The 72089-nt window shown below is 44.8% G+C and overlaps 1 protein-coding gene and 1 pseudogene across 3 annotated transcripts; one reads left to right on the top strand and one right to left on the bottom strand.

Annotated features, from left to right (window-relative positions):
- The first annotated feature begins 42306 nt into the window (after window positions 1–42306).
- On the top strand, window positions 42307–49296 carry LOC143267877 (cytochrome c oxidase subunit 7C, mitochondrial pseudogene; annotated as a pseudogene).
- A 10748-nt stretch (window positions 49297–60044) lies between these two features.
- Nifk (nucleolar protein interacting with the FHA domain of MKI67) lies at window positions 60045–69835 on the bottom strand. 3 transcript variants are annotated; one of them, XM_006995391.4, is made up of 7 exons: window positions 69671–69835; window positions 67912–68049; window positions 66874–66982; window positions 65042–65253; window positions 63437–63517; window positions 61467–61592; window positions 60045–60892 (listed from the first exon to the last, which is right to left on the bottom strand). In XM_006995391.4, exons 1-7 carry the CDS (start codon window positions 69773–69775, stop codon window positions 60701–60703), a joined length of 963 nt encoding a protein of 320 aa, XP_006995453.1. In that variant the 5' UTR covers window positions 69776–69835; the 3' UTR covers window positions 60045–60700. The 3 variants fall into 3 exon arrangements, with proteins under 3 accessions (XP_006995453.1, XP_006995454.1, XP_076403300.1); XM_006995392.3 differs by having other exon boundaries at window positions 67912–68046; window positions 69671–69833; XM_076547185.1 differs by lacking the exon at window positions 63437–63517 and having other exon boundaries at window positions 69671–69831.
- Between the last annotated feature and the right edge of the window lie 2254 nt (window positions 69836–72089).

Genomic DNA, 72089 nt, shown 5'->3' with positions numbered 1-72089 from the left:
TAGGTGAAGTATAACAGAAGATACCCAACAGACACACTCTTCTGACCTCCATACACACAAATGCTCCGCCACACACATCTGCACACACACATGCACATATACCCATACAGCAGACACACATAGGTTAATCCATTAATTAATTTTTTAAAACCTACCTGTACAGAAGGAAATGCCCAAAATGTCATCAGAGGTCTTACCATAATGAGATTAAAGATAAACTTTTTCCACTGGTACTTGGTAAGTTTTCTTTAAAAAAAAAAAAAAACTGTATTTGGGGTTGGAGAATTGACTCAGTAGTTAGGAGAACTTGTTGCTCTTGAAGACAGAGGACCCAGGTTCAGTTTCCAGCACCCACAGAGCAGCTTATAACTGTTTGTAACTCCAGTCCGGAGGATCAGAAGCCCTCTTCTGACCATTGAGGGCACCAGGCATACATGGGGTGCACATCCATACATGGACGTAAAACACTAATACACATTTTTTAAAATCTTTAAAAAAGACTGTATATTAATCTTATTTGTGTCTGAGTGTGTGTTTCTATGAAGGTGAGTTCCCAAGACAGCCAAATTAGGTGTTGGATCCCCTTGTGAGCCTCCCAATGATGTGGATGCTTAGAACCAAATTAGTGTCCTCTGAAAGGTCAGCCAGCACTCTTAGCTGCTGAGCCACCTCTCAAGTCCCCTTTCTAAGTTTTCTACAAAGAATATTTCTAAGTTTTCTACAAGCAATATGAATCATTCATTTACTGAAATATATTTTCTACACTGTGAGTGAGTGAGTGTGTATGTGTGTGTGTGTGTGTGTGTGTGTGTGTGTGTGTGTGTGTGTGTGTGTGTCTACACATGCACTGGGTACCTGCATACATGCACATGTTGATATCTGAGGACAACTTGCAAGAGTTGGTTTTTTCCTTCTAACCATATAGGTTCTGGGAATTATATTCAGAGGGCACCTTTCTCCACTGAGCCATCTAGTCTACCCTGAAAAAGTATATTTAAAGGAATACATTACCTGCTGCATCCATGGCTCCTTGATCATTACTTTACCTCTCTTTCTTTATGCATGTGAGTCTCTGTGCTATATGAGTACATGTGTATATGTGTATATCTGAGGATGGATCTATATACCTTTGTGTGTCTGTATATTGTTCTGCCTGTCTGGGTCTGTAGATGTATATATGAAGACTCTGTAAATTAAATGTACTAAATATTAGGAAACTTGGACATAGTGTTTAAGATGATAGCTACATTCTTAATGTATTATTCCTTTACCCCTAACAGATTTCATTAGAATTGTCAGTAAATTAATTCAATACTCCTAAGGTGACAGTACAACCTTCCTCAGTCTCCAAATCTGTGCCACCACACCTGGTTCAATAATTACATGCTGATCATTTTTTAAAATAAATGTGTATACAAGTGTAAATGTCAACTCCCCTGACTTAATCATTACACACTATATACACATACTAACAGACTATACCCCATAAATCTGTACAATTAAATTGATACTTTTATTAAAAGCTTTCAATTGAGAGAGCTGACAAGGCTGTTCAAACTCCAGAACCCACATGGTGGAAAAAAAGGATCAACTTCCACAAAAAATCCTCTGACCTCCACACATGGGCCATGGCTTAAGTGTACCTGCACAAAAATAAATAATAGTGTTTTCCAACTTTTTAAGTATTTAGTTTAACTGTTATGTGTCCCAGTGGTGTTGGAGAATTACAAAGTGAATGTTCACAAAACACATTTGCTGTCAGAAGTGGAGTTGCTCCCTTTTGTGTGCCTTGGGAAACCATTCCTTGCGCCTCCTCTAACGGCCTCCCAACACATGTGATCATCAGTGATGTGAAGTGAGAGAAAGCTGCCTGTGAGTATGGTAGGAGCCGGAGCACAGTGTCACAGCTGACCTTAGGGTGCCCGGTCCTATAATGTTAGTCAAAGCTCCTTGCCTCTGGGCCTGATATGAACAGTAAAGAGTTGAGACTTAGAATCCCCAGGGCCTCTCCATAGCTAAAATGTACTAGTTCCCGTCTATGATTTTATAACACTTGTAACTCAGGTCATTGTTAATAATGCTCTTCACCACTGTTGTATGTGGTGAGTTTGTCTATACACACTGACTGAGGAGAGAAAGAAAACAGCATTCAATTGATTTTTGGCAAAAATCAATTCTAGAAAAAAATTAATAGCAGCTTTCAAAACTGTATAAACTTTCTTAAGAAGTGAGTCCAGCCAGGGGGGTTTCTTCGTCTAACCAGGCACAAGGTCTGGCACTGAATCTCTCCTAGGCTTTCTCATCCCAGGAAAATGCCTCTTGCTTGCTATTCACATGTTTGCACAATCCCAGATTGGATGATCAGTTGTGAGTGCCTCTTCCACAGGTCCAAAAGCCTCCCAGCTCAGAATCATCTGTGACTGCATGAAGATACCACTGGCCTCTCCCTGCAGGATGGTAAATAAAATTGTTTAAGGAAGTGGGATTCTGCAGTCACACAGGAATGATGTATGACTGTGAGTTTTCACCCTCTGCCTTCATCTCTGTCCAATTCCTAAACTACACTCTCCCCTCCTGCTGCCGGAGCCCATGAAAATGATCTCATCTCAAGGAGTCTTCACCTACCAGCAGCATCTACTTTCTTCTATCATCTGTTTTCAGCAGATAGTCCATTTTCTATTTCATCTTTCCACATCCCTCTGTCTTCTCTGACATGCTCATGTGTGTGTGCACATATGAGACTATACGTGGGTACATGTGGAGACCAGAGGTTGATGCTGAATGTCTTCCTCAACTCTTCTCCATCTTATTTTCTTATGAAAGTGTTTTCTTAATTGAGAGATCCTTTTCAAAAAATGGCTCTAGTTTGCATCAAGTTGACAGAAACCTATCCAATACAACCTGTTTTTTTTAAAAGGGGGGAGTGTGCTGGAGAGATAGCTCAGTGGTTAGAGCACTTTTTGCTCTTACAGAGGACGTGGGCTTGGTTCTCACAACCATCTGTGACCCAGTTGCAGAGGATCCATCAACCTCTTCTGACCTCTGAGGGAACCAGACACTCTTGAGAAACACATACACACACACACACACACACACACACACACACACACACACACACATACACACACACATACACACACACACACACACACACACACACACACACACACACACACACCACTCAATCACATAAAGCATTTTTAAAGCCAATATGGTGGCATGTACTTGTAATTACAGCACTAGGGAGTGGAGACAGGCAGATCATGAGGGCTCACTAGCCAGCCACCCTAACATGTTTGGAGAAGTCCAGGTTCAGTAAGAGATCTTGTTTGCAGAAGGGAAATAGGGATTCAGTTGCCACCAAGCCTGATGATCTGAGATCTGAGATTGATCCCTGGAACCCACATGGTGAAAATGAATGAACTCCTGCAAGTTGTCCTCTGACCTTCACTTACACACACACACACACACACACACACACACACACACACACACACACACACACAGACAATACTATAAAAAGTAAAAAGATGAGTGTTACCTGAGGAACATGCCCACGGTTGACCTCTGGCCTATACACACATGCACACACACAAACACGGGAGGTCCAATTGCATTTGAGTTTGCACTAAGAAATTATTTATTGAATTTCAATATACCAGGTGTCCTTTTTTTGATCCAGCAATCCTCCTAGAGTTCTCAATGCAATGTGCTTTGATATTTGTTGGATCAATTATGAAGGCTCCAACCTGTCCTCCTTGGTGGACAGCATTCTGAAACTCTTGTAAGAGCTTTCCCAACTTCTCTGTAACTGGCTTGGTGTGCAACCTTGGAGTAAACATGAATCTTTTATTTTTCCCAATACCTGCCACCAGCCAGGCTCACTCACAACCCTCCTCCCCATCTCCTGCTGGGAGGCAGCTCTCTTAATGACATCACAGTTGGATCCATACTCTTGTGATCATTTTTGGCTAATTAAAGCAATCCCATACTAGTTTTAAAGGCTTGATGTCATTCATTTTAGAACTTCAATCTAATTTTTAATTCAAGGTACAGCTCACTCTCAGTACAGGGCAAGTTCATGAGCCTTGGGGGAAGACAGGCAGAATTGAGGATTTTTTTTTTTTTTTTTTTTTTTTTTTTGCTGCTATGAGAAAACATCATGACCAAAGTGAGTTATAGAAGAAAGATTTTCTTTTGACTTACAGTTCCAGATGGATACGAGTCCATTGCAGGGAGCTGGAGCAATTGCTCGGTGGTTAAGAGCACTAGCTGCTCTTCCAAGGGGCTAGAATTCAATTTCCAGCACCTATATGGGAGGTTACAAAACTGTTTATAACTCTAGTTCTAGGAGAGCCAATGTTGTGTTGTGGCTTCTCAGGACACTGCACACACATGGTACACAGACATACATGCAGGCAAAACACACACCCATCATGGTAGGAAGACATAACAGTACCTAGCAGGCATGGCTACAGGAGCAGAAAGTTGAGAACTCACCTCATCAATAGCAAGCAGGAAGCAGAAGTGAACAAATTGGAAAGGGCTTGAGGCTTTTAATCTCAAATTAATACCATGAGCAGTGGTGTGTGTCCTGCAGCATGCCACTCCTAAACAGGACCACCTAATGGGGACAAGTGTCCAACTATCTGACCCTAGGACATTTTCCTTTAAACCACAAGTTCTAAACTCCTCCTGAGCATCCTCAGCTTTTGTCCCTCTAGGGTTGGGATGGGAGGAAAGGGAACTGTGTGGTGATATTGTGTCCCCCAATATATTGTGCACCCTAATAAACTTAACTGGGGTCAGAGAACAGAACAGCCACTAGATAGACATAGAGGCCAGAAAATGGTGGCACATACACCTTTAATCCTAGCATTCCGGAGGCAGAGATCCATCTGGATCTCTGTGAGTTCAAGGCCACACTGGAAACAGCCAGGCATGGTGACAAACGCCTTTAATTCCAGGATGGGATAGCAGGAAGCAGAAAGGTATATGAGGCATGAGGACCAGGAATTAGAGCCCCTTTAAGCTTTTAGGCTTTTGAGCAGCAGTACAGCTGAGATCTATTCAGATGAGGACTCAGAGGCTTCCAGTTTGAAGAAACAGGATCAGCTGAGAACTTGACAAGGTGAGGTTGGATGTGGCTTCTTCTGTTTCTTTGTTCTTTCGGTGTTCACCCCAATACCTGGCTCCAAGTTTGTTTTTATTAATAAGACCTATTAAGATTCATCTTACAGAAATGCCCCTTGTGTAAGTCATGGACAAAGGCCTTCCCTGGCCTCAAGCTATTTTGGTTAGGGGTTGAACTCCCATGAAAAACACTGAACCTTCCAGATGAACTCCAGCTATGGCCAGTCCTTCAAATTCCATGACAACTCTCCCACTTATTCTTCAGACTGAGGTCCTGGGTCCATCCCATCAGTACCCATGGGACCTATGAACATGAGCAGGATCCAGTTCCCTTGTCTTGCTGGGGCTCAGACTGCAGCTGCCCACCAGCTGCTACCCAATTTCTATGCCCATTTCCATCTACACCAGCATATCAATGTGACATCTAGACACACAAAGCTGAGAAAAGATGCTCTGGTGGTTTTTCTTCACCATCACTTGTGTGGAGTTGGAGTCACCTAGAAGTCTGGTGGAGGCACACACCCCACCAGTTTATGCCTGAGCATGTTTCCAGAGAGGATCAACTATAGAGGGAAGTCATGAAGGTAAGAGGTAGCATCCCATGTGCTGCAGTCCTAAGTAGAAGAAAAGAAGAAAAAGAAGAAAGTCACCAAGCTCCCAGCTCAATAGTCCATCAGGGTCAGCCACTGTCATGAGTCAAGTTTCCAGAGAGGATTTGCTAAGGATTTCTGAGCAAGAGAATAATAAAGAAGAGGGCATCTGTTGGTGTGGGGGTAGACAAAGAAGGATACAGACAAAATCAAGAAAAAGTCCTGTATCATCCAGAAAACTAGGACTTAGGGAACTAACGCCAACCACCTTCCTGCTCTTGTATAGCCCATAAGCTAAAGAGTATTTTTTTAACTTTTACATTTAATATACATGTGTAAAACATATATTATATATTATCAAATATATACATATAATATTAATTAAACTTAACATATTTTAACTAATATAGTATATATTATATTTTAAAATCCAACCAGGTGTGGTGGTGCACACTCTTAATCTCAGCACTCAGAATGCAGGAGCATGTGAATTCTGTAAGTTCAATGCCTGCTTGTTCTACATAGCAAGTTCCAGGCCAGCCAGAGGTGCACAGTGAGATCTTATCCACCACCACCCCCAAAAAATCCAAAACCTTCTTAATTTTTAATGTTGACTGCAAAAACCTAAAAAAAACGTTGCTCCCTAAACTTTTTTTTATAGTAGAAACCCTGAGTAATGGTCTAGGATAAATTAGGCAATAAATGTTTGTCACACAGTTATGAGGGCCTGAGTTTGATTTCCCAGAGCCCACATCAAAAATCTTGGCACAAGCTGGGGCAGTGGTGGCACACACCTTTAATCCCAGCACTCGGGAGGTACTTTGAGGAAGGCAGATCTCTGTGAGTTCAAGGCCAGCCTGGGCTACAGAGTGAGTTCCAGGACAGGCTCCAAAGCTACACAAAAGAAACCCTGTCTCGAAAAACCAAAAAAAAAAAAAAAAAACCCTGGGCACAGTGGCACAGTGGCACACATGTGTAATTCTAGTACTGGGGTTGGGGTAGAGACAGGAGAATCCTTGGTGCTTAGTGGCAAGCCAGTCTAGAACATTCCAGACTCAGTGAAGCCCCTATCTCAAAAATAAGGTGGAGGGGCCAGCAGGATACTTAGTGAAGAAGAGTGTGTGCTAAGAAAGCCTGACAACCTGAGTTCAATCCCCAGAACTGACAGTAGAAAAGAGAACAAAATCCCAGAAATATTCTCTGATCTCCTTGTGTGCCATGGCATACAAGTACCTGCACACTCACACACTAATAATGAATAACATTTTTAAATTAAATAATAATAGGACAATGATTGAGTAAGACACCTTACAGCAACCTTGACCTCTACATATGTGTCCACACACATGAACATATGAATGCATGTGCACACATGCACACACACACACACACACACACACACACACACACACACACACACACATACACCACACACACACACACACCAAAACAAAAAACAACGAAATAAAATGGTAAAGAGTCTTTGTCTGACCCAGGATTGAATGTTAGTAAAACATTTGGGCAGCAATTTGGATGATGTTGCTATGAACTCATGTTGACTACATTAGATAATCTGTTGGAGATGTGTGCTTAATTATTTAGGGTTGAAATGTCACAATGATTGTAATTTACTCTAAATGCTTCAATAAAGCAGATGAGGCAAACACGGAAGAATGCTAATGATCATTAACTTGGGGTGATGGATCTCCCTACCAGTCTCATTATTGTATGTGTAAAAATCTACAATTAAAATTATGAAATTAATGTTCATCTTTAATTTTTCACCTTCTGCAGCTAATCCATCACATAAGCCATCCATGTCTGTCTAACTCTCTGAATGGCTTCCCAACCTCCGTTTTCCATTGTGACTGCCACCGTTTTAGCTAAGCCCCCACCACAGATCACACAGCCAGAGAGATCAGGTTTCTAGAGATTTCACTTTACTTTTAATTGTATTTGTGTGCATGAGTAAAGGTGCCTGCAGAGACCAGAAGAGGGTGCTAGATCCCCTGGAGTGGAGTTACAGGTGGTCGTGAGCCACCCCACATAAGTGCTTGGCACCAAGCTCAGACCGGCTCCTCCACACCCATTGCAGCTCCTTTTCTACGGTAGTAAAACAAGCCTAAGCCACTTAAGTGAGGACTCAGGATGGCATCATCAGAAATGGTGATGTCAACACCATCAGCTTCATGGGATCTAAAATCACAATGGGAACTCATCTCCAGAGGTGTCTGGGAGGGAGTTTCTGTATTGGGTTAACTGAAATGGGATCCACCCCCCTAAATGTGGGTGGCAGCATTCAGTAGGCTGGGGTCCTAGGCTGAATGAAAAGAAAAAAGTGAGCTGAGCACCAGAAAGCTGGGGGCAGAAACAGAAGTAGAGACCGTGGAGAAACACTGCTTACTGGCTTGCTCTCATAGTTCTCTCAGCTTCCTTTTTTATACACCTCAGAACCACCTGCCCAGAGGTGGCACCACTCACAGTGGGCTGGACCCTCCCACATCAGCCAAGAAAAATACCACACAGATGTGCCTACAGGCCAATCTAATGGAGACATCCTCTTTTTGTTGTGGTGGTGATCATTGTTGTTGTTTCGAGACAAGGTCTCACTATGTAGCTTTGGCTGTCTTAAAACTATGTAACCAGGCTGGCCTCTAGTCAGAGATCTGCCTGCCTCTGCCTCCCTAGTGCTAGGATTAAGGCTTGCTTAACTGTACTCTGCTGGAGGCATCTTCTTAATTGAGGTTCTTTCTTCCCAGGTTTTATTAAGATGACACAAACTGGCCAACACAGGCTGCCTTTTTTTCCCCTTGAGCTTTTCTTACAAGCTTAGTCTTTCCTCTTCAATAAGATGTTGTAGGACACCATCCTCCTCATCAGATCCTCTGTGCCTGATTGCAAGAGACCATCAGAACCTGTGAACTGGTGACATTCTCCAAGCCTGTGGACTGGTGACACTCTCTCAAACAAGCAGAGAGAATCATTCCCTCTCAAAGTTTAGGGAGGCCCTAGAGTATAAATGCTGTGGAGGGTTGATGAAGAAGGATCCATTTATCACCTTGAATAAGCTGTCATCCATGCTTGGCAAAGACACCCCAATGCAGCTGCTTTGGGGTTCACCCACACTCCTGCCAATACCCCCTCATCCATGTTCCAGAAGTAAGCTCAATGAACTCACTGGTTCCTCAGGGCAGACTCTGGTGGATTAGACCTTGGCTTGTCACTGGGACCTTATGGGGAGATCATTTACATCTCCCCAGGGAAGAAATTCTCACTGAGTGGGAGAGCTTGCTCTTCTTCCCCTCCAAACTCTTCAAGACTCAACACCCAGAGAGAAACATCTAGAGAAAGAGCGAGCCCCACAGCTTCCTGTCATCAGCCCCTGTGTCAAGCTTGTGTGAATTCATTCAAATCTCAGGAGCTTGCTCCAGGTTTACCTTTGAAATAGTAGAGCAGGGGGAAATCACTCCTGCCCACCCCCCAGAAGTCTCACAGCTATCACAGGGCCAAGGTAAAGTGGGGTGGGGGAAGTGCTATAATCTAAAATGAAGCCATCTCTACTTAGCAAGACTCATCCTCATTAAGCAAAACTACATTTAGGACTGAACATTATTCACAGAGAACGTGGTCCTACACCTGCTTAACATAAAGAAATGAGTCATTCTTTTTTAGAAAGGGCCACCAGGCACCATTCACCAAGAGAGAAATAAAGTGAGAAGCGGGGGAGGGGGGCAGTCTCTCAGAGACATGCCCAGACACTTGTCTCTAGCTGATTCTACGATCGTCTCAAGTTGACAACTGATAGTAAATGTTATCTCTCTCTTCATTATAAGAATTATGAGTAGGAAGTAGAGGGCCCCCTGTACAGCCCATATCTCCAAGAGGAGACAGTAGAATAAAACAGAATGCCCAACAGTAATAACCCAGGTGTCGGGGCACAGCTAATATCACACTAGCTGGACTTTAAGGGTGGGCACTGGTACCATCTTGCTCATTCCATTAGTGTGAACCTCCATGAGCTTGGGGGCCCCTTGTTAACCAAATTTCAATGGAGCTCCTCTGAGCCTTCTTCTCGACTAGGTGTTCCTCTGGACTGCTGGGTCTACTCTTAGTAAGAATCCTCGAACCAATTTATGAAGAATTTTCCACCCAAGATAGACACCCAAACCCCTTGTCCTCCATCTTGCTGTCTAATCATACTCGTCTCAAGAGTTTCCTGCTCATTCCCTGAGCCTGCCCATTGGCCAAAATCATCTCTTTCTCTGTTGTATTTAAAATTCCTACACAAGACTGGGCTTGTTGTCAACAGTCACTGGTGGACCAAGGAATGACTCATGGGGATCTACCCCCTTCCTGCTGAACTATTGACAACTGATGGATTCTGGGATAGGGAATTATTGCCTTCAGTGAGCTAAACAGTGAGCCCATCAGGCTCTGATAGATAGTTCCAAATCTGTGATCATCCCAGTTCGAATCTGTGGGCCAAAAAACAAAATAAAAAAGCATAAATGTGGGAAAGGGAGGGCAATGAATGTCAGGAGGAAGATAAGATACTGTGGGACAAAAGTAAACAGAATGCACTGTATACATAATTGAAATCATCAAAGGACAAATGTGATCAATAAATTGAAAGATTTTTTAAAAAGAAGTAGGAATGTCCAGATACGCCAAGGAAAAGAAAGACTATCCCAAGATGAGAACACGCTCTATCCGTGTTATCATTACTGAAAAGCAGCAGCCGACATGTAAGAATGCCCAAGAACACTGATGACTTTTCAGTAAACACAATGGGGACACAGGCAAGTGAATCTGTGTGTTGAAGGTCAGCTGCTCTAGATAGGAAGTTCCAGGCCAGCCAGGACTACACAGTGAAACCTTGTCTCAAAGAAGACAAGAGAGAGAAGGACAGAGGGAGGGATGGAGGGAATAAATACCATGAGGCCTGGAGAGTTAGCTGAATGAGTAAAGGCACTTGCTTCTCTTTTAAAGGATCAGAATTCAGCTCCCTGCACACACATTGGGCAGCTCAAAATGACCTATAACTCCAGCTCAAGGGGATCTAATAGCCTATTCTGAACCTGCACACACACACACACACACACACACACACACACACACACACACACACACAAATAATAAATAAATAAATAAATAAATAAATAAATAAATAAATAAATAAATAAATAAATAAACTTTTTAAAGAATGAACACCAAGAAATGCTGAATAACATGAGCACGCCTTTGAATCACAATGGAGTCCTACAGAAGTACCTGGTACTTCTCAGAAGCCAAAAACTCTTATTAGCATTTACTGTGACAACTTGGTCAGGAGGACGGGGAATTGGTAAGTGCTATGAGAACTGGGGCTTGGTGCCCACACAGAACAAAATCTGACAAAGAAAGTATGAACTTAGAAAGAAAAATCTCTCGCCAACCAAGTTGATAATACAAAAAGAAAGAAAACTTAGCTTTCACTTTAGAGGAAAAATAAATAACTCAATTGATAGGTAAACAGACACTTCCCTGGGAATTCATAACCACAAACCTTCCTTCACACAGATTTTGGGCTCAAGTTTATATAATCCAAGTTGATCTGGGAAACCCCAGGGTAAAAAGAAGCAACACACAACTTGGTTCTCAACTAATGATGTCCCCGGGGACTTGACCAAAGCCAACACTCCAGAGTTGGCTACATTATAGAAAGATATAATATTACAAACATATCCATTCTCTCCAAACAGACTCAAAGAGTCAACAAATCCCATCGAAACCGTAGGAAGTGTTTTCATGGAAACTAGTGCCAGACAACCTGAGGTCATTGCCTCCATCCCATGAGGTTGTGAGAGAGAAGTAACTCCCCAGACTGTCCTCTGATCTCCACACACATGCACCTGCATGTCTATGAACATAAATAAACACAAATAAATACATAAGAATTTTAAATATAAATGCAAGACATGGTTGGAGAGATTGCTCAGTGGTTAAAAGCACTTGATGCTCTTGCAGAGGACCCAGGTTCAGTTCCCAGCATCCACATGATGGCTCACAACCATGTATAACTTTAGTTTCAAGGGATCCAGCAAATCCTTGGCCACCAGGCATGCATGTGGTATACATATATACATGTAGGCAAAAGATCCAAATACCTACAATAGAATAAATAAAATCAATAAATAAAAAGACTTTAATGTAAAAGCAAGAAAGACACACACACACACACACACACACACACACACACACACACACACACGAAAAAGAAAGAAAGCAAAAAGCAAAATTCCAAGGTAGCAAGTAGAAGTGCCCAAATAAAGAAAGACAACATTACTCCTGCGCTTCAAGGATGGCCAAGGGACAGCTAGGGACCCAGCAGGGCACAGAGGCTGATGGTGCAGAAAGAGCAGAGTCCACTGGCAACTGTGACCCTACCTCCCTGGCCAAGGAGATTTACCTCCTTGTCCCCAATGAAAGGTTAAGCTGGAGAGTCCTAGAAACTGGATCACCACAAACACTGCCACTCCTGCTTACTAGAAAGTCTAACAATCACCACAGGCTTAGAACTTAGATGTGGCTACAGCCTTGGGTTCACACAGTAGTTTCATTTCAGAGCAGGAAGTCTTGCTGTCACTCACCCAATCCCTAGACAACAGGCTGCTATAGCACAGTAATGTCCCAAGAAAGAAGCCACTATTGAAAACAGTACTGTACCAGGCAGTGATGGCACTCACCTTTAATCCCAGCACTCAGGAGGCAGAGGCAGGCGGATCTCTGTGAGTTTGAGGCTAGCCTGGTCTACAGAGCAAGATCCAGGAAAGGCGCAAAGCTTCACAGAGAAACCTTGTCTCGAAAAGCCAAAAAAAAAAAAAAAAAAAGAAAAAGAAAAGAAAAGAAAAAGAAAACAGCACTGCTCTAAATGACAAAAGCCCCTGCATACCCTGGGCACAGATACCCCACTGCACTATCAAAACCCCCAACTAGGGGCTAGAGAGATTGCCCAGACTGGGCAGTGCTTCTCATGCAAACATGAGGACCTGATTCCAGCTTCCCAGCACCCATGAAAGGCCAAGTGTGATGGCATGTACCTGCAACCCCAACACTGAAGGGATCGAAAAGGGGATCCTGAGAGCTCACTGACCAGGCAGTTTAGCCTATCACAGTGCAAATCCACATGGAGCCTCCTCCTCTAAGAACTAAGACTTGAACTACCATATGTTCCATCTGTACCATCCTTGGGTAAATATCTGTGCTGTTTAGTTTCATCAACTTAATGCAAACTGGAGGCATCTTGGAAGAGGGAACCTCAACTGATGCTTTGCCTTGATCATATTGGCCCATAGGGAATTCTCTTGATTAATGATTGATGTGGGAGGGCCCAGCCCACTATGGGTGGTGCCACCCTTGGGCAGGTGGTCCTGGGGTGTATAAGAAAGGTGACAGAGCCAGCCGGGGCGAGCCAGTAAGAAGCATTCTTCTATGGTCTCTGCTTCCATTCCTGCCTCGATGTCCCCACCTTGAGTTCTTGCCCTGGCCTCCCTCAGTGATGGGCTATAAACTGTAAGTTGAACCCTTTCCTCCCAAAGTTAGCTTTGGTCAGTGTTTTATCATGGCAACAGAAACCTAACTAGAACAATATCCAAAGAAATCTAAATAGGCAAACCTCAGGGATACTTATGCACCCATGTTTATTGCTGTTTTGTTACAAAAGCCAACATTTATAACCAACATTATAGAACCAACTTGAGTGTTCATTAGTGAGCAAATGGGTGAATAAAGAAAATGTGAAAAATATACACAATGGATTTTTAACCTGCATAGAAATGATTAAATTACATTATATGCAAGAAAGTAGTTGAGACTGGAGACTGTTGTGTTAAGAGCGATAAGTCAGACTGAAAAATAACCATAGCATGTTTTCTCCTGAATGGGGAATGTGGGTTGAAACATACAGAGTATGTATGGGAAGTAGAAGAGAATCTACGGAGGGAGGAAGGAGTTCAAAGGAGATGAGAAGAACAAAAGATAACATTGGGGGAGAAAACAGAAAATATCACAGGTTACGTCTCACGGAGAGAATATAGATTTAATTGGAAGTCAGAGGGTGGCCAGTGAGATGGCCCAGCAGGTAAAGGCGCTTGCTGCCAAGCCTGACAACCTGAGTTCAATCCCAGGTCCCACATGGGGAAGGAGAAAATCAACCCCTGTAAGTTGTCCTCTCATCTCCACACACGTCCTGAGTGCCCTCCCAGAGGGGACTGTCCAAGGGGAAACATCATAGCAAAACCCATTTGGGGTACACTAAATAAAAATATAAAGAAGGGGCTAGCAAGGCAACTCCAGGAGTAACTGTGCGTCCAGTCTGATGATCTCAATTCAATCCAGTGAGCTACAGAGCTACACGGAGAAAAGAAAGAACTAACTCCTATAAATTGTCCTCTAATTGCCACACCCTTGTGAAGGCCTGTGCATGCATGCACACAGACACACACATACACACACACACACACACACACACACACACACACACACATGCATGCACATAAATAAATAAATGTAGTAAAAAAAACTTTAATAGATTTCAAATAAACAATATTGCAATTCAGTGAACTAAAAAAAACATAAACCAAAATTAAAATTAGTAAGTGAAATAGCAAAAATGAAAGCAGCAATAAACTAGAAACAAAAGATCAGTGAAACAAATAGTTGGGTTTTTCTTTTTTAATAATAAGCATAATTTGAAAATCTTTACCCTAGCTAACAAAGAAGGTGTGGGAGGGACAGAGAGACAGAGCACAGAAATACAGACACAAGACAATTACCAACAAATATGCAGCAGCAAACTGGAAAACCTAGAAGAAAACAGACCAATTTCTGCACATCTGTGATCTACCAAAACTGAACCAAGAAAACACAAAACACTGGAACAGACCAGTAGTGAGTGACCAGACTGAATCAGTAAAGAAGCCTCCCAGCAATGAGCAGCCCAGGGCCAGATGGCTTCACTGCAGAATTCTACAAAACATTTGAGGAAGAAACAATGCCAGTCCTTCTTCTACTATTCCAAACATTTGAGAAGAGGGAAACTGTCAACACTGTCTGACAACGCAAGTATTTCTGTGATCACAGAGCTACAGGCCAACCACAAAGAGGGAGGGAGATGTAGGCCTGGAGAGTCGGTCAACAGTCAAGAGCACTGGCTGCTTCTGCAGAGGACCTGAGTTTGGTGCCAGCACCCATGCCGGGCAGCTCATGACCACCTGTAACACCAGTGCCAAAGGATCGACCATCCTCTTCAGGCTTTCACATGCACACACACACACACACACAAAAAAAAAAAATACAATCTTTAAAAAGGAAAATGACCAACTAATAGCCCTGATAAACAGATGTAAAAATTCTCTAGCCAGGTGGTGGTGGTGCCCCCCCTTTGATCCCAACAATCAAGAGGCAGAGGCAGGCAACAGAGCAAGTTCCAGGACAGCAAGAGCTACACAGAGAAACCCTGTCTTGAAAAAACAAACAAAAACAAAATTTCTCAATGGGAAATATTAATAAACTAAAGACAAGCATAGTGGTGCACACCTTTAATCCCAGTACTCAGGAGGCAGAGGTAGTTAGATCTCTGTGAGTTCAAGGCCAGCCTGGACAAGATAGTGAATTCCAGGACAGGCTCCAAAGCCATACACTAATACTCTGTCGGGGGGTGGGGGGTGGTGGAGAAATACATACATATATATATGTATATACATATACATATATAATATATTATACATACATGTATAAAAAACAACACACTAGAAAGATTATATACTATACCCTTGTCAAGTGATTAGGGATTTAAGAATTGTTCGATACACACCAAACAACAAAAGCAATATGTGAGAAAGAGCACACCAATAGGTTCAAAGACAAAACCTACATGGTCATCTTGTAGAAAAAACATCTCACAAAACTCAATACTCTTCCATGAACATTAAAAAGCTCCACAAATCAGGTATTGGAGGAGTATCCCCCAACACAAGAAAGGGTATGTATGACAAAACATGGTCAACAAGAGACAGGAAAGTTCATCAAACACCTCCACCGAGATCCTGACCAAACACAAAGATGTCCACTTTACCACTCCTAGTCCACAAACACTGGACATCTTATACACAGTATTAAGGCAGTAGAAAGGAGGGGCATTCAAATTCAAGAAGAAAGCAAAGGCTGGAGAGATGACTCCGAGGACAGCAAGCTTGCCATGCATACATGAGGGCATGAATTTAAATCTCCAGAACCCATGTACAGCAGGACGTGGTAGCATGCATCTGTGTGCTAATTTGCTTCTCTGTTGCTGAAATAAAACACTGATTAAAAAGCAGTTGAGGGAGCAAAGGTTTCCTGGCTAATCTATGTCGACTTGTCACAATCTGAAAGGAGGAAACCTCAATTGAGAAAATGCCTCATTAAGATTTGGCTATAGAAAAAAACAAACAAACAAACAAACAAACAAACAACTGGGGCTGGAGAAATGGCTCAGCGTTTAAAAGCACTGGCCACTTTTCCAGAGATCCTGAGTTCAATTCCCAGCAACCATGTGATAGCTCACAATCATCTGTAATGAGATCTGGTGCCCTCTTCTCATGGGTAGTCACACATGCAGGCAGAACACTGTACACATAATAAATAAATAACAACAACAACAAAAGATTCGGCTGTAGGCAAGTCTGTAGGTGTTTTCTTAATTCATGATCAATGGGGGAGGACCCAACCTATTGTGTGTGGTGCCATTCCTTGGCTGGTGGTCTTGGATTCTATGAGAAAGCAGACTGAGCAAGCCAACAAACAGCACTCCTCCATGGCCTCTGCCTCAGCTCCTGTCCCCAGGTTCCTGCCCTGCTTGAGTTCCTGCCCTGACTGCCATCAGTTATGAACAGTAATGTGGAAGTGTAAGCAAAATAAACCCTTTCCTTCTCAAGTTACCTTCAGCCACGCTATTTCATCACAACAATAGCAACCCTAACTGATACAGAGGATTTATTTGGTCAACAAGTTATATTCCATCAGCAGAGAAGTCAAGGCAGGAACTGAAGCAGAAACCAGAGAGGAATGCTGCCTACTGGCTTGCTCCCCCTGGCTTGCTAAGCTACCTTTCTTACACAGGCCAGGATCACCTGCCCAGGGATGGTACCACCCCCAGAGGGGGCCTGGGCTGTCAGTTGGCTGTCATTACATCAAGTACATCAATTAGTCATCAAGAAAACTCCCCCACAGACATGCCCACAGCCAATCTGATAGAAGAAATTCCTCAGTTGAGACTCCCTCTTGGCAGGTGTTTGCATCAAGTTGACAAAAGACATCTGTAATACACACACTCTTTTGGGGAGATGGAAGGCAGATACCAGAGACTCACCAGAAGTTTGTGGGCTAGCTAGTCTGGTGTACATATTGAGAAACAAAAGACCGTATCTCACATGAGGTGGAAGGTGAGGGCTGGCACCCAAGGTTGTCATCTTATCTCAATGCACATGCTGGGGGATGAGTACACCTGTACTCACACACCATGTGCTGTACTCACATACCATGTGATGCACTCACACACCATGAGCATGCACACACACACACACACACACACACACACACACACACACACATCAGCCCCAGATTAATAAGGGGCCCACCTCTGTGAAGCCTCTCTGGACCTCTTAGCTGCCCAGATCCCACTGCTCCTGTTGAAGAAAGAGTCACCATGAAGGCATGAGCATCCCATCCTTGAATGGATCACACCTTAGTCTCAGCTTTGCCACTAGTACTGTGACAGTGAAGCAGGGTTCATACTCCTAGCCAAGCCTCAGTTCTACAAGGACAAAATGCAACTCACACTGATACTATTTCATGAAGGGCTGTTGATGTAGTTCAGCCTGTAATGTTTACCGGGTATGTGTGAAGCCCTGAGTTCAATGCAAGGTATTACATAAAACTAGGCTTGGTGGTCCACATCTATAAATCAGAGATGAAGGTAAGGAGAATTGAGAGTTCAAGATCATTCTCAGCTACATAGTTTGAGGTCAGCTTAAGATACATGAAACTTCTGTCTCAAAATGTGTGTGTGTTCGTATGTTCAAATTTTTAATAGAAGACCCACTGTATTTCACAAGCATCTAACAAAATGTCTGTGCAGGAGTAGGAGTTATAAGTTCTATGATTATTATCATTACTGCTGCTGCTACTCAGTATGAGCAGTTTACCAGAGCACATCTGAAAGAGCCAAACTTCAACAGGGATCAATAAAGATCACACGTGAAGAAATACCTGAGCAATCCCACCACTATCCCAAAAAAGTACTTCCTGCAAACTAGAAACAGGATCCCACAAGACATGCTTCCACTAGCTGAAAGATTGTCACCGTGACTCCCAGACCTACTAACAGGACTTCCGGAGCAGCCCCAGAGGTATGCAGGCTGTGAGGAACCACAGAAAAAGAGCTCCTGTCAGGATGAAGATTCATAGTCTCCTATGGGAGCTCAGCTGCAGCCTAGAGACCACACAGAGGAAAGCCATATGACATCCACTGTGCTGGAACTAGAGAGCAGAGGAGTGGTGAGATAAGCCCCTTTCCAAAGGTCAGCCCACCTTTTTGAAAAAGATTTTGTCTTTTTCTATTTGATTCTGTAAAGTTGGAGAGGAAGAAAAATGATAATACAGATGGATCATGCCAAATACTGAGAATGTCCTCACCAAGTACTTTCTGTTTCTCTCCTTAGAAAAACAGAGGGATGGGATTGGGTATATGTCTCAGTTGGTGGGGGATTTTCCTAATATGTACCAAGCTCTGACCTCTGTCCCCAGCATATAAGAAGCATAGCCATGGTAGCACTGCTGTGGATTATGCTCATTATTAATAATAAATTTGATTGGCCAATAGCAGGGCAGAAAGAGATTGGGCAAGACAGCCTGACACAGAGAGATTACTGGGAGAAAAGGGCAGAGTCAGGGCAGTTGAGAGACAAACAGACAGACAGACAGACAGAGACAGAGAGACACAGAGAGAGACATGCTAGCCAGCCAGCCACTCAGAAAGCAAAACATTCTACAGGACAGGTAAAGCCACGAGCCATATGACAATACATAGATTAATAGAAATGGGTTATTTTAAATGTAAGAGTTGGCTGGTAACAAGCCTGAGCTATTGGTCAAGAATGTAAAATTCATATAATCCTCTGTGTGTTTATTTGGGACCAAGTAGTCAGGACAGGAAATGTCAGTTTACATAGGACACACCTGTAACCCTAGCTCTTAGGGAATGGGATGGTAAGAGGGAAGTTCAAAGTCATCTTTTGCTCCACAGACAGTTGAGGACAGCCTGAGTGAGAGATCTTGTAAATAGAAAATCAGTCAGTCCTGATCAACTAAAACCAAACAATTAAGCAACTATTTTTCCCATAATTCAGATCAACTGCAACTGGAAGATCTAGTCTCAAGTAGTGCTTGGCAGGAATATAACAAGGAAAGATGGGTAGCTACTCTGGAGGATCAGGACCAGGAAAACTAGACCTTAGTCTACAGAACAGGGAGAAAACATGAACCTTGTGAACAAGGCAATCAAGGCTCCATTCCATTCTGTGAAAATAACCATATAGTGGGAATATGTTAAGTGCCAAGTCCAAACAGAACCCAATTTGGCAGAGGCAGAGCCAAGTAGATCTCTGTGAATTTGAGGCCAGCCGAGGCTACATAGTGAGACACTGTCTCAAAAACTGGCTTTTGGGTTTTTTTTTTTTTTAGAAGACCCACTATATTTCTAAAAGAATCCCCAATTTGGGAGAACCGAAGAGAATGGATTAAAAGACTATCTATAAATTTTCCAATCTGGTCCAATCTGTGTTCTGCATACTGCCCCCTTGTCAGCCCTCATATTGGATTGTGGGTATCATACATGTCACAGTCTCCCACCCAAAATAAAACACAGAGTCAGACAGAAAGTGCAGTCTAAAGGCCTTCATACTTGTGGTGGTTTGAAATAAAATGAATGCCAAAGGGAGTGGCACTATTAGGAGGTGTGGCTTTGTTAGAGTAAGTATGGCCCTGTTGAAGGAAATATGTCACTGTGGAGGCAGGCTTTGAGGTCTCATATATGCCTTAGCCACACCCAATGTCTCAGACCACTTTCTGTTGCCTGTGAGTCAAGATCTAAGAACTCTCAGCACCCTCTCCAGCACCATGTCTGCCTGCATACCACCATACTCCCAGCTGCCATGCACCCTGCCATGATGATAATGGACTAAATCTCTGAACTGTAAGTCACCACCTTAATTAGATGCTTCCTTTATAAGAGTTTACCATGGTCCTGGCATCTCTTCACAGCAATAGAAACCCTAACTAAGACAATACTCAAGTCTCTCCACCAGTAGAAAAACAGTGACCTGAAATTGTGCCATCGAAGACTCATTGCTGGGCCAGTAAGATGGCTGTCAGTAAAATGTTCATCATGCAAGCATGAGGAACTGAGATCAATGTCCCAGGACCCATGGAGTATAAAGGCCAAGTGTGGTAACACACTTGTAACCGCATAGGTAAGAAGCAGGGACAGGTGGCTCTCTGGGGATCACTGGCCAACCTGGGAACTTCCAGGTCAGTAGAGATCCTATCTCAAAAAGCAAGGTGGAAGACAATGAGATGGTTCAGCAGGGAAAGAGACCTGACAGCAAGCCTGATAATCTCTAGGATCCACGTGGTAGAATATAAGAACTGACTCCCACAAGTTGTCCTCCAATCTCCACATATGCCGTAGCATGCATATATACATACACAAAATGTTAAAAAAAAAAATTTGAAGACAAGGTGTGCAACTCCTGAGGAATGACACCAGAAACTAACATCTGGCTTACACACACACACACACACACACACACACACACACACACACACACACAATCGGAAAAATAAAATAAAAGATTTATTGATTATTTGGGCCATTAAATAGAAGTTCAGTAATCTGGGGCTCAAAGGAACTCACAGAGACTGAATCACCAACTAGAGAGCCTGCATGAGACTGACCTGGGCTCTACATATATGACAGTTGTATAGCTTAGTCTTCTTGTGGGACTTCTAATAGAGGATCGGGGGCTGTTGCTGTACTTGGAAAGTTTTCCTGTGTCCTGCCTAGTCCTGCAGCCACTCAGACCCAAGTAAATACACAGAGGCTTATATTATTTACAAACTTTATAGTCTATGGCAGGCCTCTTGCTAGCTAGCTCTTTTATCTTAACCAATTACTATTAATCTATGTATTGCCACACATTCTGTGACTTTATCTGTGTGTCATTACATGCTGCTCTCTGGACAGCATGATGGCATCTTTCTCCTGACCCCACCTTTCCCTTTCCTGTCTCTCTCCTTTCCTGCCTGCCTCTAAGCTGCCTTGCCATAGGCCAAAACAGTTTATTTATTAACCAATGGGGACAACATATATTCACAGCATACAGAAAGGCATCCCCCAGCATGCCTCTGACTCTGTTGTCTGCTTTTGGGACACTTCCCTCCTACCAGGTAACCTCATCCCACTTTAATAGAAGAGGAAGTGCCTAGTCTTGCTGCAACTTGATATGCCATGGCTGGCTGATATCCATGGGAGGCCTGATCTTTTCTGAAGAGAAATGGAGGAGGAGTGGATGAGGAGGAGGCTGAAAAAAGGGCAAGTTCAGAATAGACATGGATAGAGCGAGGTTGACCTTCCTCCAGCTTCAGAAAATAGGAGGAGGGATGTAAGAGGGGCCATGTGGCTTCTGTTGACCTGCTCTGTGGGCTGCTACAGGGCACTGGGCTACAGATACATGGTAGAAAACCCTTGAAAATAAGCCTGAGAGAAGAGTGTGAAATCAGGGCCTAGAAGTAAATCAGCAAAGGGAGAATTAAGAGGATCAATAAAAGAGTTTAATGAAACATAAACAGGTGCAGGAAGGGCTTAAATAAATCCACAGCCAATCCATAGCTGGTACTTAAGGTGCAACCCTGCCTCTTGAAGGTTGATGTTGTGGAGCAGGACCATGCCCTACTCCAGGGCATCCCCAGAGACAGTGCCAGAGACTGAAGATCTGGCTGCCAGTTGGAATGTAGTCACTGGCCTAGCAGAGTATCTTCTTGTTCATTTATGAGTGTCAGGGCAGAATGGGAGCTGGAAGGCTATCCCCAAAACACTGGCAAGCACTCTTGCCTGGCTATGGGATTCAGAGCTGGCAGGAACGGAGCCAGCAAGCAGGTCCAGGTTTCCCTGGGATATGCACTACAGTGCTGGAGGCAGACAACAGGAGCATGTGTTGCCCAGCTGCCCTCCCATGAAGACCAAGGTCCTAGGGGCCCCCACCACACCACACTGGAACCCAAGCGACCCAGAACCCTCCTTATGTTCCCTCACCATTTGTGCTTTTGTGTAATGTCCCCATGAAGGTCCACACTGGAGCAAGCAGCAAAGCCCTTCTTCTTCTGTGCTCCCGCTGTTGAACACTGGTCCTGCCCTTCACCAAGCCTGCCAGGGTTCCAGCACTCTCAGTCACAGAGAGGCCAGCCCCTGATCTGACCTCACCCTGCCTCTGTGATGTTAGACTACATGGAAGCAAAAGCTGGCCACAAGCTCTTTCTCTCCCTGCCAAGGCTGCCCACACCATGACACCCCAAGCAGCAAAGAAGGCTCAGCACCTGCCCATCCTGATGAGGAAGCCCTTGTCGCCTCCTGTGACCTGAGGCCTCAGCATTGAAACCCATGTACAGGATCCCAAGGAAGAACCCACCAAGCACATCCACTTTTCCAGAATTAATGGGACAGTCCTCTGGGACACATGCCTCTTGCATGTCTCCTGCTTCCCAGATGAGTACCTGAGAGACCGCTTCTCTCCCCACTTCCCAGCATTGATGAGGTAAAAACAGTGCATGTGTTGCTGGGACAGATAAATACCTATCCACTTTTCCTTCCCTTCTGCAGGGAGTCAGGCTATGGCAAGGGACCCATGCACCCCAAAGGACTGTAGAAGGTGACACCTCCTCTCAACCGAAGTGTGCTTCTCTATCCACCTGAAGTTATAAACTTGGGCATGCCTTCTGCTCCAGGCAGCCAGGCCGGCACCACGTCAGGAAGGCAGGAGGCTGCAGAGAACAGAGCAGGGCTTGGAGGCAATACAACTCCCCCATCTGTCTCCCCTAAGAAATGAGGACTTTGGGTTTCAGCAGAACCAGAAGACCATGGGACTTATAATTAAGGAAAGCTTGCAGATCACTGTGGAATCTTCTAGATGGTTATTGTGCTGGATTGTTTTATGTCAATTTGACACCAGCTAGAGTCATTCGGGAAGAGGGAACCTCAATGAAGAAAACCCCCTAACCAGACTAGTCTGTGGGCAAGCTGATGGTGCATTTACTTGATTAATGGTTGATGCAGGAAGGCCCAGTCATGTGGGCAGTGCCATCTCTGGGCTAGTGGCTCTGGGTCCTTTAAGAGAGCATGCTGACCAAGCCATAGGGAGCAAGCTGGTAAGCAGCACTCCACATGGCCTCTGCTTCAGCTCCTGCCCTGGCTTCCCTGGATAATGGACTGTGAGCTATACGATGATATAAACACTCCCTCCCAAGGTGCTTTTGGTTATGGTGTTTTATCACAGCTGTAGAAACCCTAAAATAATCACAGACCTCAAAGACCTGCAGTGGTTATCAGCCCAGAAAGACAGTAGAATTGAGTTCCCAAGGTTCGTGTGACTCTCAGGGAAGAGATGGAGATGCAAAACTTAGCACAAAAACTGGCACTTACCATGTGGCTATGAAGCAACTGCCCTTTTCATTACATGGTCCCCCATTGAAGGCCGTAGGCCCCAGCATAGAAAAGTCTGTGCGTGTGCGGTTGTTGACGGCTGAGCCCTCATCTTCTCAGCACTGTGACCAGTTCTGTGTCTTCCTGCTAACCTCTGTCCACCGAGAGAAGAGGCTGCTCTGACCATGGCTGGGAGCTTTCCAGGGAACAAACATAATGTCAGAGGGCAATCTGACATAATTTAGAGGGCATTTGACAACATGACCACTCAGTTACTGTTACTTTGCACAGGCACAGACTCCCACACCCCCGACAGCTCTGGAAACATCAGGAGGAGGGGCAGAAAGAATATGGGGAGGTGTGCTGTGAAATGTGCAACGTCAAGCCAGCCACGATTCCAGCATAAACGGGGAAGGTGTTCCAGGCCCCTTATGGAGAACTATTATCAAGATTATTTTCAAAGAGAAGATTGGACTGGGAGGAGAATGTGTTGGGGACAGTATGGGAGAAATTGGAATGTGAAATGGGGTGGCTGTGATATTCCACTGTATAAATGCATGAAATTCTAAAAAAAAAAAAAAAAAAAAAAAAATCCCTCAGCCAGGTACTGTGGCACATGCCTTTAATCCTAAGACAAAAGAGGCAGAGGCAAGTGGCCTCTGAGTTCAAGGCTAGCCTGGTCTACACAGTGAGTTCTAGGCCAACCAGAAGTTACACAGTGAGACCTTTTTTTTTTGTTCTGTTTTTAAAAAGTCCCACCCAATTTCTTATCTCCTAATAAAACTGCGGGTGGCAGGAGCAAGCCCGACTGTTGGAGAAGCTGTGTAAAAGTAGACTGTTTTCTCTCTCATCCTTTTAGCTAATATTCCGGGCATCTGAGAAAATAAAAAAGTAAGGAAAGGATTGCTTTGTAGGTCAGCTCTGCCCTTTCCTGCCCCTTTCTTTTCCCTGAGGAAATTTCTGGCCTTTGAAAGCTGGACTTGGTGCCACTCTCCCATCTGTTCCCTCAGCGTCAACACCCCAAAGATTTCCATTTTCTTTATTGCTTTGCTCTCCTCCTCCGCAACTTCATATTCCTCTCCTGTGCCCATGTTGGGCTCAAGTGAAGCTTGAGTCTTATTAACACTGCTGGCAGCTTCACCTTCTCCACAGAGCACCTGAGTCCTGGATATCATAACCAGAATGTCACTCAAGCCTTTGCCCCACATCAGGCATCACTCACACAGCCCCGAGAGATGCTAGAAACAACCTGGAGGTCAGACGAAATCACTGAGGGTGAGTGAGAACGGTGGCGTGTGAGGAGTCGAGGAGAATGCACAGGGAGGGATGCCCATGCTGGGCTCCAGTAAGTTCCACCAAGCTGAGACCATCACCAGAACCTCATCCAGCAGATGACAGTATAGTGTGTGTGTGTGTGTGTGTGTGTGTGTGTGTGTGTGTGTGTGTGTGATGGTTAGTGATAATTATCAGCTTGATGGAATCTAGACTTTTTGGGGGAGCTGAATCTCTGGACAGAGGGGATTATTTTGATCATCTTAATTAATCATCTTAATCCTGGATGGGGCCATCTCTGGACCAGGCATCCTGGACTGTATTTGGCAGAGAAATTGAGTGTGAACAAGAGTGTGTGCACTGCTCTTAGTTTCTGGTTGTTGGTTCAGGTGTGAGCAGCTGCTTCAAGCTCCTTCTGCCTTGGCTTCGGCACCGTGATGTAATTCTAAGCCCAAATAAACCTGTCTCTCTTGTGTGGTTTCTGTCGGGTCTTTGGTTACAGCAACAGAAAATAAACCTACGAAACGTCCCATTATAGACAGCGGTTTCAAAACAGAGTTCCTGCTCAGTTGCTTCCATTAAGCTGCAAAGGGACTGCCCTACCGCACCTCCCTCCCAACACACACACACACACACACACACACACACACACACACACACACACACACACACACACACACTTCTACCAAGAAAGCCCTAGGCTGAGGTTTTTTCAGGAGACTCATCCCTTGATGAGAACAAAGCTTGGCTTCTGCTCAGCTGGGCTGGCCTTGGCCATGCTCTGTAGGAAAGAGGTGCTGGGGTAAAAGAAAGAAGTGAAAAGATAAAAGCATAAAAGCGAGGCTCCTGGAAGTAGAAACCACTCCCAGAACCCCGCAGGGGGCCCCCACAAGCCTTGCTTGGCAGGCAAGCCCAGGTGGTCCCTGAAAAATGCAGGCTGCTGAGACTGTCTCTAGGGCTCCTTTGCCCTCTCCAAGGCCCCCTTGCCACTTGGCTTATTTAAAGAATCCATACTCTGTGCTGGCGCTGGGACAGTCCCAGCAGCACTGGCCCCTACTCCGTCGCCTCCATAGGTAGGACTGAGGACCCTGGAGTAGTGTGAGGTCCCCAGGCCTCGCTTATTGTAAACTACCCAGGATGCCCAAACGTTGAGTGGCTGAGTTATGTTGAGAATATTGGGCGGGAGCCCAGGGCTGAGTGGGAGGTGACCGCTAGAATAAAGACAGAAGATGCCACCGAAAAAGAGGCCATGGTCACCCCGACCAGACGCAGGGAGGATGTGGGACAGGTCCTAACAAAGGTATCTCTGGAACTAGAGACAACAATCTTGCTCAGGTGCTCCGGGTTGAAAACACGTGCTACCCCGACCCACAGTGATGCTCCAAATGCCTGTGCAGGACTGACCTGGGGCCAGGCAGCCTGCTGGCTCGGCTTCTGCACTTCCAGCCAGCCAGCCCCTCCACACAGCGAAAGGACTGTGTTGCCCCTTCCCTATTGTTCTGCTTGTTGGCTTGCTTTCACTGTTTCTTTTCTCGGTTTTTTGGCTTCCTCGTTAACATCATGTTCTGCGGAGGATTAAGTGCTTCAGACACTTAGGAACAGGCCAGGAGGCTGGGCAGAATCCGGGTTTTGAGGTTTCCCCGAAAGCCGCCAGCACCCTGGAGCTACCAGGACTCGTTTGTGTCTGCTGCCCTCTTTTGGACATTTTGGAGAAATGCAGGTAACGGAGCTAAGGCACTGGATCCTCAAGACTGGAAAATCTTCAACTGCAGTCTAGCAGAAAGGCTTACCGAGGAAGGAGAAAAGAGAAGGAGAGGAGAGAGAGGAGGGAAAGAGGAAGAGGAAGGGAAGGAAGAGGAGGAGATGTAGAAGGAAGAAAGCGGGAATGGAGGGCGTCTTCTGAGATTTCATTTCTGAAATTTTAGGCTAGCAAGGTGGCTAAGTAAACAAAGGTATTTTGTACCAGGTTGGCTAACGCCACACAGTCTGGTATCTCAGTGAACGCTTACACTCTGGAATGCTGAGAACCTGGTAGCTGCTCAATCAGTGGCTTACACCACACAGGCTGGATGTCCCAATGACTCCAGAAATTTAGAAAAGACCATCAGAACTGTGGCTCCGATGAGTGCTCCCCAAAGGCCTGTGTTAAAGTCCCGATCACCAGCCTATGACCTCGCCAGACGACAGACCCTTTAAGGGACAAGGGCTAGGGACAGTGGAGATGGCTGTGCAGTGAAGAGCACAGGTTGCTTTTCCACAGGACCCAGGTTCATCTCCAGCACCCACATGGCGGCTCACAACACCTGAATCTCAGTCCTAGGAAATCTAACACTTTCTGGCTTCTTCAGGCACCACATGCATGTGGTGCTCAAACATACATGCAGGCAAAACATACACAAAAAAATAAAGGGTGAGAGCATGAGAAAGTGTAGCAGAGCTCAAGCCAGGGCCTAGTGGAAGTGTCGAAATTCTGCCTCACTCCAACTTCATGACCATACCTGCGCAGTTCAGGAGCTTGACAAGGGCTCTTGCGTGTTACCTCATCAGTGTGCGCTGATGATTACCTACCCATGGCATGGTCATGCAATCTGCGTGTGCATGGCGTAGCTCTGTAAGCTCACCTGTACCTTAAAGGGCCTTGTTCTGTTCTCTCTTCCCCCCACCATCTTTCTCTCTCTCTCTGCACGTGATCCTTCCCCAGGCCTGGTTCTCTTGGCCCCCACCCCACCCCTCTTCCTCCTGATAAAGCTCTGATACTGACACTGGGTTTTGTCATGGCCCTGACCTTTCCTTGCAGCAACCAGCGCCGAACCAGGGCCGCTCTTCATTCTTACAGGGAGGCCCTTAGTTCACAAAGGAGTCTGAAGAGGACCGTGCAAGCCATCTCCTGTCTCATTCTGTTTCTTGCTCATGATGTAAGAAATTGTCTCCACCACACACTCCCCCCAGAATATACTGCCCCTGGCAGAAACCAAAAGCAATGTGCCTATTCTATCTTGGATTGGAACTGTGAACTTTTCTGTTTCTAAGCTAATTGTCTTAGGTATTTCTTTGTAGTGATGGAACATTGACTAATACATATCTCAAGAGAGAAAATCTCCCTTCCACATCCTCCTCTTCCAGAAAGAAGGAAAAGAGGAAGGGGGAACAGAGGAGAGAAGGAAGAAGAAGGAAAATGCAAAATCCTGACACCAAATACCCCAAGATCACAGGTATTTAACTGCAAAGTGGGGAATAGTGTGAGCTTTAAATACTGTAAGTTTGGGCTTTCAAGACTATATCTGCTTTGAGAGTCGGGTGCATGCCTTTTTAGGACAAAAATAAACACTTCTGGAGATTTAAGAGATGATTTTATACAACAAATATTTTAAATGTCAGGAAAAAAATATTTGTATTTGGTCCTGTCATAAATGGCCTGGGAGGTTTTCACTCAACTTGCTGAGGGTGGGTTTGCTACAGTTGAAATGATGGGGAAGGGGAGACTCGGGGTCCTAGTGGCCTCTGGCCAGCAACCAATCAAGTAGCAAAATGATGTCACCCACCCAAATGACAGGGACACCTTGCTTTCAGAGAGAGAGAGAACCACACAAGCCTTTCAGCTTTTGTAGTCACACACAGAACAATGCTGAGCAAATCTGCATAGAAAATGCTCTCTGTGGGGAAGTTTCTGCATTCTATGCAGTTTTCATCCATATTTACAGTTTGATCGTGAATTGAGAAAGAACGATTTGGTTTTAATCACATACTCCTCCCTCAGGTGAATATCTCTGAACAAGGAAGCCATTTCACATTGCAAAGTATAGGGGGCCACAGATTAGATATGGAAGGTCTCCGGTGCGGGGACACACAAGTGTGAGGACTGAGTTTGACCCCCCAGAAGAAAGCTGGGTGCAGCTGGGAGGTGGCCCAGCAGGAAACAATGCTTGCTGCACAAACCTGGCAATCTGAAGTGAATTGTTTTTCATTTGTATAGCCAAATACAGTAACATTCCCTTGTGATTTCAATAGTGGGAAGGCAGAGCCCAAAGGCTCTCTGGGGCTCACTGGTTGGACAGCCTAGATGAATAGATTGACCCCAAGGCCAGTGAGAGACTTTGCCTCAAAACAAGGGTGAACCCAGAAAAAAAAAATACAACCCACACAGCTATGGCCACCAAATTTTTAATAAAGGTATCAAAACACACCGGGGAAAAACAAATCATGTTGGCAAAACTGCATTCACACACACACACACCACACTCCCCACAAACACATAAACATAAATAAATATAGTAAAAATTTTCAGATTGACTCAAAATGGATCAAAGACTTTCATGTGAGACCTGAAACTCCTATCAGAAAACACAAGCAGTACAGTCAAGGTACAAAGACGGGCAACAGCTTTCCGGCATTGACTCCAGCCGCTCAGACTGATAGCAAGAGTGGTGAGTGGAACTGCATGACATTAGAAAGTCTGTACAGCAAAGGAGACCATCAACAGAACAGAGAGACAGCTAAGTAAGGGAAAGAGGGACCGGGGACCTGCCACCTTCACAGCCAACAGCTAATATGGAGAACCAAAAAAGAACTCAGATCACCCAGTCAATAAATGAGCAATGAATTGAACAGACAGTTCTCCTGACCCCCTCCATCCAGAATCAGGCTTGAGTTAGGCCCTGCGGTGATACACATACAGGGACATGAGAAAGTCAGGCGGGGGAGTGTCAGGACCCAGCACCCAGACTGTCAGGCAGACCTCTGCACATCTGTCTCCCAGGCTTACTAGCCCCATCCAAAGAGTGACCCTCTGAATTCTGAGATACCATTCTGGGGGGATTTATGGCATTATTAATATGGAAATATGCAATAGCACCTCTGTAAGCCACTCAGTCTTTTATTAATGATGGTTATTCACAGTCCAGGAGTCAAAGGCTTTTCTGTCTGGATGCTAATTAAAACTGGCCCCATAAAGAATGGGAGGATGACCACAATCGATCTGCCATGAGTCTGACCATCTTGTGTCACTGAGGTACAGAAGTTCATCACCAGAGCGGAGTGACAAGGAAACCTTGGATTGTGGTCACGGAGCAGTGTGCTGGGCAGAGAATGTCCCCTGCCATCACCTGGGTGTCTGTTGCTGGGAAAGAAGCTCTACATCTAAAATTACCCATCATCCCCAGACTCTGCAGCCATTCAGGAGTAAGGAGAAAAAATTGCACAATGCCCACCAAATTCTGTTCTTGGCCTGAGACCAGGTTAAATCCCTGAAGAACTCCTATGTTCATAGGTATGAGGGCAAATGTGGATTGATTCGGCTCATATTTCTTCAGGAAGAACAGGAACTGTGAAGTTTTTTTCTTCAGCATTTGTATAGGAAAACATGACAGCAGCATGCAGGAAGGAAAATTGCCTTAGACCTGAAGAAAAGAGATTAACATACCAAACAGACATGAGTTACTGGAGATGATGGGAAACTGGCACACCAGGAAATGAGGTCATCACTAGATCCAGACACAAATTCACCCACCTGTGGACACCTGATTTTTTTATAAAGAAGCCAGAAATACACAATGGAAAAAAGAAAGCATCCTAAACAAATGGTGCTGGTCTAACTGGATGCCAACCTGTAGAAGATTGAAAATAGATCCATATCTATCACCATGCACAAAACTCAAGTCCAAGTGGATCAAACACCTCAACATAAATCCAGCTACACAGAACTTGATAGAAGAGAAAGTGGGAAATAGCACAGGAGACAACTTCTTGAACAGAATACCAATCACACAGGCACTAAAATCAACAATGAAGAAATGTGGTAATTATCTGGGAGGTGGTGGCGCATGCTTTTAATCCCAGCACTCAGGAGGCAGAGCCAGGTGGATCTCTGTGAGTTCAAGGCCAGCCTGGTCTACAAAGTGAGTTCTAGAACAGCCAGGACTGTTACACAGAGAAGCGCATTCTAGGAAAAAAAAAGAAAGAAAAGAAAAGGAAAAAGAAATGGGACCCCATGAAGCTGAAAAGCTGTAAGGCAAAGGACACTGTCAATAGGACAAAACAGCAGCCTATAGAATAGGAAAAGATCTCCACAAACCTCACTTCTGACAGAGGGCTGATCTCCAAAATATATAAAGAACTCAAGAAACTAGACATCAAAATACCACATAATCCAATTTAAAAATGGGGTGCAGGTTTAAATAGAGAGTTCTCAAAAGAATCTCAAATAGCTGAGAAACACGTAAAGGTTCAGCATCCTTAGCCACCAGGGAAATATAAATCAAAATGACTCAAGAGATACCATCTTACACCTGTCAAAATGGCTAAGATCAAAAATACTAATGACAGCCTACGCTGGAAAGGATGTGGAGTAATAGGAGCACTCTTCCACCCCTGATGGGAGTTCAAACTTGTACAGCCACTTTGGAAATCAATATGTCAGTTTCTCAAAAAATTGAGACTCAATCTACCTCAAGACCCAGCTATACCACTCTTGGGCATATACCCAAAGGATGCACAAGGTCACTTGGTCATCTATGTTCATAGCAGCATTATTCATAATACCCAGAGCCTGGAAACAACCTAGATGTCTCTCAACCAAAGAATGGATAAAGAAAATGTGGTACATATACACAAGGTAGTATTGCTCAGCAGTTAAAAAAAAATCACATCATGAAATATGCAGGAAAATGGATGGAACAAGAAAAAAATCATCTTAAGTGAGGTAACCCAGACCCGGAAAGATAAACATGATATGTACTCACTTATAAGTGGATATTAGATGTTAAATAAAGGGTACTCATGCTAGAATCCACAGACCCAGAGAGGCTAAGTAACAAGGAGGGCTGGGATGCAAGGATCTCTCTGGGTAGAGATGTAAACATGATGTATCAGTTGGTGAGTGGAGAGACATATGAGGAGAGACAACTGGAATTGGGGGGTCACTGTGTGGGGGCAATGTAGAAACCTAGTGCAGTGGAAACTCCCTGGACTCTTCTAGAGTGACCCTATTGAACACTCCTAGTCATGGGTGATATGCAGCCTGAGCCAGCCATCTTCTATAACCAGGCCAGGCTTCCAGCAGTGGGACTGGGACACCAACACAGCCACAAAACCCTTGACCTGTCATCAGGTGCTGATGTGCTGGAGCAATGGTGGCACAGAATTTGTGAGAATGGCCAGCCAATGACTGGCCCACCTTGAGGCCCACATTGTGAGAGAGAGCCCATGCCTGACACTGCCTGGATGGACAGGAACCAGAGGCTAGACAGCCCAGAGACTCAGGATAGAACCAAACATGACTGGTGTGGGGGGAGGGGGAGATTCAATGAAATGATTACTAGTGATGTTTTGCATTAGTAGATTGGTGCCTGGCCCAATTATCACCAGAGAGGTGTCCTCCCACAACTGATGGAAGCAGATGCACAGCCCCAGTCAAACATTAGGCAGAACCAGGGGACCCAGAAAAGGTGGGGGGAATTGCAGGAACCAGAAGGGTCAAGGATACCATGAGAACACAAAATACAGAATCAACTAAGCAGGGTTTATAGATGCTCACAGAGACAGAATGGACAATCATAGACACTACATGGCTCTATATTAGGTCCTCTGAATATATGTTATAGTTGTATAAATGGGTGTTCTTGTGGGACTCTAACAGTGAAAGTGGCAGTTTCTCTGACTCTTTTGCCTGTTCTTGGGACTCTTTTCCTCTTCCTGGGTTGCCTCATCCAGCCCTGATATGGGGGTTTGTACCTTGTCTTACTGGAATGTGTTATGCAGTGTTTGGTTGATAACCCTGGGAGGCCTGCTTTTTTTGAAGGGACATGGAGGAGGAGTGGATCTGGGGAAGAGGGGAGGTAGGGAGGAGAACTGGAAACTGTGGTCAGGGTGTAATATATGAGAGAAGAATAAACGGGAAAAAGAAGGAAATAAAATGAAATCGTCACTTATGAGATGCCCTGCATGGCCCAAGTGTGCAATAAAAACAACAGCAAATCCTACTCTTCATAAATGGACGTGTTTTAGGAGCTGGCAAGATGGCTCAGCAGGTTAAGTGCCTTGCTGCTAAGTTGACCACCTGAGTTTGATCCTCATGACCTATATGGTGACAGAAGGGAACCGACTCCCAGAAGTCATTCTCTGTCCTCCACATGTGCTGTATCATGAATGCAGACATACAACCACATGCATGCATGCACTTATGAACACACTAAATAAACAAACATTTTCTATGGATAATTTTAAAGTATTACAAATCAAGCTCTTTCATCCAGAACTCCACCTGCTGCTGATGCTCCCTGGGATCCAGTCCAGCCTCCATCACGATTCCTGTTTCCTGCTGTATGGCACCAGGTCCAGCCCCTCACACAGCAGCTTGAGATAGTTTCCTTTGCTTTATCTTCACATAAAGTATCAGAAGTTTAGTTGGCACATCCCACATGTCATGCCCAGAACCCTGGCCCTCTACATACTGTCAGCTCAGCCAGCTGCTCTGAGGATGTCTCTAGACCAGCACCTGTAAGAGTCCATTAGCTCAAGTCTGAAAAAGTGATGGATGATGTAACCCAGCCTGCTGCTATGGGCAGTGTGTGTAACCAAGCATCAGAGTCTGCAGGCTAAGCACAGAGCAGCATCCTCACACTTATGAACTAGAGAAAACGATCCCTACAGTATAGACTGGGGATCTAGGCATTAACTTCAACCCTTCTGTCTAAGGACCCTGTAAAAGTCCTCAACCCACAGTGCATTGCATTTCTTACCTCCAGCCCCTATGCAAAGCTGCAACTTTCTTTAACATCAGAGGCCTTGCTTCTACTTGCTGAGATCCACAGGAGAGCCCACTAAAGCTCTGGCTAAGACCCCCTGCTTGCCAGGGGCATTGTGTGACTATAATGCTCTGGGTCACTTCCTCCAAGAACCCTCGCTCTCTATCTCCACGTTTCCTAGGGAGCTGCCCCTGACCCTGACCCTGACCCTTCAGTAGCATCATGACTATGCATTCTGGCATTCTACCCACAGAGAGAGGGGATCTAACGTGGTGACTCTCTTGATAGTTGGTCAAATGGGACTTCCAAATTAGGGTTCAAGGTTAAGATGCCTCCTTCTCTTATGCTGTCTCTCTTACCACTTTTTACAAATCACATTTTTGGCTGGGCATGGTGATGCATGCCTTTAATCCCAGCACTCAGGAGGCAGAGAAAGGCAGATCTCTGTGAGTCTGAGGCCAGCCTAGTCTACATAGTATGTTCCAGAACAGTCAGGGCTATGTTGAAAGACCCTGTCAAAAAAAGTCACATTTTTTTTTTTATTTCTAGGTGTTTATATCTGTTCTTCCCTCAACCATTTGGGTCCCTGAGATCAAACTCAGGTTGCAAAGGTTGGTGGCAAGTGCATTTGCCCACTGAGCCCAGGCTGGCCTTGAATTCAAGAATCCTGCCTCAGCTCCCAAGTGCCAGGATCACCAGCCTATGCCAGCACAGTCAACCTGCTCTCATCTTGTGTGTACCTGTCTCTGTGTGTGCATGCATACCTGTGATTGGAGGCCAGGGATCAAGGCTCATTGTCTGCCTCTATCACTCTCCATCTTACTCTTTGAGAAAAGGACTCTCCCTGAACCTGGAGCTCATCAATACGACTAGACTGTCTGGCCAGCAAGCCTCAATGATTCTCCTGCCTCCACCCCACCAGCACAAGCATTACAAGTGTGCAGTGTTATACCTGGCTATTTGATGGGTGCTGGGGACCTACTCAGGTCCTCTAGCTTTCACAGGCAAGGGTTTTACCAATCAAACCCTGTTTTAGTCCCTCTCATCAGATGTGACCCACTACCACCATCCCCAAGACCACCATCCCCAAGGCCACCATGGAATGTGTGTCTAACAGTGTTGGCCTCTGCTTCAATGAGGCTATGCAATGCTTGGGGGGAGGATACACTGACCGCTGATGTCAAACGAGCTTAGCAAGCCTGGAAAATCCAAATCAGGGTTTTCTTAGAACTGAAAGTCTTTAGAGATTAAAGCCCAACCTGTCAATACAGAAGTAAGGAAATCGAAGCCCTGAGAAGAGAAGCCATGCACCTTTTCATGGGTGCAAGCAGGGCACAGACCTGGATACTTTTATGTCTCCTATAAGATCTGGGACACAAAAGCCTGAGACATGAACAAGTTCCCCTCCCAGGCTCAAGCCCTCAGGGTGTTTCCTCCTTTTCATCCCTTCCCTGCACATGGCCTCCAAAGGGAGGTAGCCCCAGCCAAGACCAGCATCACCAAGGTGTGTGCACTGAATTAGCACAAGGCTCAGCACTATGCATGGCTTGAAGTCCATCACCAACACTTCCATATTCCTGCCTCTTGAGTGCTAAGATGTGTACCACCACACCCACATGTAGTGCCAAGAAGTGGCCCGAAGGCTTCCTGCATGCGATGCCAGCATGCTACCAACTGCACTACATCTCCAGCACAACTTGAAATTCTTTGTAGATTTGGAGTTTTTGTTTTGGACTGAGCTCTGCCAGCTGCAAAGCCAGTTCTGAGCACAGCACACACCTACTGCTGCAAACCTCAGGTAAATGTAATGGAATCAAGCTACTATCACAAAAGCTACTACTTGGAAAGGTCCATGCCATGGCTTAAGAAGTCTTGGTGACATTTTAGTATATATATATATATATATATATATATATATATATATATATTAGCTGGTTACTAAAATGATTTTCTTATATGCTATGTGTGTTTCCAAGAACTTATAACAATGTATTTGTCTAAAATACCTATCACACATCCAAGGCATCCAACCTGAACTAAGGTAACACCATTATGGCAACAACACTTGTCTCCTAGGTTAGGTAATAGCTATATTTCCTGTGCAATTCAATCTGAGGCCCTCCTTTCTTAAACAGCCTTACTAACATTATAGAATCCTAACTTCTTACCTAACCACTTCTAGGAATGTAGATTGAAAACATAAATTCCCTTTTTGATATACTAACTGCTCATTAGCTCTCAATTGACGTCCTCCTTTAACCACTCCTTTTGGGTTGTTAAAAAAATAAGTCTGACAGTCACTGCCTGAGGAAAACTAGTCTGCCTTTATGACCCTCTAAGAATTCAAGCATGGTGACATTGCTTTGCATGGGTATATAACTGCAAACCTCAGAGACTTAGAGAGGATTTTGAGGATTTTGACTGGAGATTTTGACTGGAGAACTAGAAGAATGAGATGGAAGATGAGGAAGAGCCAGATGAGGAAGAACAAAATGAGAAAGACCAAGATGGGGTAGAAGTAAGATGAGAATTAAGATAGAACTTAGAGGGGACAGCAGATAAAGGTAGAGAGAAATCAGGCAAAAAAGGAGCTAGGCACGAGTCCAAACTGTCGCTGTGTAGATAGGATTTTATCCCAGAGGAATAAAGTAGATGGACAAAAGATCTTAGTGTACTTAGATTAATTTCCAGAAAATAATTCTCACCATGTGTAGCTTCTCTTCTGGGCCCCTGGGAAGAATATTATTAAGGCAGGTCTTTAATAATATTTAAGAACCTACCATGTGAAATAGTCTTCTTGGCTTAGCTAGCAAGAAACACAAGGCTGGGTCCTGCCTATGATCCCAAATGTGGAAAGGACAGGTGATTGCCAAGCTCAGACCTCTTCTCCTCCAGGGGAGGGAGCAGTTTAAGAAGACTGAAGACTTATGGCTGAGCATCCCCTCCCCAGGACTTTTGTGTCTGAGCTCCAACTAATCCCATCTGTGAATACACAGCAGAGGTCACTATGGTCTAATTAGCCAGCCAGTCTGAATTCTGTTTTCTTCAATTATAAAGCCAACAAATATTATAGAAAATAAAAACAAAACATGTTTTTAGTATATTAGGGGGAAGGGTTTGTTGTTGTTTGGGGGTTTGTTTGTTTTTGGGGAGACATAGTATTTTATATCCCATGCTGGCCTTGAACAAGCTATGTTAATTCTTTGATAGTTTCACATATGTATCTTAATCACACCCATCCCAACTCCCACCCCCATCGCCTCAAAGGCCCCCAAATCATCTCCTTCCCAACTTAATGTCCCTTTTTGAAAAGATCCATAAGTCCAATCAGTACTGTCCTCTCTGACTCCCAAGTGCTAGAATTATAGCAAGTACCACCATGCCTGGTTTATAAGGAGGAACCAATGGCTTCGTGTATTCTAGACAAGCATTCAATAGATGGAGCTGTCTCCAGCCCATGATTACAGAATGGTTAAGGTCCCAAAATTACAATAAGAATAAAAGGCTACTAACAATCTCCCTATCCACACACCATCATTGCCCATACTATTGGGTCTTCTTTCTATTTATACCTACGTTCTGATCTTTCACAGAGGGAAAGACCACCTTCTGCTTCTCCCCCTCTTCCATTACTAAAAAAAGAAAATACTGGTAATTTTGGGATTCTGTGACTTGTGGCCTAGAAAGCCCAGTGAAGGATCAAAAGCAAGTTGTTACTGTTGCCATGGAAGAGGGGCTCTCAAGTCTGTCCCTGAGGATTTTAGGCAGTTAACAGTTGCTGAAGGGAGAGGCTTAAAAGGCCCCACTCCTCTGAGATCTATAGACAGTTATGTATATGCTGGGTCCTGCCCAACTATCAAACAGTCCTTGAAGGGAGGAGTGAGGATTGAGAAAGAATAGATATGAGAAATAGAGACATAAAGGATAACACCTAGTATAAAAGATGTAAAAGAAAAAGACACAGAAAAGCTCTGGGTCAATACCACAGTCGCCCAGAGTTTATTCCTTATGAGCTTTTTATACACCAGCAAGGAAAGAGGCAAAAGACACCCCCCTTCTCAAGGACAAAATACAGACAAATGTAAACAATTCCTTAATTCCCAGAACATCTTATAGCCATGCCTTACAGCAAAATGTCCTGTAATTAGGCCTTGAAATAGAAGGCACCTGGTAACTATATCTTTGGCCAAAACATCCTATTATGCAGCCTTGTGGGGCTGAGACTCTCTGACCTAGAGTCAAAATAAAATAAAAGCACACTATGGAGTCTCTGTGCACCCCCCCCCCGTGTGTGTGTGTGTGTGTGTGTGTGTGTGTGTGTGTGTGTGTGTGTGTGTATGATTCATTAAATATATATGGATATGGATATATATATATATATAATCAGGGACCATTAAAATATTTTGTTGTAGAACAATCTTTTTGTTAACTGTGAAGATATCACTCTGATTGATTCAATAAAGAGCTGAACAGCCAATAGCTAGGCAGGATTTCCAGGCACAGAGGATGTTTGGAAGAAGGGCAGAGTTGCCAGCGAGATGCAGAGGAAGCATGACATGTAGGAGATGAGGCAAAAAGCCGTGAGCCACGTGGAAGCACATAAATTAATAGAAATGAGATAATTTAAGTTATCCAAGCTAGGTAGAAACAAGCCTAAGCTATCAGCCAAGCTTTCATAATTTATAATGTCTCCATGTCACGGGGGTAAGAAAATGGAAAAAAAAAAGAATAAAAGGTTTAATAAGAGGTTTAAAATAAGGGCTGGTGAGGTGGCTTAGAAGTTAAGAACATTAGATGTTCTTCCAGAGGTCCTAAGTTCAATTCCCAGCGACCACATGGTGGCTCACAATCATCTATAATGATATCTAGTGCCCTCTTCTGGTGTGCAGGAACACATGCAGGAGGAACACTGTATACATAATAAATAATCTTTTAAAAATGCAAAAGCACTTAAAAAAGAGGTTTAAAATAAATAAATAAATCATAACACATTTTGTAGAAGTGAGAAAAGAAATTGGGCTACAGGGGCTGATTTAAATAGCAGATGTGCTGACAGGGGCTGTCCTCTTGGCAGTGGAGCATCTAAATTTGCTTCCAATTCAGCTCTTGGCTCTGAAAAGTCAACTGCACTTTCTGCTGTCTGCTTTCCCTTGAATCTGCTCATTCTCCACTCTTTTTCTCCAGCCGGCTCAGTGTTTGCAGGATGGCCTTCTGGGAACACCTTTACTGCCTCGCTTGGCCAGAGTGTAAGGAGTGAAGTGACCCAGCCACCAGGGGTCCTAACACACTTCTCTGGCTATGACACAATGTCTACACTGGGTGACTTGTAAGAAAATCCTCTTCCTAGTTTGGAGGCTTGGACCCCCAAGGGTGGGTGTGGGCTGAGAACCTTCTTGCTGTATGCAACAGTGGAAAGCAGAAGCAGGTAAGGGGTGGAACCCTAAACAGCTCCTGTAATCAGGACCCCCACATAATCACCTACCCCACAACTGTTCATCCATTTGCAAGGTTACCTCACCACCCCCTAGGAGCCCCACTTCTCAACGCTGTTGCATTTGGGGTAAATTCTCAAATGTGACCTACAGAGGAACAAAAACCCCAGAGGCGGGGGCTGGTTGAGGAGACTGAGGCAAAGGGAAAAGGAGAGGCTGAAGAGAGCCGGATGGATAGGGTGCTCATCGGGGAGACCAGGGCGAGGGGAGATGGTGGATTTGGGAACTGAATTCATTTCACAGTACGCAGGTCTCAAACCCAGCCCACTTAAATTCTGAATGCTACCAATCTACCTACCCTTCTATCGTGTCCCCTTAGCAGTGTGAAAATAGCTGAGGGGGAGAGGGCGCTTGACAGGCAAAGGCTCTGGAGGAGCAAGGAGAGAGGAGATGGAGAAGAACCTCGTTCTATTCATGCAGTACCTGCTGGTGCCTCTGCTCCACTCCCTGCCTGTCTGACCTTTGCTCCACTCCCCTGCCTGTCTGACCTTGGCTCCACTCCCCTGCCTGTCTGACCTTGGCCCCACTCCTCTGCCTGTCTGACCTTGGCCCCACTCCCCTGCCTGTCTGACCTTTGCCCCACTCCCCTGCCTGTCTGACCTTTGCTCCATTCCCTGCCTGTCTGACCTTTGCTCCACTCCTCTGCCTGTCTGACCTTTGCTCCACTCCTCTGCCTGTCTGACCTTTGCTCCATTCCCTGCCTGTCTGACCTTGTCCATATTAAGAACACACTCTTTCTTCTGTGTTTGCACGGGTGTTCATGTGGTTATACATGTGTACAGCTGCATCACTTCTCAGACTCCTTTTACTTTTCACTTCAGATCAGGCCAATCCTTGGCCTGAAATTTCTTCAAAAGGTTAGACTCACTAAGTTCAGGAATCTGCCTATTACTGCCTCCCATCTCATCACTGGGAATACGAGAGAGCCACTGTGGTCGACTTTTTACGTGGCTTTGGGGATCATACTTGGTTTCTTATGCTTGTCAGACAGGCACTTTTACCAACTAAGCCATCTCCCCAGCTCAAAATCTTCCCTTAAAAAATATATTACATTATTTCTGGGTGGGGAGGTGGGGCTGCATCCCATATCATGCATGTGGAAATCAGAGGAAATTTTTGCATGGGCCGGTTTTTTCCTTCCACCATATAAGATCTAGGGATCAAATTTGGGTTGTCGGGCTTGGCAGCAAACACCCACTATGCCATCTCATTGCTCACAACCTCCCACCTCTAATTTGTTTTTATTTTATGTGTATGGGTATTTTGTGTGCAAGTACATCTGTGTGCCACAGGCATGCTTGCAGTGCATACAGAAGCCAGAAGAGGTCATTGGGTCTCCCCAGAACTGTAATTGTAAGTCACCATGTGCTGGGACTCAAACCCCAGCATCTGGAAGAGCAGCAGGTGCTCTTAACCGCTGAGCCATCTCTCCCCAGCCCTAGACCCTCTCCTCTCAAGTAGCAACTCTCTGGGCCCTCCCAGTGGCCCAGAGCAGCCATGCCATTGCTCCAGAGGGCTGAGCATGTGAGGAAGCTGGCCACTGTGTCAGCAAAGAGAAGGCAACAGAAACAGCCCTTTCTAGAGCGGCCTCCCAGGCACTGTCTGTCACCCCTGCGGTGGTAGCTAGCATGGCGTTTTGTCTAAATTTGTTGCCAATATCTAAAACCTTGGGAGGATGCAATAAATAAATAAATAAATGAATAAATAAATAAATGGATGGATGGATGGATGGATGGATGGATAGAAAGAGAGAGAGAGAGAGAGAGAGAGAAAGGAAGGAAGGAAGGAAGGTACATGATAGATAGATAGATAGATAGATAGATAGATAGATAGATAGATAGATAGATAGATAGATAGATAGATAGATAAATTATAGGAGATTCAAAACCCCTGCCAAGTTGGGGAGGTGGCTCAGGCAGTAAAATGTTTGCCTTGTAGGCACAAGAACCTTAGTTTTATCCCAAGATCCTATGATAAGAAAACAAGCCAGGCATGGTGGCATTGCTTGCAATCCCAGTGTTCAGGAGTCAAAAACTAGCTGATACCTGAGGCACAATGGTCCTCCAACATAGCCAAAAACAAAGAAAAGAAACAGGATGGATGGTGCTTGACAAATAACAGCTGAGGATCTCTGGCCTCTGACCTCTGTGTGTATGGTGGCACATGTACAGGTACCTACACAGACACAAAAAATAAAGCCAGCAGTGGTCCACCCAAAGGCCTAGCCATCCATGGCTAAGGAATCCTGTTTGAGCTGGACCTGTGCCTGCTTCTCTTGGATGTGAGACTGACTCCTGCCATTAGTCACCTCAGTAGCTAAGCTGTTCATCACCTCTGTCACCTGCTGCTCTGGGAACACGAAGAATGAATGGATATGGCACACAAGGGTAGGCCATGAGAGGCACTAAAGCAGGCCCATTCCTTTACATTCTTTTTGTTTGTTTGTTTTTCAAGACAGAGTTTCTCTGTGTAGCTTTTGCCTTTCCTGGAACTCACTCACTCTGTAGCCCAGGTGGGCCTTGCATTCACAGAGTGAATTTGTGACTCTGCCTCCCAAGTGCTGGGATCAAAGGTGTGGGCCACCACCACCCATCTTTTTTAATTCTTAATTGCTTTGTAACCTACCATTTTCTACTTACCAATGAGGATGTCAGAATCCAGAATCATCTTTGATTCAAGTGGGGGATTCAAGTGGGGGATTATTTGACTAGCTTAACTGAGTTTGGAAGACCCATCCTGAATGTGGACAGATCTGACCCTGGGTTATATGGTGGAGGACACAGCTGGGAACTAGCATTCATCCCCATCTCCTGATGATGGATGGATATAACTGTAGGGAGCCGCTATTCAAAGATGGTGCTGGCTTCCTGGTAGCCTAGCTGTAAACAACTCCATATTTGGCTATGATGCACGAGTATGGTAATTGGCCTTATGTCCTCAGCCTATCCCGTGGCTCCCCATGCTTGCATTCTGGCGGGACCCAATCACAGTACGGCACGTTTGCCTGATTCCCTTTATAAGCAGCTGCAGTTTAGTCCTCGGGGCCCCTCACCTCCCGCTCTCCCTTAACCAAGAGGCGCTCCAATAAAGTGTGATCTGAGAAGGATCCTCGCATGGTGGTTGTTCTTCCTCACTGGCCGAGGAGCGCGCCACAACTGGTGCCGAAACCCGGGACGGAAACTTCGGACACCAACTGGTGCCGAAACCCGGGAAGGAAACTTCGGACACCAGGTGAGGGGTCGAAGAGGATTCAGAACTCAACACATGGAGCGGTGAATTTGGTAAGTTCGCCAGGAACGGTGATGATGTCGGTAAGTTCTCCAGGTATGCTGATTACTGGGATTAATCTGTTTGTGTTTGCTCTTGTGTTCATTCTTATGGTACATGCATGTCTTAAGGAAGGACGCAATGTGGAAATCATTAGAAAGGGACGCAAGGCATTAATTAAGCACCAGGATAGTCTATCAGAATCAGACTTTAAAGGGGAGAACTTAAGTAGGCCTAAAAAGAAGAAAGAAAAGAATGAAGGAAAGGAAGAAAATTCAGAAAAGAAAGGGGATCCTTTGTATCTAGTACTAGAGAGATTTGCAAAACTTGATTTATCTGATAATGAATTAGATTCAGATGAGGAGGAAAATTTAGAGGAAGCTGCCGCTGAATATAAAAAAGAGAGATATGGGCGGCGGCGACCTCCTCCTTATAATGTTTCTGCTGGGGTGAATGTGGAACCAATGGCGCCTTCGGGACCACATCCACCTCCGGCACCACCTTCGTGTCTGCAAACAGGTGGAGGTTGTCATTTTATCAGGAGAGACACCTGGGCGCGGCTAGCGTCCGCGTTTCCAGTCTTTGAAGATCCGCAAACAAACAACAGATATCATGAACCTGTGCCTTATAAACAATTAAAAGACCTGGCTGAGGCTGCTCGAGCCTATGGAGTAACAGCCAGTTATACCTTAACATTATTGACTAGGCTCACTACTCAGGCTATGACTTTAACAGATTGGTTCGAAATAGCCAGAGCATGTTTAACTACAGGACAGTATCTGGATTTCAAATCTATAGTTACAGATAGAGCCCAGGTACAAGCTAGAATTAATCTTCAGAATAATCGACCACAATGGACGGCTGACATGCTACTGGGTCAAGGACAATGGACCGTAAATCAGACAGCATATCCTATTGAAGTTTATCAACAGATAAATGAGATGTATTCTAAAGCTTGGAAATCATTACCAAATAAAGGAGAAGTATCAGGGAATTTGACTAAGATCATTCAGGGACCTAATGAACCTTTTTCAGATTTCGTAGCTAGAATGATGGAGGCAGCAGGGAAGATATTTGGTGATGTAGAAACAGCTATGCCTCTGGTTCAACAATTAGTATATGAGCAAAGCACAAAAGAATGTCGTAGAGCTTTACCCCATGGAAAGGAAAGGGAATAGAAGCTTGGCTAAAAGCCTGCCGGGAAATTGGGGGACCGCTAAGTAATGCTGGCCTAGCGGCAGCAGTCCTTGCAACCACACGAGCTGCACAAGGGAGAATTCTAATCATTCTCAGAGAGGTGATGGGGAATCCTTGTGCTGGCTGGGGGCCAGGTGCTAGGCATCACCTTTGCAGTGGAGGTTCAAACTGCTGCAGCTGGTCCCTGTCTCCAGAGATGCAGGCTTGGCCATTTCAGCCTCTTCAGGTGGAAGGAGTTAATGGCTCCAAACCATCCTTCATACCTCTACTTCCCTAAATGCACAGTTGAAAGGTGGCATTATGGTACTTAACTAGTGCATTGACTTGGTACAAGAACAAGTTGACATCCTTTGGCAGCTGGCCCAATTGGGCTGTGAGTGGAGAATGCCTGGTTTGTGTGTCACTAGTGTGCAGTTCCAAAATGGTTCCCGAGCAGCGAATTTGTCTAAACGATTGTCCAGTTATCTTATAGGAAATTGGTCCGGAGAATTTGAAGAGACCTTGGAGAATCAGAGTGGCGGTGATGACCATCAACTCCACACGAGTGGACCTCAGCATGGCAGAGGGACTGTCCTCCTGGATTGCTTCTACCTTTTCCCTGTTTAGAATGGGTGGGGGCAGGGTATATTTTGGCATGCTGCCTTGGAGGATGCGTGTTTTGTCTGTGGTTGGTCTGCTGTTTGCGAACACGTACAAAAAAGGACAAGGTCATTATCACTCAAGCATTAGCCGCTCTGGAGTGTGGCTCCTCCCCCCAGATCTGACTTTACTTAATATCCACACAGCCTTTGCACCCCCAGGACTCGTTAGTCCATTGCACTCGGGAAGGTGTGTGGACAATTGTTGCACGCATAGCCTTTGCACCCCTGGGACTGGTAGTCCATTGCACTCGGGAAGGTATGTGAACAGCTTTCACATATTACTTGTATTGAGCACAGGATGCCAGGCTCGTGCACTGCACTTGAAGTGTAGGACATTTTCCTTCCTTCAAGGAGAGCAAGTCTGACTGCATATGAGTCACATAGCCTTTGCACCCTTAGGACTGGTTAGTCCATTGCACACGGGAAGGTATGTGGACAATTGTTACATGCATAGCCTTTGCACCCCAGGGACTGGTTGGTCCATTGCACTCGGGAAGGTATGCAGGCAATTATGCACAGTTAACTCATCCTCGATCGGTCAACACATCATGAGGTGGGGACCTGATTGGATGAAATACTTGTGTTGCAGAATCAGAACTATACTCTCTCCTGCTGCTTAATTAATAAAGAGGGGGGAGATGTAGGGAGCTGCTATTCAAAGATGGTGCTGGCTTCCTGGTAGCCTAGCTGTAAACAACTCCATATTTGGCTATGATGCACGAGTATGGTAATTGGCCTTATGTCCTCAGCCTATCCCGTGGCTCCCCATGCTTGCATTCTGGCGGGACCCAATCACAGTACGGCACGTTTGCCTGATTCCCTTTATAAGCAGCTGCAGTTTAGTCCTCGGGGCCCCTCACCTCCCGCTCTCCCTTAACCAAGAGGCGCTCCAATAAAGTGTGATCTGAGAAGGATCCTCGCATGGTGGTCGTTCTTCCTCACTGGCCGAGGAGCGCGCCGCATATAACATGACTTCAAGCTACGATATAGCCTAGACTTCCCACCATGATGGACTGTACCTTGAGCTGTGAACTAGAATGATCCCTCTGGGCCAGTGAGATGGTACACCAGGCAAAGGCACTTGCTGTTGGGCCTAGTAACCAGAGTTTGAGCTTCCCTGGGACTCACATGGTGGAAAAGGGTACTGACTCCCAAAAGTTGTCTTCTAACCTCCACATGTGTACCATGGTACACACACACACACACACACACACACACACACACTATAATATGTATATGTATTTTTTTTTTAATGTCTTAAAAAGCCCTCTCTCCCTTAAGCTGCTCTTTTCAGGATATTTTATCAGAGCAGCAGAGAAGAAACTAAGATCCCCAAATCACAAGAGCAGTGAGTGATGAAGCAGCATCAGCCAATGAGAACTCAGCATTACCCAACTGGGAGACCCCCATGCCCAGGGGCTGAAATCACACTCAGCAAAACCTTGCTCAAGCAGCTCCAGCCTCAGTCAGCGCAGCTCTCCGAGCAACTGGATCTGGCAGTCATTGTCAGCTTTGCTGATGCTGGTGCTCCAGGCTGTTTAGAATGCCAAGAACTGACAAAGGCAGTGATCAGAGCCTGGCTACCAACATGGGTCCTAATGAGCTCCCTTTGTGCTCGGTCTTATGTGTGACAGACAGGGCCCAAATCCTGACCTTGGCTTTGGGTCCTGGGAAAAGCTCACTAATCCCAAAAACAAAAGTCCTTTTCTCTTCCTCCATTGTGTGGGAATAAGCCTTTTGACACTGTTCAGTGTGCTTTTCCATACCTATAAAACGTTTATTCATTTGGTAGGCAATGTTGAGCATCTACTGTGAACAAGAGACCTTCCTTACCCTTCCTCTGATAGAGCCAAGCTACAGAAATATCACAGAGGGGCTGGGATTGGCCACATCTCCATTAAACATTGAGGATCTCAGAACACACAGAGACAAAGACAAAGACACACAGAAACTTACCGGCCAGTTAGAAGTCCCTCATATTAGGGTCTTGGGGAAGCAGGGGGATCCAGGACAAGCCCCCAAATGTTGTGCCCAGGTTGCAAGACCCCCAAGAAAGACCACCACAGAGCCATTATCCGATGCAAGCACACAGAGGTTTTTATTAAAAAAACAAGCAAGCTTGGTCCACCATCCAACATCTGACAGAACGGGTGGAGGAGAATGGCCCTAGCACTCACTTTAAGGGGTTTGTTTATATAGGAAAAGTTTACATGCAACTTGGGATTGGACGAGGGGGCTAGGGGTGAGGTAAGCATAAGGTTACTAATTGCTAACAGGATTCAGGGTATCTATAGAGACATAAAATTTTATTCCCTATGTACTGATTTTGTTGACACATTCAGATTTATTGTTGCAGTCCTACTGTCCTCTAAGGTCAACTTCTGGTCAATTGAGTCCATTACTCCCATATCTTGTTTTGCCAAGTCCAGGATACATCAATTTATTGTCCCAGCCTTAAGTTCAACTTCTGATCACTTCTAAAACTGCTGGTCAGCAAATACCTTTGTAGGAGGGGAGGGGGAAGCGTCTCTCAAGATGGCTACTGATTTTTCCCTTTCAGTAGCCACTCCTCCTAACCAGTTGTATGCAGTTCTGCCCTAATTGCAGGGTGGCCTCAGGGAGCGGGTAGAGGATATAATTGGGGAAGGACTAGAGGAGGGGACTCCATCTACATGACCATGATGGAGTTACCATCCATACTGGATGCAGACCTTCCACCGCAGCTGTCTGTAACCCCTCTGTAACTAAGCCTAATAAATTCCTTGATTCCCAGGATGAACTTTGGTAGAATCCTACATTGCTTTGTACTTGGGAACCTAGGAGGAGGGCTAGATGATGTTTTTGTCTCCCTCTGGAAAGAAATGTTAACAATACTCAAAAGAAAAAAAAAAAAAACCTGGTGCTGACAACATGGTTAGGAGCATTGGCTGCTCTTCCAGAGGTCCTGAGTTCAGTTCCCAGCACCCACATGGTGACTCACAAGCACCTGTAATGAGATCTGGCGCCCTCTTCTGATATGCAGGCACACATGCAGAGCACTCATATAAAATATAAATAAGTAAAATTAATAATAATAATAAAAAGCCTGGAGAGATGGTGCAGTCAGTGCTTAGGACATGAGTTTGAGTCCCAGCACCCATATGGCAGTTCATATCCAAGCATTTGGAACTCCAGTTCCCCTACAATTACTGGGGATCTGATGCCCTCTTCTGTGCTCTGCAGGGAACCAAGCACTTACAGTACACAGACATATATCCAGGCAAAACACACAAGTCAAATAAATCTATACAGTGTTTCTCTGCATAGCCTTGTCTATCCTTGAACTTACTGTATAGACTAGGATGGACTCGAACTCACAGAGATCTGCCTGCCTCTGTCTCCCAAGTGCTGGGACCAAAAGTGTATACCACCATGCTCAGCTGTAAAAATAAATAAATCGTAAAAAAAAAAAAAAAAAAAAAAAAAGTCTGGCTAGGCAGTGGTGGCACACACCTTTAATTCCAGCACTCGGGAGGCAGAGCCAGGTAGATCTCTATGAGTTCAAGGCTAGCCTGGTCTATACAGCGAGATCCAGGACAGGCCCCAAAACTACATAGAGAAACCCTGTCTCGAAGAAAAAAAAAAAGTGGTGTGGGAGCCTGTTTTCAGTTTCCTTGTGGCTTTACCCAGCAGGTCTGCAAAGAGAGGATGATTAGGATCATGGGCCTGAGTGCAGGTGTCTAAGTTGGTCTGCACTTGGCTGTGCAGGGGGGAGGTCTTTTGCTCCACCCCCTTGGCATTACTATAAAAACCCTGGGGCAGAGACAGGGCCCATTGGAATATGTTCCAGGCCCTCTCGAGGCTATCCTTTATTTTCTATCTGTTTATCTCCACATTCTAAATCCTTCTACCTAATATTTCCTGTTGCTCACACTCAAGAAAACTCTGGGGAGCTGTGGGGTTGGTGGATAAACACACCACAGAATGGCCCCATGAACAGGGACTAAAGAAAAAAAGGGGGGGGGGGACTAAAGACAAAGTAATAGGGACTAAAGATAAAGGGAAATAATAGTTTTATTAAAGAGTTTTTGGCTAAAGTACAAGTTAGGCCCTGCCAGGGAAAAAAAGGGGCATACCCGGTGGTGTTATGGAGTGTGTGTGTGTGTGTGTGTGTGTGTGTGTGTGTGTGTGTGTGTGTGTGTATAAAATTAAGGGGTAGGGTGTTTATCCTCGAGAGAAAAAGAAAAATGGACTGGAAGAATGTCCGATGATGCTGTAGCACAAAATTCTCTTCTGTCAAAATTTTCTATCTTCTATCTGTGAAAAATAAGTATAAGATATAGAGTAGTAATATAGTGTAGGAAAAACTTAGAAGTGTAAGATTGTGTAAAAAAAATAAGTAGGCAACTAGACAGAAAAACTCTTCAATTTTCTAACTTTGGGGGCTACGAACTCAAACTGGGGGAATAAACCTTTCTTTGAGCTTTATGGGTAATAAAAAGCTCGTCTTTGAACTTTTTGGGAAGAAAAAGTTTTTTATAGAAGCTTTTGGCCTGGGGACCGCTAAAATGCTAAGGGCAAGTGGCAGGAGAAAGTGATTTCTCCCTGAGGCAAAAAATGTGGGTGTAAGAAGCCAAAAAGTTTAAAGTTCAGAAGTTTTGGGAAAAGTTGGTCTTTCTCTTGGGGGAAAAAAAATCTTTCTCTTAAACTAAAAGCTTTTCTTGGAAAATTTGGGGAAAAAAATCTCTCTAAAAAGCCTTAATCTTTCTCTCTCAAACTAAAAGCTCTCTTAAAAAACTTAAAAACTCCCTTTCGGTCTTCACGCTGTCTCACGAGGTCGTGAAGAGAGACGGAGGAGGTGTGGCCATTTCCTTCCCGCTCTGCAGTCCTGGCAGAGGTCCCAGTGGTGCCACGCTGGGCCAGGGTGTGCAGAGGCTCACCACCTATGTGGGCCGTCACAGCCACTATGAGGAGGGCCGCGGGAAGAACTGGCCATTTCAGTGGAAAACAAGTGGTGGTTACTGGCTAATGATGGCTGTGTACTTTGGATCTGGATTTCCTGCTCCTTTCTTTATAGTAAGGCACCAGCTACTTTAAAATGAGGATATTTAATTCATTCCTTTAACAGAGTGAAGATTGTTTAAGAAATGTGATCTGAAAATTGGATTAAACTCTTAAACTCATATTACTAAATAAAATTGTAAATAAACTAGTGACATATTAAAAAAAAAACTTAAAAACTAAAGCCTTTAACTCTCTCTCAGGACAAAAATTAGAATCACCTGTGATTAGCTCTAAGGGAAAACAGCAAAACCTAAGTCCTGTCTTTCAAGCCTTAAATATCCTCCCTGCAGTGCAGGAGGCAGGGATGGAATTCCTAAAAACCTCTAATATAAGTTCTGTCTATTCAAGTTAGTAAAAGACAGTGGGTCAGAGTACCCTGAGGGAAATGCTTGGGAGAGTACAGTGAAGAGCCCAATAGGGGAGGAAAATGTTTACCTGAGGGGGGGGAGGAGCCAAGCTTTTCAGTTACTGCTGAACTGAGGCCTCAATGGTTTTGCTTGAGAGAGCACTTGTGGGAATGAAAGAGTGCTTCTCAATGCTCTAACACAAAGATCCCCTGAAGCAATGCAAACTGCTAAGCTTTGTATCATTGCTTCTTACAGACAACTGAGAAGCAACTAGCCAGTACCTCTGAGTTTGAGTGCATTCAGGGGATACCAGAGTTCCTGCGGTTGTAAACAAATTTCTGGAGCTCACAGCTGAGGCAGGAAGGTGCAGGACCCAGGGGAAAACTGCTAACAAACAAAGCTAAAGCCTGCAGAGTGGTAGTTATCCACTTCCCTGCAAATCCTGGGGTGATAGGTGGCACTACAGTGTCCACAGCTGCAAAATAAAATAAAAAAATCTGAGAAAAGCTTTCCTATCAGAGAAAGGACCTTTCTGGGAAAGCAATAAAGCTGAACTGTGCCTGAAGCAGTTGTGCTGCCGAGTCAGGACGCTGTCTGGGGAAAGAGCCCGGCCAGGGCAGCATGGAGAACTATCCAGGAGTAAAGCTTTATTTTCTATCAGAAAGAGCATCTTTTTGAAAAAATCTTTGTTTCAACTGACTCCGGGTGAAATTAGGCTTCCTCATTTCAAGCTCTGTCCTTGAGCACATGGACAAACAAATGCAACCCACTGGGGAATTGGGCCACGTGAAGTCCTGATGCAAGCTTAGAGATGGCAAAAACCTCCCTTGTTAAAAAAAGCAGATGTAAGGGTATAGAGCGGCACTGGTGTATGGCTAGCGCTGGATACCGTGGCAGTCATGGTTTGGCTGGCCTCGGAAGACAACAGAGGAATCATGAGTCATGGTTACCAGAGTTAGAATGGGCATTATTAGGAGAAGAAGAGAGACAGAGACAGAGAGACGGGGTAGAGGAAGAGTGCAGAGAGAGAGCATGGGAGTGCATGTCCTGCGTTTTAGGCTGGGACGCAGTCGCCTGCTGCTGATGTAATAGGGTGCCTAGCTGTGCATATACAGAATCCTTACAGCAGAAGCTTTATTTTCAGTCTGTATGCAAACCACATAGACCCTGAAGTAGAGGACTAAAGCCCCTACCTTCAGTAGCAGGAAAAGCCACCACTGTAGTGTCAGAAAATGTTTCTGGGGCAGAAGGGATAAACAGACCAAACTGGGAACTGTCTGGGAGAAAGGCTCTGAAGAAGAAATGGAGACTGGACAGATTCCTCCCCAGAAAATGCATGATCTGAGAAAGCTGCTAGAATTTGAGGCAGATTCGGAGGGAAAAAAGCCCGTATCTTCAAAGGCAGAGGTGTTGGTTAAACGGCGCGCTGCTCCTGGCTGGCCACCACCCGCAGCAGCCATGCCGGCGGAGGAGAGTGCTGGTTGGAAGAATCACAGGCCATAGTTACCTTTTAGAGCTTTATTGGGAGAAAAGCAGAGCAAATAGAGAGAGGACAGACGGAAGGAAGGAGTGGAAAGGAAAGAGGGACACACAGAGGGCCCACCCGCTTTTTAGGCTGGGACGCCGTCACAGGCTGATGACGTAATTAAGGACAGAATCCTTACAAGTGGAGTAGAGCAGCCTGAGATGTCTGAAGCTCTGCATCTGGGGGGAAAGGAACAAGCAAAATGAGAATAAGATCAGTGGGAGAAAATCTCTCTGAAGGAGCCATGGAAAAGCTCTATTGTAAATGCTTTTGTTTTTTACTGATTGGCTAAGACAAACAAAAGCCCAGTGGGGAGTTGGTAAAAGGAATGCCCGCCTCAATGCACGTTTACAAGGCAGATGCGGTTCTGATTCGGGGCCAGTGTCAAATAAAGGGGAGATACATCCTGAAGCCAGCTCAGAACAGAAATCACCCGATGTCTCATAAATGAAAACTTAAAACGCTTGGTTAAATCTCTTGTTGCAAAAGCAAAAACTTCCTAAGCAAGTCTGGTAAAAGTACCAGAAGTTGACTCCCGGACCCAAAAAGAACTATGGGAAATGGAGTCCATAAGCTAGCTTGTAACAGCGAACTGATCGAAAAATGCATTCTGGGAAAGGTAGTTTTTCCACTAAGGATGTCGAAATTGCCCTGAAAGACTTTTGTCAGCTTGAAAATACATTCACAATAAACTTAAAGTACAGCTTTTAAAAGAATAAAGAGAAAAATCATCTCAGAGTTTGTTGAATGTCAGTTCCAATGAAAAACTGAAAGGATACGGAACTCGGAGATTCGCCGTTTTTGGCACCTTTGCGGAAAATACCTTATTTACCATAATAGCTGTGCAAAATTTTTACGGTAGTTGGATGACAAAAAGCTACCTTTAAGAGCAAACAAGCCACTTTAAAATCCTTGAGAAAGCAGTTTATACACTGAACGTTGTCTTAGATATGAAGAAACTTATGTGAAAATAAAAGTTCTTTGCCTTTTAAACAAACAATGTGTAATGAATGATTTCGTTGCAAATCTAATATGGAGATAAGGAAATAAGACATTCAAAAAGAAATGACTGCTTTATAGATGGGAAGCAAACTTCAGAAAACCTAGCCATCTTACAAAGTGGAGTTGCTTCACCTGAAAGTTTCTTATAAAAAATAATGCTAAATATCACAGCTGCTAACAACAATAACATCAAGGGTTAAAGCTAGTGAAGTGAAAATACTAAATCATGAAAATGCTTTTTCTCAGAGTAAGCTAATGAAGGATATATCTCATGAAAGAACATCTATATTCTTGACTCCTTTGAATAGTAGCAGTTTTGGTGAAAATATTGGGCTAATAAAAATCTATCAGAAACATCAACATTGTTAAAGAACTCATGGCAAATACAGCTTTAAAAAAATTAAGGGGGAAATTTTTACCAGAGTTTGAGTGTAAAAAGCAACTAAATCAATGTTCTCGATATTAAGGAGTTTGAGACAATTGTGAATATGTTTCAGCAATGTTTTCAGACCTGCTGAAAGCTGTAGGTCTGGAACCCCATTCCAATTTAGACAACTATCTTCTACAGTCAGGGCCCATTGGAATAGGTTCCAGGCCCTCTTGAGGCTATCCTTTATTTTCTATCTGTTTATCTCCACAATCTAAATCCTACTACCTAATATTTCCTACTGCTCACACTCAAGAAAACTCTGGGGAACTGTGGTTTGGTGGGTAAATGCCCCGTAGATTTGGGTAGTAGTGGCACACAACTTTAATCCCAGCACTCAGGAGGCAGAGGCAGGCAGATGTCTGAGTTCAAGGCCATATATAGTGGATTCCAGCCCAGACAGGGCTCCATAATGAGACCCTGTGGAGGCAGACTTTTCTGGCCCATCAGCCTGCTCCCCAATAATCACAAAGAGGCTTGATATTAATTATAAATGCCCAGCCAGCATCTCAGGTGTGGGGGCCCACAAAGACCCCAGCTTGTGGCTTGTTTTCATCTTGACTCCAGGTCAGAGAGTCTGAGCTTGTTTTCCCCTGCAAGGCTGCATAATAGGATATTTTGGGCAAAGGCGTGATTACCAGGTGTCTTATACTTCAAAGCCCTTTGACAGGATGCTTTGCCATAAGGCGTGGTCACCAGATGTTGTGAGTACTAAGGAGGTGTTTACACTTGATTATACTTTGTACCATGAACTGTGATATCCTTGAAAGGAGGGAAAGATCTTTTTGCCCCCATCCATTGCTTTGGGTATATAAAGGCTGTGAGTAATAAAAACTCAGGGTCTTCAGTATTGACCCAGAGCCCTCCCGAAGCTATCCTGCGTCTCTTTTTCTTCATCTATGTCTATATTTCATAGCTATCATCTCCCAATTCCGAACTCCCTCATTCAACAGGTTGAGTGAGATTCAACACTCAGGCTTATTACTAGCTAACTGTTACATTTTAAATTAACCCATATCTCTTATCTACTCTCTGCCACATGGCTTCTTTCAACACAGCACACTCATCTTCTCTCTGTATCTTCCATGACTCCCAATACTCCACCCTTCTTCTTTCCAGCATCCTCTGTCTGGCTGTTCCACATATACCTCCTGCCTACCTATCAGCCAATCAACTTTTTATTAACAACAGTGTACAGAAGGATTATTCCACAGCCACCCTGTCTCCAAAAAAAAAAGATTTATTTATTTATTTATTTATTTATTTATTTATTTATTTATTTATTTATTTTTAGTTTTTCGAGACAAGGTTTCTCTGTGTAGTTTTGGAGCCTGTCCTGGATCTCACTCTGTAAATGAGGCTGGCCTCATACTCACAGAGATCCACCTACATCTGCCTCCTGAGTGCTGAGATTAAAGGCGTGCACCACCACCACCCAATTGCTTATTTTTATTTATGTGTTGTATGTGTATCTAAGAGAACATGCAGATCCCTGTAAAGGGCAGAAGTCATCTGAACCCTTGGAAATGGAGCTCTAGGCAGAAGGTTGTGAGACACCAGTTGTGGGTGCTGAAAGGACCAAACAGATGCCATAACAGGCTGTTCAGAGATCAGGCCTCAATTTCAATTTCCTGAGACTTGAACTTGAGAGTTTCTGGGAGGGCATTGACTTAGTCTTTTCAGTAGCTCCCTTTCTGTATGTAATCTGACTGCTCAAGGTTCAGCCAATTGTTTACTGTCTGAGACTCCTCATCAACTTAGAACTATGTGCATGGGTCAATGTGAACCTGCTAGGCCAGCCAGCCTCCATGGTAGCTCAAGGACAAAGCCTAGGACTTGTCCTGCCCCCAAATGATAACCGTAACCACCAACCAGTAAATTCAAAGGTTACACACCCTCACCCAATGATATGATGCCAAGGCTTGTACCACCCTGCAAAGGAGGAGAAGGGTTTCTCTGGCTGTCCTGGAACTCTCACTTTGTAGACCAGGCTTCCTCTACCTCCCTAGTGCTGGAAGAGATGGGAGGGAAAAGATGGGGAATGGGTACAGGACACTAACTCCTGGCCTAAGGTAAACTCTAACTTTTCAAATGGAATTAAAAATTTTGTTTTTGAGAGGAACTAGGCTAGAAATACATCATGGAGAGATAACTTGAAAAATAATTCCAGCTGGGTGTAGTGTCACATGTCTGTAATCCTAGCACTCCAGAGGCCGAGGCAAGAGGATTGAGAATTCAAAGACAACCTCAGAAAGAAAAGGAAAATCTAAAATGCTGAGATTATTAAGTGAAGCAGGAAAGAGACACAGTGACACTAAGTAGAGTGTTTATGCATATAAATAGATAAAACTGAGTTGAAAATACATTGTGAATTAAAGACAGTTTAGGAGCTGGAGATACGGCTCAGTGTTTAAGAGTACTTGTTGCTTTTCCAAAGAATCCAAATTTGGTTCTGGCTTTAATGCTGGTGGCTAGCAACTGCCTGTAACTTCAGCCAATACCTTCTTATGCAGGCACCTGTGTTTGTGTGTGCAACATACACACACACAATTAAAAGAAACAAGATTGTCTTTGGAGTAATTATGGTAGCAAAGTCAAATTCCCTACATGGAATTTTAGTTTTAAGTAGAGGCTGGGGTCTGGGAATCTAGCTCCTTTGGTAGAATGCTTGCCTGGCATGTACAAAGCCCTGGGTTCCATCCCCAACACTGCAAAACCATCATAGTAGTACACGTCTGCAATCCCAGCACTTGGAAGGTAGAGCAGGAATATCAGAAATTTAAGACCTTGAATTCAGTCTTTAGCTACACATCAAGTTTGAGGATAGTAGGGGATACAGGAGACTGTTTAAAAAAAAAAAAGTAATGGTAAAAATGCCCTAATAATCTTGTACTTCTGGCAATCGGTAAATGACAGATCCTGCTTTTTTTAGGATTGGTCTTTGGGCTCGAGTGCCACCTAGTGGTATGCTGCTGTTATTTTGAGAACCTATCTTGTTAGGTTTTCTATTGCTGTGATAAACACCATGACCAAAACAACTTAGGGAGGAAAGGGTTTATTTCCTCTTACATTTCCAAATCACAATGCATTGAAGGAAGTTAAGGCAGAAACCTGGAGGCAGGAGCTGATGCAGAGGTCATGGAGAGGTGCTGCCTGCTAGCTTGCTCAGCATACTTTCTTATCACAGGACCACCAGCCTAGGGATGGCACTACCCACAATGGGCTGGGCCCTCCCCCATCAATCACTAATTAAGAATGCTGGAGAGGCTTGCCTGCTTACATGCCTATCTTATGGAGGCATTTTCTCAATTGAAGTTTTCTCCTCTCAGATGAGTGCAGTTTGTGTCAAGTAGTCATAAAACTAGCCAGCACTGAATCTACGTAAGAAATCTTGGCCTCTTTTTGGAGTAACTGCCCCATCCCCCCATTTCTATCCCAACTTCAGAGTCATCAGGTCTCATCCAGAAGGCTTTTGTGTCTTTCCTTTTCCATTGCTAATAATAATACAGCAGCCAAGTTTGTCCTACTGTAACAAGGGCTTGAGTCATTTTAACTGGGGAACCATTGACAGTACTCAATTCCCCCCTCTTTTGGATGAGAAGAATCTACCACTTCATAGAGTAGTTCTCATTAAGCCAGTTAGAACCTGGGAAGATGGTTTGGTGGGAAAAGTGTTTGCATTGCACGCATGAGTAAGGACTGGAGCACCCACATAAAAAGCTAGGAGTGACAGCACATGCCTGAAACCCCAGCTGACCAGCCATGACAGACAGTTCCTGGGAACTCACTGGCAGCCAGTTTAACTAAAATGGTGAGCTCCAAGTTCAGCAATAAACCCTGTCTTAAAAATAAGATTTAGAGCTGGGCGGTGGTGGCACACACCTTTGATCCCAGGACTTGGGATTCAGAGACAGTTGGATCTCTGTGAGTTAGAGGACAGTATGGTCTACAGAATGAGTTCCAAGCCAGCCAGGGCTACACAGAGAAACCCTGTCTCAAAGGAAAAAAATTAGGCCTGGAAACATGGCTCAGCAGGGAGAAGTGCTTATGTTACAAGTCTCAAGAGCTGAGTCCAACTCCAGAAACTGCACAGAAAGTTATATGCAGTGGCATGCTTCTGTAATCCCAGCACTCATACAGTGAAATGGGCAGAGAAATGAGAATCGCCTATAAGCTTGTGGGCCAGCTAGCCTGGAGCACACAGCACAGCAGAAACAAGGGAAATCATGACTTAAGAAGGACACTTCCCACCCCACCAACACAGTAAGGAAAAAGTTAAGATACTTACAGTGCTTGCAACAGTGTCTGACACACATGAGCATGAAATGGTGTAAACCACTATTATAGTCACATACTATTCGTGCTTAAATGGGAACTCAAGGGTTGAAAGTCATACTACCCACCCTCCACCTTTTTGGATAAGGTTTCCTGCATGCCAGGCCAGCCTTAACTCACTATATAGCTAGGATAATCTTCAAATACTCCTGCCTCCATTGTGTACCACCATGACCAATTTTCAATGCTAGGAATGAACCCCAGGGATTCAAGCTCTCCAAACAAGCATACTACAAAGCTAATCTGCTGTGGGATGTTCTGTATGGCAAATGTGTTGCTCTGATTGGTCAATAAATAAAACACTGATTGGCCAGTAGTCAGGCAGGAGGAAGTATAGGCAGAACAAGGAGAAGAATTCTGGGAAGTAGAAGGCTGAGTCAGAGACACTGCCAGCTGTCACCATGACAAGCTGCATGTGAAGATGCCGGTAAGCCACGAGCCACATGGCAAGGTATAGATTTATAGAAATGGGTTAATTTAAGATATAATAACAGTTAGCAAGAAGCCTGCCACGGCCATACAGTTTGTAAGCAATATAAGTCTCTGCGTTTACTTGGTTGGGTCTGAGCGGCTGTGGGACTGGTGGGTGAGAGATTTGTCCTGACTGTGGACAAGGGAGGGAAACGCTAGCTACACTAATCTCCAGCTTATTTTCTTGGTTTTGAAGCAGATTCTATGTAACCCAGGTTACCCTCAAACTTTCTCCTACTTCAGCTTACTGAGGATTACAGATGTACAGCATTATGCTCAGCACTGAATACCAAAATTCAGTTTAGGGTCACAATGGAGCATTTCAACATAGTATTTGAGGATTGTGACATCACAAGCAAACATAAAATATTACAGTGGAGGTTGGCTATGTCAAAATAAACTTTACAATGTCACAATTCAGTTTGGTGGTATATGATGCACTGATATTATTCAAGTGTGGTGCCACAGTCACACTGTAAATGTCACAATGGAGCATTTACTAGAACACAGTTCTGTGATATCAACCCATTGGTGATACAGTAGCTCATGTGGAGCACCACTGTCACTAGTGAACATTCTATTGTCTATGGGACAGCACAATAGAACCCTGTGTATCAAATGCCAATGCCACAATGGAGCCTTGAATTGTATGACCTTGGTGACATTAAAATGAGCCATGTCACATTTGAGTGTTCTGATGACACAATGGTGTAATGTGGTTGCTCAATGAAGCACTGTGATGATAAACGGACAATGATGGCCCTGTTGTTTTGTATCTGTGGGTACTCTGCCTGCATGTACACCTGCACACAGTTGTGCTTAGTGCCCCTGGAAGCAGGAGAGGATAGTTACTGACAATTGTCATGTGGGTGCTGGGAATCAAATGTAGTTCCTCTGAATGACAAGTACTGTTGGCCTCTGAGCCACGTCTCCAGCTTCCCTTCTGCTCACATTTCAGTTTTTGTAGAAGTGAAGGTGTTTCCTATTACTAAATCGCTGGCAAACACTAGCCTGTTATGTCCACGTGTAGTCAGATTTTGTTTTTGGTCAGAGTCAAGGACAGATGTCACTCCCTGAACATGACTGCAATGGATGCAGATGTCCACATGCTGAAGTTGGAGGATATCACAAGTACACTGATTTCAGTCATCTGTGCTGATTTGAAAGAAAATGGCCCCCAGAGGGACCAGCACTCAGGGCAGCTGTGTCGCACGCCTTTAATCCCAGCACTTGGGAGACAGAGCCAGGAAGATCTCTGTGAGTTCGAGGCCAGCCTGGTCTATAGAGCTCTGAGATCTAGGACAGGCACCAAAACTAGAGAAACACTGTCTCAAAAAAAACCAAAAAAAAAAAAAAAAAAAATGGGAGCAGCACTAATTAGTAGGTGTGGTCTTTTTGGAGGAAGTATCACTGTAGAGGCAGGCTTTGAGGTCTCATATATGCTCAAGATACCAAGTGTCCCAGTTCACTTCCTGTTGCCTACGTAAGATGTATAACTCTCAGCTACCTCTCCAGCACCATGTCCCACCATGATGGTAATGGACTGAACCTCTGAACTGTTAAGTCACCCAATTAAATGCTTTCGCTTATAAGAGTTGCCATTGTCTGTCGGGCAGCAATGGTTTACACCTTTAATACCTGTACTTGGGAGGCAGACACAGGTACATCTCTGAGTTTGAGGCCAGCCTGGTCTACAGACCAAGTTTAGGGGCAGGCTCCAAAGCTACTGTCTCAAAAAAAACCAACCACCCCCCCCCAAAAAAAACCAGTGTTGACATGGTCATGGTATCTCCTCACAGTAACTCCAAAACATTATCTAAAAACCACTTCATAGGGTTGAGGATACAGCTCAGTGGTAGAATGAAGAGGAAGAGAGAAAAGATGCCAGGTAAGGTGGTACATACCCAGAGACAGATGCAGGAGGGTCATGGGGAGCCTGGGAAACATGAGACTGTTTCAACAAATAGGGCTGGGAAGACAGCACAGTAAAGTACTTTTTGTCACAAGAGCACGAGGATGTAAGATGGATATAGAAGAACCAGGCTTGGTGATGCACCTCTGGACAGAGAAAAAGACATCTCAGGGGCTTGCTGGATAGCTCTGTGAGGACCTCCAAGCACCTCTGGACAGAGAAAAAGAGATCTCTGGGGTTGCTGGTTAGCTCTGTGAGGACCTGTCCCAAAAGGGTTGTTCTGATTTCCATACATGTGCCACAGCCTGCGTGTGCTCCTCAGACACATACACAATAAGGTAAAGTAATTGAAGAAATAGTTTGTCTTACACTACATACAAAAGACGTCATAGGCCACAAGCCATGACATTCTGCCTTGATTCTAAGTTATATTCATTAGCTATCTGGAGCTAAGTACTAAAGTCTCACGCGTCTGCTCATGAATGGGAAAGACTCTCATACTCAGAATGTTTTCTCCTAGGTCCTGAACTCAACACCTGGCCATCAAGGTACTCTTGTGTTTGGTCTGAAGTCAGGTTTACTAAGCATCCTATCTTAAGCTGGGAAGTGGTGATGCATACATTTAATCTCAGCATTTGGAAGGCAGAGGCAGGCAGATCTTGAGGCAGTTTGAAACCAGGCTGATCTACACAGCAAGTTCCAGAACAGCCAGGGCTACACAAAGAAACACTGTCTTGAAAAAGAAAACAAAACAGAGGCCTATCTCAATGAGTAAGGGACAGTGATAGAAGACACTGGGTCTCCGCTTTGGGCTTGTGTACTCTCACACACAAGTATGTATGCTCACACCCACACCTGAATGAAAGAATGCTCAACGGTGATTGACAGGTATATTCAACAAACCTGCACTGGCAACACAAAAGCACAGAAGGGGCAGAGAAACAAAAACAGGTGATGAACAAATCCCCCCTCTCCCAAAGTTCTTAGGTTCTCTTGTACACAGGTCAATTGTAGAAAAGTTTGGTCACTGTTTGAATCTTGAATGTAACTGCTGAAACTGATCTATCGGACCTTCACGAGCTCACCTGTAATTAATTATGGTGAAAACAAGTGATTCCAGATCCTCACAGCACTTGTGTAAATCTGTCGTCACACTTGGGACTGCCTTCTCCCCTCCTTACATGTATTTAACTTCCAGTTTCAGAGGTCTGAGGATGAAGCCCGACATACTCTTTTGGGTTTATGTGCACAAACACCACACAGACCGTCAAACAGCACTGGTGGGGCCACAAGGCTGCTGGTGGTAGTTAAGCCTGTAATGTGATACAGGCCGAGCAAACTATGGGAGCTGTGAAGCCTGAACACAAATCAGGACAGGAGAGGGCAAAACAGCCAAGTCCCTGAGGGTTTTCCTCACTGGCACAGACAGTCTCATCAGTGGCTTACACATCACTGCACCTAGTAAAATATAGCAGGCCTTTATAACAAAATCCCATCTGCCTAGAAGATGTACACACAGAGAGCTTTCAGGATCACTGGTTGCTCTTCCTCTTTCTTGGTCTTTTTTTCCCAGAGCGTGCAGGTGTTGGAGTCTTTTGCCCCTCGTCGTTCACTGTGGACACAGGCTGTTTGAAAATGATTTCATTATCTTTATCATCATTGATTTCGGTCACCTGTGATTTTCGTCTCTCCAAAAATGTTGGTGTACAAATTGGTGTGGGACCCTGAAACCAACAAGTACATTACAGTCCAGGACTGAGAACAGGCATCTAGAACAACTACCCAATGTCACTGACTTTCTAGCTTTATCTATCACCCAACACCACCACTATGCTCCTAAATTTAAGTTGTACCACGTGATCTATTTTCAGCCTGTTTATACTTCAATTGACACAACTGGAGACAGTAAAGAGTTTCGGAGCTTACCAAATTTACTGACTGGAAATACTTTATTATGAGATATTAGATACAAAATTGTTAAGTCACTAGTTAGGGATCTACTAATAAAATGTCACAAGATTCAATCTGGTATCTAGCCAAATTGATGGTTTGTTTGTAACCTCAGCTTTCAGGAGGCAGGGACAGGAAGATCCGAAATTAGGCTAGCCTGGGCCACAATGTGAGCTGGATGCTTACCTGGACTACATGACATGAGACCCTGTGTCAAATAATCAAAAACAGAAAACCTCAAATACTCACTCAAATACTCAGCCCCACTGAACGGAACAGCATAGACTGATTTTCCTCCTTCGAACTCTGTCTACAGTAACTGACTCCCAGAACATGAGGCACACTCACCTCGCTGTCCACAGACTTCTTAGAATTCTTAGACCTCCTACGAATGCTTTCTGCAATTCTCCTCCTCATCTTCTTCTCCTTTCTCCTAGGTACACCTGAAAGTCTTTCTCTTGGAGTAGGTGAAACCTGAAAACAGAAGCTAGGAATTATGCAATTTGCCTATTTCTCAGCTACATGCACATGCTATAGTTGTATGCCCATTTTTAACTTAGTTCATGCTACCAGGGAAAAGGCTTTGCTATAATCCCAGCCAAGATAACACATCACACCCTGTCCCCAGAACAATACTTCTGTGACTGTTAAAGACTGAGACAAAGAGGTAACAGACACCTAGCTTCTGAAAGTCTAAAGCCCAGAACAGATGCCTTCTTTCCCCAACTATGTGTTCTGGAAAAAGGCTGATAGGTTCTAGGGAAGATGGAAACAGTCTCAAGATTCATCCAAGAGAAGAGGAAAGACCTTCTGAAAACCTAGGTGCAGCCCTTATGACCTACGTTCTTGTTTGTTTTATGGTGAAAGACACCTGGTACTCCCTACTGTAGGGGAGGAAAAGTCCAGCCAGCTTCCTCATCTCACTTCCTGACTAGCAACAAAGGGACTTAGCCAGAGAAAAAAACACCCCTGCTGAGTCACTTCTTGTTCTTGGAGTTACTGTAGTCCAACCTACACTCTCAAAACCTGTTGCAGAACTGATGCTCAACGGACTCCTCCTAATACCGACTTTATGACTATAACAGTTTAAAAGAACACAAAGCAGAATCTAGAATGGCATAACAATGAAGATCAAGGGGCTGGAGAGATGGCTCAGCACTGGCTGCTCTTCCAGAGGGCCTAGGTTCAATTTCCAGTACCCACATGCTGGCTCTCAAGCCTGCAGGTCAGAAGGGTCCTGGTGTCCTGCTCCATCGCTGTTTTATTTCCCTAAGACAAAGTCTCTCACTGAACCCAAAGCTGGTTGGTGGACAGCTTCATGTGTACACACGTGCCTCCTCTCCCTGGGGTTGCAGACATGTGCAGAACATGAACACAGCTAGGCCTGGCATTGTTTGGGGGCTGGGATCTGAACTCTGGTCCTCATATTTGCATAGCAAGCGCTCTTTCTCACTGTCCCATATCTCCACCCGATTTTAAGCTTTTAAGAATCCATAATGGGGCTGGGCAGTGGTGGTGCACACCTTTAATCCCAGCACTCAAAAGGCAGAGCCAGGAGGATCTCTGTGAGTTCCAGGACAGCCAGCACTGTTACACAGAGAAACCCTGTCTCAAAAAAAGAATCCACATTGCAAGCGACCAGCTATAGTGGCATAAACCTACAGTCCCAGCACCAGAGATGTGGGGGGCAGGAGAATGAGAAGTTCATCTTTAGAACTTATGTTGTAAGTTGGGGCTCACTTGGGCTACATTAAGATTACCAAATCTCAAAAAATACCTCAATACAACTCCAAACACACACACACACACACACACTCATGTACACACACCAACTTAATAAAAAAAATGAAGTAGCAGAAATTACTTCCTTTTTTTAGGTAATTCACCTTACATTTTCTTTTTATCATTACTTTTTGTGTGTGGAGGTCAGAGGACAACTTGTAGGAGTCAGCTCTTTTCTTCAATCACATAAGATCCAGAGATTGAACTAGGGAGCTGGGCTTGGTGGCAAGTGCCTTCATTTCATGCCATCTCGCCTGGAAAGGATTTCCTCAGTAATTGGTGGCCATTATCAAGCCAATCTCTCTGTATTTTTTTTTTTTTGAGACAGGGTTTCTCGGCTCAAAATCTTATTATTTATTTATATATATGAGTGTTTTATCTACATGCACAACTTTATGCCAGAAGGGGGCACCATATCTCATTATGGGTGGTTGTGAGCCACCATGTGGTTGCTGGGAATTGAACTCAGGACCTTTGGAAGAGCAGGCAGTGCTCTTAACCACTGAGCCATCTCTCCAGCCTCAAGCCAATCTCACCTGGGTAACCTTGGAATCTTCAGCATTCTTAGGAGTGCTAAGGGTGTCCTTTGAAGTCCCCTTCTTCGGTTTAGGTAAGACCTGAAAATAAGTATTAAGAATTTAATAATTTGCATATTTATCAGCTATATGATATGCTGTAGCTGAATGCCTATTTTGAGCATCAATGTCCAATTGCCAAATGGTTCAAATGTAACCAGGGGCAAAGGCTTTGCTATAACCCAGGTGAGTATCACATGTTCATAATCACAGCGCTTGGAAGGCTGAAGCAGAAGGACCTTCAATTGTGGGGAGCATAGATCATGTAGTAAGACTCCGGTTTAAAAACAAAATGCTGGAGACTAGAGAGATGCTTCAACAATTAAAAGCACTGGATGCTCTTTCAGAGGACCCAGGTTTCAATTCCCAGCACCCATATGATAGTTCACAAGTGTAAACTACAGCTTTAGGGGATCCGATACCCTCTTCTGGCCTCCGAGGGCACCAGGCACCCACTTGGTACACAGGTGGGAAATTATTTTAGGGGAAAGGTGGCAGGGGCCTGGGGATATAGTTTATATAAAGTGGCACACTTAAAGCCCTGGTTTTTACCTGCAGGACTGTATAAACCTGCATCCCAGCACTTAGGAAGCAGAGGCAGGAAGGCCAGAAATTCTGTCATCCTCAGTTACATAACAAGTGTGATGCCAGCTCAGAACAAAAGACTCATTCTTAACAGGCACAACAGCAGCAGCTGCCTCTGTGGGGCTATAAGTCCATTTATTTACCCAGGAACTCAAGAGGCAGGAGGAACTACGATAAAGGCTTGCCTGAGCTACAGACGTCCTTCAAACCAGGCCATGCGACTCAGTGATTTTTTTTTCTCTAAAAGGAAGACAGTGTTTGGGGGTGGGAGGGTTGGATGATGCATTCTCAATGCTCTGGGTTCCACCTTCAGTACCATAAACATTAAAAAGAATCCCGCCGGGCGTTGGTGGCGCACGCCTTTAATCCCAGCACTCGGGAGGCAGAGCCAGGCGGATCTCTGTGAGTTCGAGGCCAGCCTGGGCTACCAAGTGAGCTCCAGGAAAGGCGCAAAGCTACACAGAGAAACCCTGTCTCGAAAAAAAACAAACAAAAAAAAAAAAGAATCCACAATGCAGTGTTTCAGTTTTGTTTTGTTTTTTAAGATTTATTTATTATGCATACAGTGTTCTGTCTGCATGTATCCCTGCAGGCCAGAGGAGGGCACCAGATCTCATTGTAGATGGTTGTGAGCCACCATGTGGTTGCTGGGAACTGAACTCAGGACATGTGGAAGAACAGCCAGTGCTCTTAACCTCTGAGCCATCTCTCCAGCCTGGTGTTTTAAAGTTTTAGTGAAAACCTTACACACAGAAGTAGGCAAGTACTCAGCAATAGACCACTTACTTGCCTAGCATTGTCAGACTCTAACCTGACCACTAATCAACCAAAATAACCACACACCCCCAAACAAACCAAAATCCTAGCATGTGAGAAGCACTGAAACAGTCTTTACAATCATATAGATTTGTGCCAGACTAGTGAGGTAGAATCCCCACCACTAAGAAAAACCACTAAGAAAACTCAGAAAAGGACACTTACCAATGAAGGGAAACTATAATCAATCCCCTTCTTAGCTAGCTTCTTCCGGAGTAATTTTTCCTTCTTCTTAAACCGACATTCCATCTTTAACATTTCCAAATGTCCCCGTTTCTGATTATAGCGTTTCACTGCTGGAAATGATGGCTGTTGAAATGGAACATTCCACTGTTTAAAAAGTTCTTTATGGACTTTTTCTGGTGGCAGAAATTTACCTATATATAAAAAGAACAAAACAAACAAAAAGCAAAAAAAGAAAGGATCTTAACTTTAATTTTATATTTTCTCTAGGGCCATTTCTTGTGGTATGAACTAACTACATGGCAGAAAAAATACCTTTTAGAAACTCAAACAATTATTGTCTATGCAAACGCATGTGTGTGGGCTCACATGCCTCAACACATGTGGAGGCCAGAGGACAGCTTTGTGAAGTTGGTTCTCTTTCCACCTTTACGTGGGTTCTGGGGATTGAACTTGGATTGTCACACTTTCACAGCAAGCATCTTACCTGCTGAGCCACCTGTCTGTCCTCTTTTTCTACACAGTGTCTCACGTAGTCTAAGGAGCTCTCAACACCCTGTTTTGCCCAGAATAACCTTGAATTTTTAATTTTTGATCCTCCAGCGTCCACATTTAATGCTGAGTACAGGCATTAAAGGCCTGTGCCATGAGATGCAGTCTGTGTGTTGATAAGAGATGAAATCCATGGCCTTGTGCATGCTAGGCCAGCGTTCTACGAGCTAAGCTACACTCCTGGGCCGAGACGATCCCATTCTATCCTGGGCGGCTAATGATTCGAGGCAATAGCCAGAAAAGTCTGTCGAATCCAGAGCCCTTTCTGCTGTTTTCCCTCAACGCAGAGGGAGTGCAGCACCAGTCCTCCTAGGTTCCCGCCCAGCCCTTCCCTAACAGGAGCCACGCTTACAACTGAGCACGGCTCCCCATCAGGCCACTGAGACTGTCTCTCGTGGTGAAGGAACTAGGAGAACAATGTGACAGCAAGCCCTGTCAACCTCTGGACCGGTCCTAGGGCAGGGCACTCTACCATGGGTGTAGGTAGGCTTCCAAGGACAGAGATCTGGATGGCGACGCTACAGGCGTCCTGGGATGGAACACAGAAGTTAGCGACTGCACTCTGCCTTGTGTACAGCGAATGCACGTGTGTGTCTGGATGAGCATCTGTGTGGAGCATGTGGTTTTCTGCTCTACCACAGTCTGCCTTGTTTCCTTCAGATCCTCTCTGAACCTGCAGCCAGGCTGGCAGCCAGCGTGCCATCCAATGTCCTTTAGTCTGGATTTTGAAATGGGATTCTTTACCTTTGGTGTTAACCTGTTTAGGCTTCATGAATGGGCTGTACACAGAACTCAGAATAAACTCTGAGTTTTATGGGTATCAAGAATCTGACCTGTAGCCTATCTCTCCTCCACTCTGGTTCCCTCACATTCCCAACAACTAAACACCAGTCACCTCTGGTTTGGCATTTACCATCCATTAGATCAGGGATGCCATTGGTCTGCACTCCTACCCTTTACCTGGCTCGTGCCTCTCTATAACGTCCGTTTTTCCCTCTTTTCTTTTCTTTTCTTTTCTTTTCTTTTCTTTTCTTTTCGACAAATCTACCTGTCTCTGCCTCCCACGTGCTAGGATTAAAGGCTCATGCTACCATGCTAGGCTTTAACTGTATCAGTTTCCAATCTGAGTATTTCCGCAGCAAAGTCCTTTTTAATCACCCACTAAGGATGGGTTAGCTCTTCTTCCTGAGTACAAGCCCCACAAGTAACTGCTTAATCCCATCAGTATAGAAACAGCCCTTGTGCTAGGTCAGAGCACTCACACGATAGAAGTCTTTCACCAAAAAGGTAGTTGTCCATTGTTTCTGCAACTATCTTGGCAACATCCTCAGACTCAAACTCCACAAAGGCATACCCTCTGCTGTTTCCAGTCTGCAACAGAAAACCCACAAAAGGAACAGTTAAATCTAACACATCACCAAGCTCCTAACATGCCCCTGTGGGTGCTCAGGAGACGCCATGTTACCACTTTAACTCCAACCCCACTCCACACACCCTGGAACTGTCATACAAAAAGAAAACAACTAAGACAGTTACAACCTGGAACACAGATTTTCTGGCCTCCTTTAACTCCCCGAGAAAGGCACATGGAAGGCCGTCTCTGGGCTTCCATAGTCCTAGACTCTGCTCTTTGGAGTATCATGGGCAGTCCTATTTGTCACACGCATGTTGCTTCATTAAGAACATAGCAGTGTGCCCAGGCATGGTGGAGCACACCTTTAATCCCAGCACTTGGGAGGCGGGGGCAGATGGATCTCTGTGAGTTCAAGGCTAGCGTGGTCTACAAAGTGAGTTCCAGGACAGCTAGGGCTGTTACAGAGAGAAACCCTGTCTCGAAAAACAAAACAAACAAAAACCATAGCAGCCTGGCCACATCTGTAATCCTGGTTACAAAGGAGGCTGAGGCTAGCCTCAAACTCAAGAGATCTGCCAGCCTCTGCCTCCCAAGGGTTGAGATTGAAGGTGTGCGCCACTATGCCAGGCTTATCTTCCTGTGACTCCACTGCAACTTGTGAAGCTATTTTATTTGTATTTACTTATTTACAGTCAGGCTCTCCTTATGTATCTCTGGCTGACCAGGAACTCATGACACAAGCCAGGCTGGCTTGGAACTCAACAGAAATCTGCTGGCCTCTACTTCCTCAGTGGGGGGATTAAAGGCGTGCACTATCATAACCGGCTTGTGAAAAGTTCTTGAGTGTGAACTTTGTAGGTGACAATGTTGTGCCTATAAATACAAAAGATGACACACAATTGAAAAACACAAGTACACACATTTGATTTCAGATAAATCATCTTACCCGTTTACTCCTGGACAGTCTAAATCTGTTAATAGTACCAAACTGGGTAAAGTAGTCATAGATGTGGCTTTCGCTAAGTGTTGATGGCAGGTGGCCCAGAAAGATGACTCCAGGCTTAAGATTTTCTCCCTTCTTCTGCTGAGGACAAAAACAACAGATAAACATTTTAAAAACACAAACTCATGCTGCACCAAAACTTCTGTGAGTGTGTGTATACTTTTCCGAACAGGGTCTCAGTATGGAACCTTGGCTGGAGTGGAACTCACTATGTAGACTAGGCTGGCCTCTAACTCTTGAATCCTGGGATTAAAGGCCTCCACCATGGCCTTTGAGGGTTATTAATTCTAAAGTCTTTTTAGGGGATAGGTAGAGATCTGCCTGCCTATGCTTCCCCAGCACTGGGACTGAAGGTATATATCACCTTGCCTGGCTTATAACAAAACTTTCAAAACTCTTCCCTCCCCTCGGTATAGGAACCTACTCATATGCCTAACACAGTAGTAATTAAAGAACTAGGTTTTTGATGTCTCTCTTTCCTTAAGGAAAACTGTCAGGCTGTCAATGGTTTTCTTGGGGCAGCAAGACGGCTCAATCACAGAGGCCACAGAGCAATAGACAAACTCTCAAGGGCTGTCTTCTGATTTACACATGCACCATTACGCACACCATGGACACACACGTCCACACTCACCCACTCCCACAAAAAGTTGTCTAATGCCTCAGTACAACATGTGCTGGTGAGCTGGCTGTACTGTGAGTGAACGGACAAGCAAGCTAATGTCTGCCACTGTTACTGACCCCCGGGACCTTTAACTCTGAATGTAGATGACAGTTTACTCACACCTAAGCATACTATTTCCAGCTGTTAGCCTTGACAATGCAGATTGTACTTCTCTGTCACCATACTCTAACCTGCTTGTTTTCCATCAAGTAGAGTGACTCCGGCCTGTAATTTCACCATTCAGGAAGTGGACACCAGGGTTCAAGGCCTCAGCTACACACAGTAAATTTAAGGGTAGCTTGGGCTACAGTAGACCCGGTAGTGACATTTAAAAATTAAAACAAACAAACAAACAAACAACAACCCTCCCCAAAAGACCCCACAACGACCAAAAAAAAAAAAAAACCAACTTTCTTTTTCTCCAGTGCACTTCATGCTAAAAACCAAAGGGAATGTAAACTTTTGTTGGGGCCATTGTCGGCCAATAGAGATCGACAAGTAATGTCTCTATCTTCTTTCTTTTCTTCTTTTTTTAAATTTTTTTCGAGGCAGGGTTTCTCTGTGTAGCCCTGGCTGCCTCGAACTCACAGAGATCCGCCTGCCTCTGCCTCCTGAGGGCTGGGATTAAAGGGGTGCGCCACCACCGCCTGGCACCGTCTCTATTTTCTTTAGCTAGCCCTGGTCTGAATGTGTAGTCCAGGCTACTTCCGACGCTCGATCCTCCTGCTTCCCCTCCCGGGTGCTGGGTCAGGGGATGTCATTCCGTCTTCTAAGCACTCCAACGTAAGGGGACAGACACATCCACCTTCCGGGTGCTGCGGGAGCCCCGGAACCCTCACTTCGCGAGCCAAAGTGGACGCCTCTCTGGTTGTGCCATGCTCCTACGCGCGGTGCCGCGTTGTCTCCACCTGAGTCCCGAGGGCCCCGGGACCCACGCTCACACCGATCCCGACCTGCCTCAGTTTCCTGACTCGAACCGCAGTCTCCAAGCCCGTGAGAGCTCGGCTCCCCATGCAGCCCGGCCGCCCCGCCGCTCACCTTTTTCGCGCGCTGCTGGATCTGCGTCAGCTGCTCCTGAAACTTGGAGTCTTCCAGCGGGTTCAGCGCCAGGCTCGGCTCGGAGGGGCCGGCTAACACCGCCATGCTGCAGGGAGCCTTCCAAGCCGGTCCACGCGGAGCGCCTGGAAGTGACGCTCCCACCGCCTCCCGGAAGCGGAAGAAGAGGCGGCGAGAAGGGAAGGCAAGAACAGCCGCTCCCAGTGACTCGTAGTGGGCGAGCTCGATCGCCACCTACTGGCCAGAAACGGAGACGCATTCTAAGGAGGATTGAAAATCAACCCCAAGGCAGAGGCTTTGGCTCAGGGGGTGAAGTGCTTGCCAAGCATGCACGAAGTCCTAGGTTGGAAACCGAGACTGGAGTCCCACGTCTGTAATCCCAGCACTTAGAAGGTGGAGGCAGGAGGATCATGTACATAGTGAGTTCCAAGACAGACTGTGCATCATGGGACCCTGGCTCAAAAACAAACAACATAAAGTCCCAAATATTACCTGTGCCCTTGATACACAGCTAACCAGTCCTTCACTTATGACCTCCCGCCGACCCAACTCATTTGTGTCTTTTTTTGTTTGTTTGTTTGTTTGCCATTCTTCGGATTTATTTAAATTGAGACAGGGTCTCACCATAGGTTTCTTTATGGCATTTTCATAGAGATGTCACTTGGCTTGGTTTGTAACCCTCCTCCTTCCTCACGCCCTTCTGTTTAAGTGTGTGCAGGTTCACATATGCATGTTTGTGTGGGGTCAGAGGACAGTGTCAGCTATCATATTTCTGGTGCCTCCCAACTTTTTTTTTTTTTTTTTTTTTTTTTTTTGATTTTTTGAGACAGGGTTTCTCTGTGTAGTTTTAGTGCCTGTTCTGGAACTCACTCTGTAGCCCAGGCTGGCCTCGAACTCACCTGGCTCTGCCTCCCAAGTGCTGGGATTAAAGGCGTGGGCCACCACCACCCGGCCCCAACTTGTTTTTTTGAGACAGAGTCTGTCCAGGGACTTTCTGGGTCGCCAGGTGGCCTGCTTGCTTCAGCGAGGAGCTACCTGTCCTCTCATCCCAGCACTGGGATAAGAAAGTGATACTATGTCCAGCTTCCAACTCTGGTATCCTGTACCAAGTGAGCTGCATCCTGTTTCTTTCTGAAAAGACAGAGCTGATGCTGCCGGGTGTGGTGCTCCACGGTACAGTGCTTGCATGGCCCGCACAGAGCCTGAGTTCAGATTCTGGCCTTGAAAGAGGGAGGGTGCGTGTGTCTGTGCCAACTCTGTGGACTAGCCAATTCCCAGTCCAAGCCCCTCTGTTTGTCACACTTAAACAATTTACTACTCTTTTAAAATATTTAAATTATATACATTTAAAGTTTTATTTTATTTTTAATTATGTGTCTTGCGGGGAGATGTCTGTGCAGGGTGAGTGCAATGCCTGAGGCGGGAAGAGGGTGTCTGATACCCTGGAGCTGGAGTTACAGGTGATTGTGAGGCACTAACATGGGTGCTGGGAATGGAATTCCAGTCCTCTGGAAGAGCAGCAAGTGCTTCTCTAGCTCCACTGTTCATGTTTTTAATAGTAGATATTAAGTTAGCATAATGAGTTTTATTATGACATTTACATACATGTACATATGTATTTTGATCGTATTCACCTCTGTCGCCCTCTCTTTCCCCTCCCAATTCTGCTGACCCCCTTCCTCTTCCCAACTGGCCCACCTTCCGATCGCGCACGCGCATCCACCAAGTTTTATTAGTGTGATTTACAGGAACACTGTATTTACGTTTGCTTATCAATTCTGTATTACATTCTTTTATTTCTTGTGGGGCAGTGGTGTGTGCCATGGTGTGTGATATGGTGTGTGCCATGGTGCACATGTAGAAATGACAGGACAACTTGCAGGAGTCAGTTCTTTCCTTCCATGTAGGCCCTGGGATCAAAATCAGGTTGTCAACCTTAGTGGCAAGTGCTTTACCTGATAAGCCATCTCCATGGCTGATATGCTACAGGCTTCCACAGCAACCTGTTTCCAGTCTCACTGGCCCCGTACAAGCATTCCTATTTCTCCACATTTTCATCAACACTTTGTGTGTGTGTGTGTGTGTGTGTGTGTGTGTGTGTGTGTGTGTTTGTGTGTGTGTTAGTGTCTGGTAGTTTGGGTTGCATTCTCTGGTGACTAGGGACATTATTCAGGTTTTTCACATGATTAGAGGACATCTATACATCTTTCTGAGAAGTGTCTATTCAAGGGGATGAAGAGCAGTTAAGAGAGTGTACTACTCTTCTAGAGGACCCGAGTTTGATTCCTGGCGTTCATATCAAGTGGCTTACAACTTCTGTAACTCCAGTTCTAGGGGATTCAATGCCCTCTCCTGGCCTCCAACTATACCTGTACTCATATGCACACACCCACACACATAC

The sequence above is a fragment of the Peromyscus maniculatus genome, chromosome 11 (assembly GCF_049852395.1).
Source record: "Peromyscus maniculatus bairdii isolate BWxNUB_F1_BW_parent chromosome 11, HU_Pman_BW_mat_3.1, whole genome shotgun sequence".
In the NCBI taxonomy this organism is placed as follows: domain Eukaryota; kingdom Metazoa; phylum Chordata; class Mammalia; order Rodentia; family Cricetidae; genus Peromyscus; species Peromyscus maniculatus.
The sequence above is the reverse complement of the archived record's forward strand: the minus strand, read 5'-3'. Positions and strand labels throughout refer to the sequence as shown.

Bases quoted from the DNA above. Each gene is read 5' to 3' on its own strand.
- Nifk (XM_006995391.4), bottom strand. From the start codon at position 69,775: ATGGCGGTGTTAGCCGGCCCCTCCGAGCCGAGCCTGGCGCTGAACCCG. The intron at 61,593-63,436 runs GTGAGATTGGCT...TTCTGTTTTCAG, and splicing joins AAGATTCCAAGGTTACCCAG to GTTTCACCTACTCCAAGAGA. The intron at 60,893-61,466 runs GTGAGTGTGCCT...TGTTGGTTTCAG, and splicing joins AGAAGTCTGTGGACAGCGAG to GGTCCCACACCAATTTGTAC.